Below are 62,976 nucleotides of genomic sequence, written 5' to 3' on the forward strand. Positions count from 1 at the left end.
GTGGCGGAAATAAGATCCCGCATGGCATGGCCAAAAAAAAAGGTTTAATATTTCCCCACAGCCTCAATAGTGGTTTTGCAGAGGAATCTGGGAAAGAAAATGGAGATGCTGGGAAAGAAAATGAAGTAGAAGTGAATCATACATTTCTACTTCAATCAGTGATGCTCCTTTTTATCGGATTTATATATGTGTCCTATGGTTCACAGGTTCATTTCCTTGGTTTAAATCATCAATCAGAAGAATAAAGTACTAAGTCCTTAAGACTCTCGTGATCAGATATGGCTTGCGTCTCCAGACTCATTTTCCACTCTCTGCCTCCCACCAAAATTCCTGCAGTTCCCATTGGCTCCCAACTTCTTCCACTTCCAGTAGAGAGTGGTGCTTCTCAATCTCAGACTTTGGTCAAACTGTTCATGGTGCCTAAAATGCCCTCTTCAATCCTTTAACTATCTCTCCCAGTGCTGATATCTTCCCTTTTGTTTTCCCAAAGGTGGTGCTAAAGCTCAAGTTTGGCGTTTTTCTCTGGCCTGCAGATTCTGGCTGGCTTTCTGTGTGTGCTCACTAGCCATATGCCAAAACTGGCTCTCATTGTTGCCAAAAACTCAGCCTCTGTTCACCAGTGCCGAATAGGTTCTTATTAGAAACGCAGAGAGAGAGCTCTGGAGGAGTAGAAAAGAGTAGCTTTATTACTTTGCCAGGCAAAGGGGGACATAGCAGACTCCTGCCTTGAAAAACTATGTGTCCCAACCCAGGAGGATTTGATGAAGAGTTTTATAACAGTACTTCCCAAGAGTGGGTTTGCTGACAAGATTAGGGTGTGTGCAGGGTCTCAGGTGGTCTCCTCATCTTGAGGAGCTTCTCTGGTCCCTTTAATCTGGCCTCAGGTGGTCTCTTGGCTGCTCCTCCCTTGATTAGCAACTGTTCAAATCTGCCCTTTGGAACTCAGGGAAGGTCACGGAGGCTGGAGTCTTGCCTACAAGAAATGAGGGACAAAAAGAGGCCTCAGGGCCCGGGAGCCCCACAGGGCCCCACTCGGTTTCATCACTACTGTTGTCAGAAATGCACGCAGGGTGCTGGACATGGAGGAGGGGGTGCGGGGGGGGGCATGTGCGTGTGCACGAGTTGTGCCAGGAACTGGGGGTGCTCGTGGACCAGTTGGGGGGACCATGGGTGATGTGTCCCCAGCAGCTATGGTTTCTTGATGGAGTCCACAACATACTGTGAGCCGTGTCCCATTAATGCCCTCCGAGAATTCTACCCCAGCCTCTTCCCACTCCCCAGTCCTGAAGTTCATGATTCAGTATTCTGGATGCGCTGAGAGAGAAATGAGCTCCTTTCTGTGTTCCCCACAGTTGGGGAGGCCAGGTGGTCACGCACACACTCTCACTTTCCCTTGTTAGAGATATCACAGGCTCAGATGATCTCTCTTGGCCCTAAGCTGTGCTGTCTTGGGGGAGGGCTGATGCAGTAAAGTCAAACTATTTCTTTTACCTTCTCCGATGTGTCCAAACTTGTATTTGTTTTTTTTTTTTTTTTTTTTGCTTCAACATTGTCCTGGAAGTTCTCTGCTGGAAACCTGGACTTCCACAATGGCTCTTTCATCCATAAGTGATTGTCTAAGACAGTGTTTTGCAGGAGTTCCTGGGCTGTGGCTGTGAGGGGCTGGAGCCAGTTCATGGGCCACTGCAGGGTCCACAGCCAGGACCAGGACCACGTTCTGTATGTCTATTACCCAACACACAGGTGGGCAAGATTCCTCCCAGATCCCTTGGCAGAGATGCTCACAGCTCTCACAAAGGCACTTCTGTCCATGGATAGATGCCAAATTTTTCTTGGGGGCAGGGCACAAGCAAGGGTCAACTTATTCAGCCATAGTGCTGACATCACTCTACCCCCAGTGTGTATCTTTATAAGTGCCCTTACCATGCTGTATTATCAGTATCACTAACCATGAGATCCTTAGTGTTTATCATTTTTGACTCCCTGGGACCTAGCACAGTATCTGGCCCACAAGAGCTCAAATATTTATTGAATAAATAAATGAATGAACTGGGCCTCAGATGATACTTAGGATTTTAAATGGCATATTTAAGTGGGGAAGGCATTCATTCAAGTAAGAGAAACCAAAGATAATAAAGTAAAAATAAGTGAAAATGGCCTTGGTCTGTGTGCAGTTAATGAGAGAAAAGATTAGGTGGAGAAGGCAGATTAATTAGATGTGAAACCTTGATTTGATGGCCTGTAAGAAATCAGTGTAAGTTTTTTTTTTTTTGAATTCTATTTTTATTTTATACAGCAGGTTCTTATTAGTTACCTATTTTATAAATATTAGTATATGTATGTCAATCCCAATCTCCCAATTCATCACACCACCACCCCACCCCCCTGCCACTTTTCCCCCTTGGTGTCCATACGTTTGTTCTCTACATCTGTGTCTCTATTTCTGCCCTGCAAACCGGTTCATCTGTACCATTTTTCTAGGTTCCAGATCAGTGTAAGTTTTTAATCAACAAAATGATGTAATAAAAGCATGCGTTTGGGGCTATTTATTTAGCAGAGTGTAGAATTGGAGTTGGAATAATTTGTCATACTAGAATCCTCGGAATCATTCTTGGCTTCCACCTGTGAATGAAATCCTGCTGATCGTACTTAGAAATGCCTTTGGCATATGAGCCATGGCAGAATCTTAGTTCAGAATCTCAACCTCTTTCTTGGATCATAGCAATAACCTAATTTACCTCCTTCGTTACAGTCTCCTCACTTCCATCACTCTCAGTGCTCCTACCAAAGAGGTTTTTCTAAAAATGAGTTTAAGCTGCCTAAAAAGTTATTTGTCCATCTTTTGCTAACAAGCTCCTCAGCATATTACACACAGCCCTTCACAACCTAATGCCACCAACCTCTTTAGACTTGTCTCATACTACGCCTTTTCACATATATTTTGTCTTCTTAAGGACACTATGCCCTCATGCATATCTGCGACTTGCACATACTGTTTCCCTTTTCTGGAAAGCACCTCCACCCTTCCTCACTTGAAAAAAACAGTTCAAATGTCACCTACTCTGTGAAGCCATTCCCTAGTCTCCCAGCAGATTTAAACAGATGGATCATGCCTTAGTCACCTTTGTATTTTTAGAACTTATTGCATTTTCTAGCATAGGACTGGCTTCTACTAGGAATGGAGTTTTTTTTTTATATATATTTAAAATGATAAATATTACCGTTGTATTTTGGAAAAAATGTAAAACAATACAGATCTATATAAAGTAAAAATTGAGTACCATCTACTCATTCCTGCAATACTAAGGTATAATCACCATTAAACCCAATTTTGTGTGCATAATTTTGCACACTTTTTATGCATGCACACACATGCATATGTGTGTGTATAGTTTTAAAAAATTCAAGCCTGAATGACTGAATGAATGAGGAAATAAAGGAACGTCAGATGTTATTTTTAGCAACCCACAAATTAGTTAAATAAGTCAAGAAAGTCTTTTTTTTTTTAACTGTTTTTTAAAAAATATTTATTTATTTGTTTGGCTGCGCCAGGTCTTTGCTGCAGCATGTGGGATCTTCATTGCGGCATGTGGGATCTTTCAGTTGTGGCATTTGAACTCTTAAGTTGCGGCATGTGGGATGTAGTTCCCCGACCAGGGATCGAACCCAGGCCCCCTGCATTGGTAGCGTGGAGTCTTTCTTAACCACTGGACCATGGGGGAAGTCCCAAGAAGGTGTCTTTACAAGGATAGAAAAGAAACAATAAAATGTAAGGGAATATTAAAAAAAACAAACTGGGAATTCCCTGGCGGTCCAGTGGTTAGGACTCCACGCTTACACTGCAGGGCTGCACAGGTTCGATCCCTGGTCAGGGAACTAAGATCCTGCAAGCCGAACAGTGCAGCCAGAAAAAAAAAACAAACAAAAACTATTGCAACCTCATGACTGAATTGCCTATATTACGCTTACATAGAGTCAAATATAATTTCAAAGTTGCAAACTGTGGATTCATAGGTGGAGATTTTTAACAAGATGCAACAAGGAAGATAATCCTTCCTATATATCTCTCTCTGAATACTAGTTTTCATACCTGTACAATACAAATAATTCTACTTTGTAGGATTTATGAAAGGATTAGAAGCAAAATATATTAACATGCTTGCCATGTAGTTGAGTGATAAATTATAATTATTACCATTTGTATTGATCCGGTGTTTTACAGTGTGAGGGCAGACAATGTAGGTTATCTTGTTTATTAATAGCATTATTCCCTCAATATAATTGAATTTCATTCTGAATTTCTTCCACTCTTTAAGTTGGCTTTCAGGAATATCCAGCAATATGAATTTGGGTTTTATAATTTGCATAAAATTATAGTTATCCTTTTTACTTGTCCTTCCTCCTGCTGACTCATAGAATCAGCTTTAAAATAGAAAACCTATATTTATTTTGCATAATACTGCTATAGCAATGGCTAAAAATAACTCTGACACCTTCTTAGTAATTAAGGTTGCATACCTTATTCTAATTGAGAAGTAATTCATAAACTAATTTAGATATCTGGGAACTATTAACATGCAATAGATCTTTCTTTAGAATTTTTCTCTCCTTTCCATCCTTTTGTAAACTGTTGGGGTTTTTTTGTTTTGTTTTGTTTTTGTTTTTGTTTTGTTTTTTATGTTTTGGCTGCACTGCGCGGCATGTGTACTGTTTTAAAAGGCAAACTGCTGTGAGGTGATAATAGACCCTAAGTGAATGAAAATGGTTTGAAGGAAAAAATTATACATGTAGTTTTGTTCACATACTTTATTAAAATCTTGATTTACAGGAAAGATAAGCTAGGAGATATTCAGATTATATATTTTTTCTTATATTGCTGCAAAGAATTGTTATACTTTTATAATTTGTGTGTGTTTATACTTTATTTCTCCAAAGTGTAAACTTGTTGAAACAGGAACGATGTCTTATCCTTTTTGTACCACTTCCAATGCCTATCACAGTGCTATTTAATTGCTGATGAGTACATTGTCTTTAGATGTGGTGTTTACAGTATAATCTTATTTCTAGAAATATATTTTACTTATGAGTTCAGAATTAAGTCTATTCCTCATGCTAAACCTACTGGGTGATTGTTCCTATTGTAGCTGGATTATTTGTCCATTATAATTACAAAAGCAAGACTGCTTTCTCTTAGGAATATTTTTTTCTTCAAGTGATAACTATGGATCTAATTCTTATTCACCAGGGAATTATCGTGGTCTCTGACTGCTGCTGCTGCTATTTATTGGTGCTACTTTCAGCTTTACTAGTGTGCAATATCAATAAACCATGATCATTGCTTTCATATATATGTTCCCAAATTTTACATTGTTCCCATCTACACACATAACTGTCCTTTCTATTGGCAAATGACACTTCTAACAAGTAGTTGCTGTTTTCTGTGGTGCCAAATTTGTATATAAATAATTTGTGCAAAACTAATCTTTTTACATTTTTTAATCTCCCTGTCTCTCTTTCTCTCCCTCCCTCCCTCCATCCATCTGTCATGCTCAGTGTACTATGCTAGTATTACAGGGGACAGAAAGAAGCATAAGACTTAGTCTTGTCCTCAAGTATAGCTTACCATCTATTGAGGAAAAACATATGTACACATAAAAAAAGATTAACAACCAGAGTGCTATATGATATGTCACAAGTAAATAATATGAGTTCACATAGTCTAGAAGATCCAAGGAAGATATTTGGGGCTGGAATGATGTGATGTGTTGACTGAGTCTGAGGGATAGTCTGATATAATGGGAAAAGTGCAAGACAATGAATTGGAAGAACCAGGTGTTCATTTCCACATCTTATTAACTGTTGTAACATTGTGACGTGGGCTTTCTGAACTTAATTTCTCTCATTTGTAAATTGGGAACCATGATCATGATAATACTTGCTCTGTCTACTTCTTCAATTCGTGAATCATATAATCAAATACAGTTATATAAAGATGTTCTGAAAACATTAAAGAACAATTCCAACCTAAGTGTGTGTTGTTTTAATTTTTCATCACCTACCATAGTGTTTATGCTCAAAACATCACTAATAATTAAGAAGTGTTAAAAGTTCAATAGGAAGAGAGGAGCAATGCTGGTATATAATTCGTATGTTATTTAATCGGGAGAGGAAATGACAAAATAAAAGACAGGGCTGTGATGCAAATATGACTTTTTTGTTTGGATACAATCCATACTACACCTATAATTATTTATAATTATAATTATATTATTTGTTATGAATAATGTAAGGATAATGATAACCACTGTTGGGACTTCCCTGGCAGTCTAGTGGTTAAGACTCTGTGCTCCCAACGCAGGAGGCACAGGTTCCATGCCTGGTCAGGGAACTAGATCCCACACGCCACATGGCACGGCCAAAAAAAAAAAGATAGCTATTATTTATTGAGCTTTTACTCTGTGCCAGGGACTGTAGTAAGAACTTTTTATACACTCTCTAATCTTCATAACAATCCTAAGAATCAACTATCACTGTTCCCATTTCACAGAGGGGAAAACTCTGGGACAGAGAGATTGTCATTTAGCAAGGTCACACAGGTAGTAACAAGCACGGGATTTGAACTTAGATCTAACTTCTAAGTCTGTATGCTTATCCAGTAATTTCCATAACTTTGGCATATCACACAAAATGCAACGGTAAACTCAGAGCCAAATTGAAGTCCTTTGATGTATTTATTAACAGACAAGAAATGGATATTTAAATAATAAACTATTTCAAGCAAAGGTGAAGTGAGGAATGAAGCTTTAGAGGGAGGAGAAAGGCCAGTTCATGGAGAACTTGTATGCCATATATGAGAATTTAAACTTGATTCTGTGGGTAATCATGAACCATTGAAGGTTTCAAGTACAGAAATGTGATCATTGCCTGCCTGGCACAGAGTTGCTGCTCCATTCATACTTCATGAACAAATGAATGAATGGGATTTGCCTTTTAGAAGGACTGACCTGGTGACAGTGTGAAATACGGTTTGGAGGGAAGTAAGACTGAAAGTAGGCAAACTGGGGACTTCCCTGGCAGTCCAGTGGTTAAGAGTCTGCGCTTCCACTGCAGGGGCCATGGGTTCAATCCCTGGTCCGGGAACTAAGATCCCACATGCTGCATAACGCAGCCAAAAAAAAAAAAAAGAAAGAAAGTAGGAAAACTACTGTAAGATTTTAGGAAAAGATAGCAGAGCCGTTGTGAACCAGTGGCATACAGGAGCTGACTGGTACTGGCTTGAAAAGCCAATTATGTATATCTCTTCCCAACTTCAGGTTCAGTGACATTCAGTTGGTGGTTTGAAATCAGCCATGCGAGTATTTATTTACACCATAGATCTCAGCAAACACTACAACTTAGGGCTCTCTTTTCGGAGAGCTGCTTTACCAACACACTACTGGCCTGATCAAAAGCTATAGCAATGTGATGGAAGAGGAGGAAATACTTACTAGAGGGGCTAATGAAATAGAATCAGCAATGCTTATCATTAGTTGGTTGATGGGTGAGGAGTGTGAATGAGGGAGATTATATAATAGTTTATCAAGTTATTGGCTTCCATGATTCCAACGGGATACTGGTGCCTCTTACCAAGAGAAGGAGTTCAAGATAGGGGAAAGATAGTGAATTCTGTTCAGGGAAAACTGAGGTATCTGTGAAACATGATGGTAAAGATGCCAGTGGCTATATATTGGGGTTGGCCAAAAAGTTCGTCCGGGTTTGCCGTAAGATTTTACAGCTACGGAAAAACTCGAACGAACTTTTTGGCCAACCCAATAGATGTGAGTGTAAAAGGAGAGGTCTGGATTCAATATGAAATAGGGAACCATGAGGATGTAACTGATAGTTGAAGTCAGTTGGGACTGAAACACTGGGAGCAGAGGAAATTTTAAAACAAAATAAAGGGATAGAACCCTGGAAAAGTCTGGAAAAGTCTTCAAGTTTTATAAAGTAAATATACATGAAGCCATATGCCTTTTTGTTCAAAGACAGTGTGAGTAAGTAGGTAGAATTATATTTTCTGTGTAAATGCTGAGTTTGGAATAAAATTATCACTGCAATGTATATGAGTTTTATAGAATATTGGAATCTGATGAAAACAGAAATGTTATAGATCAGATTTATAAGAACTTTTTATAGCAAGATTTATGAAAATGACACTTTAAAACAACAAAAAGCTTTTTAAATATCCAAAAGAAGTTTAACTTTATATCAAACATCTGAAAGAATAAAAACACTCTAGAAAAATATAAAGAAAAATTATTTCAGAAATTAGCTAAAATGTAATTATAAGGAATTCTAGCCTATACTTACCTCTATCTTGACACTGTACTGCAACTCTTCTTTTCTTTGCCTCTGCCACTAGTTTTCACTGCAGGTGGGGAGAATGCTGTGTCTATCTTTGTTTGGGGCCTTGTACATAGTATGTACTCAGAAAAAAACAAACAATAAAACCCAGTCCTGTTTCTTCCATGACAGGGTGAGAGGTTTGAACAGATGACCTGGAAGGTCCCTTTCAATCCTGAGAGCCTGTGAAAAGGAAGTGGTGATAGTTGCTTACCACTTAAAAGAAGAAGTGGGCTTAATCTTTTATGGCACCGAAGGACCAATGTTTCAAAGCTACAGACTCTCAGCTCAATATTACACTGGTAAGAATTTTCTAACAAAGCTATCCAACAGAGGAAAGGCTGTTTCAGGAGGTGGCTATCTTTGAAATAAATGGAATGTGAGAGCTAGAAGGACCCTTCCATAGCTTTAGTTTAGGTCTTTCCAACTTCTTCATGCCATTGTCCACATGGAAAATGGTTGTACAGCACATCTATCAATATCTCAAGGCAGGACTTCCCTGGTGGCACAGTGGTTAAGAATCCGCCTGCCAATGCAGGGCACAAGGGTTCGAGCCCTGGTCCGGGAAGATCCCACATTCCGCAGAGCAACTAAGCCCGTGCGTCACAACCACTGAGCCTGCTCTCCAGAAGCCGTGAGCCACAACCACTGAGCCGGCGTGCCACAACTACTGAAGCCCACGCGCTCTAGGGCCTGTGCTTCGCAACAAGAGAAGCCACCGCAATGAGAAGCACGCGCACCGCAACGAAGAGTAACCCCCGCTCACCACTAGAGAAAGGCCACGTGCAGCAACGAAGACCCAACACAGCCAAAAGTAAATAAATAAATTTATTAAAAAAAGAAAAAATCTCAAGGCATACTTGTCACACGTTCTCAGGGCTTTGGTTGGGAAAACGCTGACCTAGTCCAGCGTCCTCAGCTGCAGTGGGGGAATTAAATCTTAGAGAGGGGATGCGACATTCCCGGATCAAGACGTTAATGCTGAGGCTAGAACTCTAGTCTCTGTGCAACTAACTAGCCAAAGTCTCCTCCCCACAAATTAAGCAGGGGTTGGATGTCAAGCTTGAAGACTGCGTCAGTGGTAGTCACAGTGGATGGGGTGATGGTCCGGATCGGTATTGCTTTAATGTGGTCCCATTACCACTGGCATTAGAACTTGTTAAACCTTGAGGAACCTGGGACCCACACAGACATACTGAATCTGGCTCTGCTGCAAGGCCTGGGAATCTGCATTTTAAGGTTTGCAACCATGCCCCACCCCCCCCTCCTCGGCAGTAATTTTGGACTCTGAGCTCCAGCTCCTGCTTGAACTGAGGGACTCTGCTGGGCGCGTAGCACCCAGCAACCTGACCTCAGAGAAGCGTGGGCGGCACAGCTACACTGTGGTAAAATTGTCTGTTACGTACTAGTCCTTCCAGTCATCACAGGCCAGCCAGTACCGTGTCCGGGTGAGGCCACCGCCGTGCTTCCGTCAGCCTCCTGGGCCAGCGGCTGAACAGGCTGCGGAGGGCGGGCTGCGGATGGGTGCAGAAGCTGCTCAGCAGTGCCCCCTCGAGGCACTGCTGAGCCGGGCGGCGGTTTCCCTTCTCCGCCCCCGAGTTCCTCCTACTTCTTCGTAGTCCCGCCCACCAAGGAAACCACTACAGCGCCTGCGCCTTCTTCCTTGCCCCGCCCCCACCTAAACCGGATGTTAACCGACGTCCCATAGTGCCTTGCGAGTGGCGGGCCTGATAGCAAAATTAGGGGGTAGCTACGGGTTCAAGTCGTTTTTGTTGGGGTTGTTTTATTGTGCCCGGGCGCTGTACGAGATTGGGGCCTGGTCAGTGCTTCGTCTGCGGATGCAATGGCGCTTCTCCGGGGCGTGTGGGGCGTGCTGAGTGCTCTGGGAAAGTCAGGAGCGGACCTCTGCGCGGGATGTGGCAGTCGACTGCGCTCTCCTCTCAGGTAGGACTGCTCGCCTGCGCCTCCGGAGGCGGCAGGGCTCAGGACACCCTGGGGTTGGAATGTAGACGCTTTTCTGCGCTTTCTGCCCCTCCTAAAAGGTCAGGGCCGAGTTGGCCCTGTGATTCAGACCTCGACCTTGCCACGGGGATGGTGGCTTTGAGACCAGGCCTTACTGCATCAGTACCCCGTGCCTTGCTTCCGGCTACCTTTCCCCTCCTCCCCGCCCCTTTTTACTGTCTAACCTTGGAGCACCCCGTTCTGCTTTCCTTACGAAGTCGCTCCTAGAGTCTCCTGCCTTCATCTAGGCATTAAGGAGGCGGGGCCCAGGAGCTGGAGTGTACACGCTTTCGTCCACTGTCTGCCCTTCCTAGGAGGTAAGGGCTTTGAGACTTAAGTTTTGGAAGCTTTTGCTTCTGGATAGGACAGGATTTTAAATGTCATTATCTTTCTCGTCGAAGGTGTCAGATATATAGCATTTTGATGACATCTTGTTTGGCATCTCTGTTCAGATCCTTACGAATATGGGCACTTAAATGCTTAACATTGGTTATTTTCTTTTTATTTGTATGTAGTTTTGCGAATGTACCAAGATGGTTTTCATCTAACTTCATTGGTTATCCAAAGAAGCCTATGACTTCATACGTTCGATTTTCTAAAGAACAGCTACCCATATTTAAAGCTCAGAACCCAGGTGAGGAGTTTGGGCTATATACTCTTCTTTGATGTAATAAAGAGGCCACTAAGCAGTTAAATTGGAAACTTGATTTTCACTACCAAAGCATCCAGTGAATGCAGTAACATAACCATTCTGTTTGATGTTCTGTAAAATAGGAGGTATAACATATTTTTTACCAAATAAAAATGCTTTAAATGTAATTGACATCTAGCGAAAGGTATTTTTAAAATAGCATGCAAAGTGGAAAGCACCCAGGGAAGAGGATGAAAAAGCTGAATTTTGGGCCTTTTTGCCATTGGCCCAGAGGACCATTGATGAATCATTTTAGCTTTTGCTTAGCTCCTGCTTCTGCCACTGGGAATTATTAATAAAGTTACAATGAAATAACTTATGTGGACATGTTATGTAAACTTTAAAGCTCTACACAAATTACTGTTAATTTCAGGAGCTTTTTCACTGAAAGTCAGTTCTTGAGTTCCTGAAAGATTTCCAGTTAGGAGGTTTGTTGACTCCCTAGAAAGGGTGTGGGTCTTTATTTAGGTTACAGTGTAAAGATAATGACTAAGTTAGTAATTGCTGACCTTTGCTTATGATTTCAAAAGCCTTTTCACATGCAGTACATCACAGGGCACTTGTGAAAATCAAATGAGCTGTTAATAGTCTTACATTATAAAGAACTGGTTTAAGAGACATGCTTCAGTACTCATATCTTTTAAAATGTAGGAGTTGAAACTAACAAGTGGTTTGTTAAATCATTTTTACCCTGTCATTCCAGTTAAGATGAGGAAGGCAATGGGGAATAATGAATTGGTTTTAGTATAATTTAGTTTGTTAGCAAATGGTATTTCTGTAATTGATATACAAGGTGGTGTTACATGAATCAAGACTATATTTTGTTGTTTAGTCAGGTTTAATGAACTTGATAATTCCTGAAAGACTTGAAAAAAATGTTTTGATTGAAATGTGAAGTAAAAAATTTGTAGACACTGATTACACAATGACTTAAACTAGTAATCAATTTCTGAGGACCATTTTGGTGGTAAGTGATAATCCCTAATTATTAGATAACAGACTTTAACAATGTTAGAAAATATTAAATTATTTATCGTATTTAAGTTAGTTGGTTAGAGAAAAGCTAAATCATTGTATTAAGTTGTGTGTGGTATAGAGGTATCTGTAAAAATACTTAATTTTAGAGCTAATGGATTATGCTTTCCTGGAAGTCTTTAGAAATTGATCCTGAGACATAAAATTGTGACATCAATTTTTACTTTATTTCATTTCATAGATGCGAAAAATTCAGAACTAATTAAAAAAATCGCTGAGCTATGGAGGGAACTTCCTGATGCAGAGAAAAAGGTAAGCATATAAGTTTTCAACATTGCTGACCAGTTATTCTGTAGTTAAGAGTAATTGTCATGTCCTTTAAGGAACCAGATGACCCAGAGTTTTTTTTTTTAACATCCATTATCTACAAAGGAACTTCATACCTTCTGATCCACATAAATGATGAGAATATGGATGTATGGGAGTGGCGATGAAGGGTTGGCAGCAATTTGAAGTTGAAGGCTAATTACTGGACTCTCCCCTCGGTAATCATGTATATGAAAAATACGTGACTTATAAATGTGATCCGAGAGCACATTTTTCACTTGGTGATTCGGTCTGTCTTTACCTGAAGTCATGTAGTTGTCTTTCCCTGACAGGTGTGCTATGTTTAATTAGTCAACAACAGTTTATTGACTTCTTATATGAGTTTTCTTATTTATAGATATATGAAGATGCTTACAGGACAGACTGGCAGGCATACAAAGAAGAGATAAACAGAATTCAAGAACAACTAACTCCAAGCCAAATTGTATCTTTGGAAAAAGAAATCATGCAGAAACGTTTAAAAAAGAAAGCGTTAATAAAAAAGAGAGTGAGTATCATTGAAATATTCTTTTCCTTTGGCAAATAACTGAAATATATATATCTATGAGTATAGGTGTTTTTGTCTTATTTGGATGATATGGTAGAATGTCATCAAGTGTACTCTAGTTAGGAAAAAATAGGATAGTTCCCTTCTGCCACTAGAACCACTTGCCTTTGAGTCTGTTTTGGAAACCCTTTTTGCTACTTCTGGATGCATCTGAATTTAAGATATATAGTTAGGACTGGCATGAAAGCTGTAGGAACAGAGTTATAAAACAGCCAAATCACGAATAGCAAGAATCTTGCTTCTGGATCTTGTCTAGAATAATGTACTGATTTGAATTGTTCTATAGGTAATGGTGAATTTGATTCTGAATATTGCTTAATAGACTGAATTAATTAACAATGTTTAAAAAGTGCCTATTGTATCTTATCAAATAAGAAGTGCCTTTAGAATGAAATCCTGTTTTTCCTCATTAAAAACCCCACATGTTTCAAAATTAGTGGTTTCCAGCTTAAGGTATTAATCCATATAAATTCCATTGTTTGATAGTTAGACTACATCTTTCTGTAGTATTAGGTGTGAGGTGGAGAACTTGCTGGTCCAGTACATATACAATAGAAAAGGGTCATCAGAGTTAAAACTATTTCTCTGGAAAAGTAGATTCTAGCCTTTAATGTGAGGTGCTAGGATCTCTCCCTAACCCTAATGTCTTAAGCCCTCCTAGCACTCGGGTGAGGACTCACCCAATTTCATTTCAATGATAGTAATCTGAGACTGCTGATCCAATTAGTAAAAGGAAGCCAGAAAAGATACTAAGAGTGAGAAATAAGAGTCTCTGCATAGGGATGGTATTTGGAGGGTTGAGAACTAGGGTTTACTCTCCCTTTTTTGCTCTCCCTTTCTACTTAATGCACCCAAACCAGTACTTAGAGTGGGGAGGACCAGAAATGAGGATTGGGCAGATATAAGGGGTTTCCTAGTCAAATATTTCTTCTGTTCCTTTCTCTGTTCTCCTCATATTCCCATTACATGTGTGTTATACCTATTGTAGTTGTCCCATAATTGTTGGATATTCTGTTTTCTTTTCAGTCTTTGTTCTCTTTGCTTTTGGGTTTTCGAGGATTCTTTTTGTTTTTTTTGGCTGCGCCATGCAGCTTGTTCCCTGACCAGGGATCAAACCCGTGCCCCCTGAAGTGGAAGCTCGGAGTCCTAACCACTGGACTGCCAGGGAATTCCCTCTGTTAGTGTTTTTTATCTCTAGCACTTCTTTTTTTAAAAAAAATGATTGTGCACTTATTTTATTTTATTTATTTATTTTTGGCTGCATTGGGTCTTCGTTGCTGTGCGCAGGCTTTCTCTAGTTGCGGCGAGTGGGGGCTACCTTCGTTGTGGTGCGCGGGCTTCTCACTGCGGTGGCTTCTCTTGTTGCGGAGCACAGGCTCTAGGTGCGCGGGCTTCAGTAGTTGTGGCACGTGGGCTCTAGAGCGCAGGCTCAGTAGTTGTGGCTCACGGGCTTAGTTGCTCCGCGGCATTTGGGATCTTCCCGGACCAGGGATCGAACCTGTGTCTCCTGCATTGGCAGGCAGATTCCTAACCACTGTGCCACCAGGGAAGCCCCTCTAGCACTTCTCTTTGGTTCTTATGAGTTCCGTCTCTGCTTACAATGCCCATCTGTTCTTGCAAGCTGTCTAGAATCCTTAGCATATTAATCACAGTTGTTTTAAAATTCTGGTCTGATAATTACAGCATCCCTGCCATATCTAGTTCTGAGGATTGCTTTGTCTCTTCAAATTAGGTTTTTTGCCTTTTAGTATGCCTTGAAATTTTTTCTTGATAGCTGGACATGATGTGCTGGGTAAAAGGAAATGCTGTATATAGGCCTTAGTAATGTGGTGAGGCATGGGGACAAGGGAAGCATTCTACAGTCCTGTGATTACGTCTTGGTCTTTTAATGAGCCTATGCCTTGGCTCTGGTAAGCCTAGACTCCCTGTGTTCACTTGTCTGTGTCTGTCTCTTCAGTCTTGGGGGCAGCAGTTTGCCATGTGTCCTCTCTTCTGTGCATCCAAGAGGATTTGTTGATTTTCCAGTCTGTTCAGCTTTATACTTGTTAGGATGGAGTGGTGACTTCCAAACTTCTTACATGTGGAACCGGAAACCTGAAGTCTGAGTGTTTCTGTTCTTTCTCTCTGTTGGAATTTTTCTTTCCATTAGATTCCCAGTTCCAACTGGTTAGAGAGTAGGTGAGAAGTGTGGGAACCAGGAAGTTGGAGGTGAAGCACCTAGGAGAGAAATCCCTAGCAGTAGCTCTAGAAACAAAAGGGGAAATGCATAGTTAAGTTGTAAAATGCCTAGTTTCCTGACTGAGAGGTTCAGGGCCATGAAAGTGATCTCTACATGTAAATCAGAGAAGCCCTACTTTTACTTATGAATGAAAGTTGGGTTTGTTATTGACTGTAACCAAATTGCCATTAAAAGCTCCATCATTTTACAAATTACTATCAAATTCAGCAACTAAATAAGTTAAGATGATGCAATATCTTTCATTAGATAATGCATCCCCCTGACCCCTTTTGATACCTAGTAAAAATAATTGAAATTAACATATCTGTTGAGTGTTAAAGGTTGAGAGACATGCAGGGAAGGAAATGAAATGAGAGATTTTTAAACAGATACTCTAATGTTCTTGAGTTGTGGTGGAGACATGTAGTGCTTTGGCCAAGGAGATGGTAGTGTACAAAAAGATTTTGTACATATGTGCTCAGTTATTCAGTTCATGGAGACCATGAAAATAATATGTAAAGGAAATGTTTTTGTATGAAAAATAACTCACAAAATCTATTAGAATTTTCAAAACAGTACTATAAAAATTCTGACCCCAAGAGGGAACAATCACATACTTTATATAAGAATCATAATGTTCACTTTAAAGAACATTCTGTAATGCATAGTAGTGAATAAAGTTTTTCTGTAGGTGAAATTAAGTCTCATAGAGGTTAAAACTTTATCTCACTGTTCCATTTTTATTACTTAGGAGTTAACAATGCTTGGAAAACCGAAAAGACCTCGCTCAGCTTATAACATTTTTATAGCTGAACGCTTTCAGGAAGCTAAGGATGGTACATCACAGGTAAAACAGAACTGTTTATTTTTAAAATTTTTGTTTATTCTAAGTTTTAAAATACCTAGACAGGAAATTTTAGGGGTGCCACATGTCAAATGGTGAAGAAAAGTGGTAAATTACTATAAACAAATATTATATACAAATAAGGCCCTCTTTCTTGTATCTCTTTTAAAAATGAATCCTTTTTCTTACCACATACAATTAATTTGAATATGTAGTTGCCTATATATATATATAGAGAGAGTCAACTTTTAAAGTTCAAAAAACATATAAAATTTTCAGCTTTGTAGGGTTGTTAAAGTTCTGGAGACTTCTTATCCAGCAGTTCTTAACTGTTTTACAGTCACTGGGAAAGTAGGGTTGAGGTGTAATATTTTGTACTGGGATTTGAGTGTAACCTATGGCTTCATGTTATATCCTTTAATAAAATTTTAGTTTTGCCCACAGGAATGTATTACACATGTGAATGTCATATGAATGTGCAGAAAAAAAAAAAAGCTTGTTGTTCCTGCTGTGGCTTAGTGTTTCGTTTATTTCCTTCTTAGAGGCTCCAAATTGACAATTCTATTTTTCCTTTTATAATAAGCCATGGTAAGAGAAGTTGTCTGTTCAGATTCCTAATTCTTGTCAATCTGAGATACAGGTTTTTTGCCACTCTGCTTCTTTGGGTTACTTAGATCATTTTACAAATCCTGTTGAACATATGATTAAATAATGTATATATGTGATGTACTTTTTCCTGGCTATATACTTTTACTGATTTACTCCCCTTGGGATTTTAAATTTAGTTTCCATGGCCCTGCATTACTAAAAAAGCAAGCCTATTTATTTTTTTAGTTGGAATTTGCTCAGTCACTAACTTACCTTGGATTTATTGATAGTTTTCTTATTAGTATAAGAAGGTTATATGCTTGAGAATCCTGAATCAGTGGTTCTCAACTCTGACTGCATGTTGGAATCACTTCAGAAGCTTCATGGCTGGGCCTTATCCCTGGAAATTAAAATTAACTCAATTATTTATCATTTTTATTCATGTAAAAAATACACCCTCATAGTTTAAAGAATCAAAATAAGGCTTGTTATGAAAGATACTAGTTTTACCGTGTATTCCTTACTCCAGAGTTAATACATTCTGTTTTAGTCGATTCTTGTGGTATTTACCTCCATATTTCTAAATAATGTTCTGTATCGTTACTTCCTGATTTTTTTTTAAAATTCTAAGCATTACATATATTTTAGGCATTACCTCTCACTATTTGATGAACATTTAACTCTTTCTTATTCCACTGTTCACATTTCCATCATCCTACCTCCCAATATAGTTATCATAATTTTGTTTAGATCAACATTGAGTACTTAACATTATTATGATAATGTAAACCATATTCATAGCTGAGGTGTTCCATTTGCTATGATTATTTTTCCTTTCTTGCAAAACTTTCACTGAAATTGATTATGTCTTGTTTTTGTATTTGCTTAGTTTTTTATGTACTATCCATAATTCCACCCAAATTCTTCAATATTCACTAGCTTGAGTACATTAGAGTACATTAGATGCATTAAATATTCTGTCAGTTCCATTAAATATTCTGTTTGTTCCAGTTTGGTTGTTGCCTTCTATGCTTAGTGCATAGCTGACATCCTGGATCTTCATCATCATCCTTGTGGTGCTTTTGCTTCTTCTGTTGTCTTTCTTGGTTTACTGATTCTATTACAGCATCTCCCCCAGTAAGAGTACATGGGAGATTAATTTTTTGAGTTCTTGCATGTCTAAAAATGTCTACATTTGTTTGATAGTTTGACTTGACATAGAATTCTAGGAAATCATGTTCTTTGAAAAATTTAAAAATATTGCTCCTTTCTCTGGTAGCTTTTTAAATTGCTTTTGAGAAGTGTAAAGCCGTTTTGATTGTTGGTCTTTTGACAGTGATCCGTTTTCTTTTTTCTCCCTTTCTCTTTTCTCTTTGTTCTGACTCTCTGGAACTCTTATTATTTGTTTATGCATCTTCTGAACTGGTCCTCTAGTTTTATTAGCTTTTCTGTATTGTTTTCTCTTGGCCTTTTTTGCTTTTCTTTCTGGGATATACATTTTCACTAAATCTCCGTTTTCAGCATGTTACCATTGCACCAACTGTACTGGGTATCCACAGAGTAACTATTTTACCCTTTTAAGAGGATGAATATCATAGAATCTGCCCATGATGGGGATTTAACCTCTGTTTTAAACAGACTTTCAGTCGATCCTCATGTTTTAGCCTGACCTTCACCTCTATTTTATACCTGTCTGGTGCTGCATTGTAAATCAATTTGCCTTTTACTTTTTTGGGTTTAGGTATCATTTCTCCACCTGCTTTTCAGCTTCCAAAATGCTGTGTTAGTACTGCCCTCTCCTGTTGTCTTTGTCCATGTGGTTTTTATGCCTTAAGAAATTTTAGTTTAATTTTAAAAAAATAAATAAACCACAGAAATTTATTGCTTACAGTTCTGGAGGTTAGGAAATACAAGATCAAGGCACCATCATGGTGAGAGCCCTTTTCTGGTTCATAGCTGGCACCTTCTCACTGTGTCCTCACATGGTGGAAGGGCTCATTTAATGGGGTTTTAGGAAGCAACAAAAGCAAATATCTTTCCATCCCTTTAATTTTTTTTCATGATTTATTTTTTTAGTTGAAAGATTATTCATGCAACTTCATAAATTATTGTTTAATGCATTGAGTGTGAAACTTTATGGATTAAATATATTTTTTGAATTTATTTATTTTATTATTTATTTTTGGCTATGTTGGGTCTTCGTTGCTGCACATGGGCTTTCTCTAGATGTGGTGAGTGGGGGTTACTCTTTGTTGCAGTGTGCTGGCTTCTCATTGCAGTGGCTTCTCTTGTTGTGAGCACGGGCTCTAGGCGCGTGGGCTTCAGTAGTTGTGGAGCACGGGCTTAGTTGCTCTGTGGCATTTGGGATCTTCCCGGAGCAGGGATCAAACCCGTGTCTCCTGCATTGGCAGGCGGATTCTTAACCACTGCGTCACCAGGGAAGTCCCTATGGATTAAATATAAGCAAAAAGATATGTTATGAAAGAATTGAGAGCATTAAAGCAATTAAAAAAAAATTAATTTATTTATTTTATTTATTTTTGGCTGTGTTGGGTCTTTGTTGCTGTGCGTGGGCTTTCTCTAGCTGCAGCGAGTGGGGGCTACTCTTCGTTGTGGTGCGTGGGCTTCTCATTGCGGTGGCTTCTCTTGTGTGGAGCACGGGCTCTAGATGTGCGGGTTTCAGTAGTTGTGGCTTGTGGGCTCTAGAGCGCAGGCTCAGTAGTTGTGGCTCGTGAGCTTAGCTGCTCCGCAGCATGTGGGATCTTCCTGGACCAGGGCTCGAACCCGTGTCCCCTGCATTGGCAGGTGGATTCTTAACTACTGCGCCAACAGGGAAGCCCAAAGCAATTCTTTCCAAAGCTAAGAGAACAGTTATTTAGTAACTGTCCCTGAATATACTAACTGTGTTTATAAAAGGTAAGTTTAAAATATTCAAAACATAGGCTCGGATACCATCTGGTACCTCATTTTTTCTTAATAGGAAAATAAAATTCAGTCAAAGTTCTGGTCAGAATAGATAGTAAAGTTCATTGTTTTAACTCCACTTCTCCTTAAAATCACTGATGATATTCTCCTAGCTTTAAACAGGTACTTTTCAAACCATATCCCTCTTTCCCTCACATTCTCCTTCTCCTGTCCCTCTGTCTCTTCTCTGCCCCTTGTTCTCCACCCACCCATTTTTCCCTTCAGTCTTTGCTCTCTGGTAGCAACAGCACAAGCTGTGTGAAGTGTACTCACTCTCCTCTCTGCCTCTCCTCCCGCAATGGGATCCCTGCATCCCTTTAGTTTTATAGATGAAGAACCAAGCCTAAGGGAGGTAATATGACTTTTTCCAAGTCACATAGTTAAGTTCAGCTAAGTAGAATAAGAACTGGTGTTGTATTTTTCCTATGACTACACCTAAACGTGTTGGCACAAATTTTAGAAGAAAACATTAAGCTACAGAGAGGAAATAAAACACTTAGTCTTTGAAGTTAGTCTATGACAGAATGTAGTTTATACTTGAATATTAATGTTTCTGAATCCAAAAAGATAAATATCTGCACGGGAAAAGGAACCATCAACAAAATGAAAAGTCATCCTATCAAATGGGAGAAGATATTTGCAAATGATTTAAAGAGTTCATACAACTCAGCAAAAAAAAAAAAAAAAAAAAAAAATCTGATTAAAAAATAGGCAAATCATCTGAATAGACATTTTTCCAAAGAAAGACATAGAGATGGCTAACAAGTACCTGAAAAGGTGCTCAACATCACTAACAGGGAAATGTAAATCAGAACTACAATGAGATATCAGCTCATACCTGTTAGAATGGCTATTATCAAAAAAACCCAGGAAATAACAAGTGTTGGTAAGGATGTGGTAGAAAGAACCCTTGTGCTAAAACACTAACTCAAAAAGGTATATACACCCCCATGTTCACTGAAGTATTATTTACAGTAGCCAAGACATGGAAGCAATCTTAAGTGTCTATTGATGGATGAATGGATAAAGAAAATGTGTATATGCAGTGAAATATTATTCAGCCATCATAAATAAGGGAGTCTTGCCATCTGTGACAACATGAATGGTCCTTGAGAGTATTATGCTAAGTGAAAAAAAATCAGAGAAAGACAGCGTATAATCTCATTTATATGTGGAATCTTAAAAAAAGAGCTCATAGACACATATAACAGATTGGTGTTTGCTAGAGTTGGTGGGTGGGGGTGGGGGTCAAAATGGGTGAAGGAGGTCAAAAGGTACAAACTTCCAGTTATAAATAAATAAGTCCTGGCAATGTACAATATGGTGACTGTAGTAAATACTGTACTGCACATTTGAAAGTTGCTAAGAGAGTAGATCCTAAAAGTTCTCATCACACACAAAAATTTGTAACCATGTAAGGTGATGGATGTTAACTAGACTTACTCTGATCATTCTGCAATATATACAAATACCTAATCATTATGTTGTACACCTGAAACGAATGTTATATGTCAATTATATCTCAGATTTTAAAAAGATACCTTTTTAAATACCTTCATACCATTAATTTTTGTACATTTTAACAGTTTAATAATTTTTACTTAGAAAAGATGTTAAGAATTGATGAATCTTTGCTTGTGATTCTTGATATCTGAGTGTTTGTTATTGGAATGAATAATAAAAAAAATTTTTCTTTAATCGTTGAAATCCCTATATCTGGTACTTAAAGATATGTTGTTTTACAGGTAAAGCTGAAAGCTGTAAATGAAAGCTGGAAAAATCTCTCTAGTTCTCAAAAGCAAGTAAGTAGTATGGTTTTAGCCTCAAGTGTCTAGTTAGAATATCTATGAGAATATGTTAGAGCAAGGCTTGATTCATGTGATATACTTATATTACACGAAGTATTTTAAAATTATTTTCATATTCTTGGAACCAGTTTGGCTTTTCTCTTTTGGTAGTTTATTTTTAATTGGCTTCATTTTATTTTATTTTAAAAAATATTTATTTATTTATTTATTATTTTTGGCTGTGTTGCGGCACACGGGATCTTTCGTTGCGGCATGGGCTCTTCATTGCAGTGCACAGGCTTCTCTCTACTTGTGGCGTGCTGGCTTCTCTCTAGTTGTGGCACATGGGCTTAGTTGCACCACGGCAGGCATGTGGGATCTTAGTTCCCCAACCACGGATTGAACCCACGTCCCCTGCATTGGAAGGCAGATTCTTTTATTTATTTATATATAAATAAATAAGTAAATACATACATACATACATAAATTTAGGCTGCATTGGGTCTTCGTTGCTGCTCGTGGGCTTTCTCTAGTTGCGGTGAGCAGGGGCTACTCTTCATTGTGGTGCACAGGCTTCTCATTGTGGTGGCTTCTCTTGCTGCGGAGCACGGGCTCTAGGCACGTGGGCTTCAGTAGTGTGGCGCACAGGCTCAGTAGTTGCGGCTCGCGGGCTTTAGAGCACAGGCTCAGTAGTTGTGGCGCACGGGTTTAGTTGCTCCGTGGCATGCGGGATCTTCCCAGCCCAGGGCTCGAACCTGTGTCCCTTGCATTGGCAGGCGGATTCTTAACCACTGCGCCACCAGGGAAGCCCCTGGAAGGCAGATTCTTAACCACTGGACCACCAGGGAAGTCCCTGCTAGGTTTTTTTTGTTTTTTGTTTTTTTTAATTAATTAATTTATTTTTGGCTGTGTTGGGTCTTCGTTGCTGTGCAGGCTTTCTCTAGTTGCGGCGAGTGGGGGCTACTCTCTGTTGCGGTGCGTGGGTGTCTCATTGCAGTGGCTTCTCTTGTTGCAGAGCAGGGGCTCTAGGGCATGGGCTTCAGTAGTTGTGGCCCATGGGCTCAGTAGTTGTGGCTCGTGGGTTCTAGAGTGCAGGCTCAGTAGTTGTGGCACACGGGCTTAGTTGCTCCGCGGCATGTGGGATCTTCCCGGACCTGGGATGGAACCTGTGTCTCCTGCATTGGCAGGTGGATTCTTAACCACTGCGCCACCAGGGAAGCCCCCTGGTAGCTTTTGACTGCAAATAAAATTGGTATTTAAAACAGTGTCACTCATAACTTAGTGTCACTGTATCCAGTGATGGTCACACCCTGCCCCTGTTCCTTTTCCATACTCCAAGCCCTGAAATTGTAACAACTTCATTAATATTTAAAATCTTTATCTCTTACCTTTCTTCATCTAATTTTTATCTCACAAAAACATTCGTTTCCAATCCCCCCTTATATATGTAGAATAGTAAGGTAATTTCTAGAGTATATATAGGAAAGCATTCCAGAAATTAATTGCAAAGATTCCTCTAAAGAAATCATTTTAACGATTACACTTTTTCTCAGGTATATATTCAACTTGCTAAAGATGATAAAGTTCGTTATTATAACGAAATGAAATCTTGGGAAGAACAGATGGTTGAAGTTGGACGAGATGATCTTGTACGACGTTCAGTGAAATACACAGCAAAATAGTGACCCTGAGAAGTCTTAAAATAGAAGATTGAATTATGTTCATAATGGATAGACACAAGAAACCAATTAGGTCTCAATACCCAAAGCTGTTTAAAATTAAAATGGATAAAAGTTGGTAAACATTTATATTTAATTTCTTTTCTTTAGCCCATTGACTTCTGCCAGCCAATTCAATACATTTTGTATTGGTGTCTTGCTTTGGAAAACCCAAACAGATAAGAGTTCATGCGGAATGTATTTTGTGTTTAGGAACCACTGAGCATCAAAATAATCCATGAAATGTAACCGTGAATCATTTTACCTTTGATAAAGGTAAATCAGACTGTGAAGTTTTTTTATACTCTATGACTATGGAAAGAATATTCTTGTTTCCTTATATTACGGAGGCAGGCGTTTCCTTTTCAGAAGTGTCTCAAAGTTTGTAGAAGCCATAATGTTCTGTGATATAATTGTTCGTTTTTAATAGAGCATCCAGAACTCATGTTGGCAAATTCCAAATCCTAGGTATAATTCATATTGTAGTCAGAGTTGATGGTTGTACATGCAAGAGATTTCTGGTGTCAGTTGCAACTTTTATAAAAGGGATAGAGAAATTTATATATCTTTTCCTCATTGTTTTTTTTCCTAAATTAAAAACTAAAAAATTATGTACCATATCTATGCATATTGTTTTATATTGCATAGAGTAAAAATTTAAGTGTTTCCTAATTATATGTTTTAAGGTGAGACATTCATTTTACAGCTTTCTGGGGGGTTTTTTTTTGTTTGTTTTTTTAAAGTAGGAATTTGTATTCTGAATTATTTTTTCTCTTATGTGAGTATATTTATCCAGAAAGTAGAGAACTTATTTGGTATAAGTTTTAAAATGAGAGATCTAAAAAAACATAAGTCTCCTGTCTCTAGATTTGGAGCCTGTAATTTTTAAACATATTGCGTAACATATAAAAGCCTTTGTACGGGACCCAGCTCTGGCCTGTTGGCGAAATCCAGCCCACTGCCTGCTTTTCATGGCCTTGTGAGGTAAGAATTGTGTTTACAATTTTAAATGGTTAAAAAAAAAGAATATTTCAAGGCACATGAAAATTAATATGAAATTCAGTGTCCATAAATAATGTTTTATTGGAACACAGCCATACTCATTGTTTATGGCTGCTTTTGTGCAACAGTGACAGAGTTGACTAGTTGTTACAGAGATGGATAGCCTGCAAGGACTGACCCGTCCAGTGTGGAATGAGATGCTCTTAAATTATTTGCTATGGCTCAGTAAAATAAACCTTAAGAATTTGCCAGTTAGCATATAAACCTTACCATCCTTTAGCATTTGTTTATCCTCTTAGGAGAGTCAAGCAAAGGTTTTCAAAATCCTCACCAGCATTTTGAGCAAAGTATTCAACTGTCATCATCAGTTCACAGGAATAAGATAACTCAAAATTTATATTTATATTATACAAAATATTATGCCAAAAAATTGTGTATTCTAGATCTCCAGAAACAAATGAAGATTTTTGTAGTTTGTGGATAGAAAATAAGTTAAAAGTCATGAAAAAATGACTTTTTACATACCGAATTTGGCAAAGGTAGGGACTGTAGAGAAAAATATAGCTTAAGAGAAGCCTAAGATTTAAATATATGAAGCTGAGTGTATTCAAACAACTTTCCCCTGTGGATAGGAATACAGGACAAAGTCTGCCATTAGGTAGATAGGCACCATGGGTCTGAGGCTAGAGTATTTTGGGGAGTAAGGGTTAGGGAAGAAAAGGACATGTGCTAGTGTCTATCACAAGCTTTTCTCAATTAGGTTTCCAGGAGAGAATTAAGCCCTAATTCCCTATGGCATCTAGAATGGTACTGATTTTGTATCATCCTCAGGAGAATGGAGAAAATAATCACTCAAATAATTTACTGTGTTCTGTGCTTCAGATGAGCCTAGGGAGCAGATAGGAGTCAGTGTTTGTAATGAATATTATAGAATGGGTGAGGTAGAGAAATGAGTTACGTAAACACCTGCAGGACAAGTGTAGTATAAAACACATCTTTGCAATTACTTTCTGAGCTCTTTTAGCATTTAACTACCTATATCATTTTATACCAAACAAATTCAAATCTTATCTTCCCGAATATACTGGGAAGTTCAGTGTCTGGTAAGTTCTTAAATATTTACATCTTAATGTAGGGAAGAAAAGTATGAAACAGTGAAAGGAGCTAGAGCAAAACCATTTTATGATAATATCGTTTTATTGGTTTTTCTTTGTTTCTAAAAGAATGTCATCATTAATACTTTAAATATTAGGATAATCTGATTTCACACCTTTCTTAATAAACTTCAGTACCTGTTGAAGACTGGCATGCCATATATCAAATGCCATCCAGTTTAACAATATACACAAATATTCTATTGTTATAAAGAATAAGAGCTTATATCAATAACCAGTGGCCAGTCATATAACACCTTACTTTTTAGACTTTTCTTAAATTGACCCAACAAAGTAATTGCTGCAAGAGCTAAAGAATAGTGCCAGGGAAAAGATGCTGAGGAAATGAAAGCAGTGTTTATGCTTTTCTGAGCAGTTGGTCATAAAGAGATGTTTATACTTTTGTTCATTAGAGTACCAGTATTAGATTTTTTGAAATAAATTGATGATGGGTATGTGTGTAATTATTTTACTTTCTGATGTTTAAGGGATATTAATGTGCAGATTCAGCCTACTGTAATCATGTAATTTTGCTGTTGCTTTTGGCTAACTCCTTTTTTGGAAATGCCACTTTCTTTTTTTAAATAGTTGGCTATGAATGTGTATATTTAAATTTCTGAATTAAAATGATATTACTACAAGTAGAGTTAAAGTAACTAGAAAACTTTATTGATTTTTCTGACATTTACTGTACCTAAAATTAATCACCACCAGGTTGTGCTAAAGCAGCAGGAAGTTCTTATATAGTTAAGTAATAAATACCCATTATTTCTCTTAATTTTATCAATCTTTTTACTATAAGAATTCTCTCAAGAATACTCTCTTACTTTCCTCTCCTCACAGCCACTCTCCCTCCTTCTTTTCAAAGCTCCAAGCTCTTACAGACAAATTTGAAAATGTTATAAGCACAGACTGTATGTTTTGAAATTTTAAAGCTGTAATACTTTTTTTTTTTTTAAATACTTTTTTTTAAATTGAACCTTTGGGAAGAATAAGAAATGAACATATTTATTACTTTGAACTTGTAAAACCTTCCAAACAGAAAGTAAAACTATACAAAGCTAGTATCATCAGTCTCTCACATTGTTCACAAATAAAGTACTTTTGGTAATTGATTAAATAATTGATTATATTTAATGGAAAATACATGAAACATGAAACTATTTTCTAGCACATTAAAAAATACTAAAAAAAAATTTTTTTTTTTACTGGCTAAGAAGCTACATACTTAAAACTGACCCTAAACAAGAATTTTAAATAAGCTAAACATTTAAAAATCACCCTAATGTCATTTAAATCATCGTTACATAATGGTGTCTGATTTACATGTGATGTGCAAGAAAATATTGAATTTACTTTTTTGCCTATATTAATTTAAGATTTATCCAATTTCATTTCTCCACCCCCACAAGTCATGTATAAGAGGAGAATAAGGAAGGCAGTATAGTTGACCTTTGAACCGTGCAGGAGTTAGGGATGTGGTCAAAAATCCATGTATAACTTATAGTTGGCCCTCTGTATACACGGTTCCTCTATATACGCAGTTCTGCAGAAATCTGTGGATTCAGCCAACTGTTGATTATGTAGTACTGTAGTATTTACTGTTGAAAAAAAATCTGCATATAAGTTAGACTCACACAGTTCAAACCCATTATGTTCAGGGTCAATTATACAGTTCTGACATAGTGACTTTTTACTATAGAGACTACCAACCATCAGCCTTCACATTAAAAAGTTGATTGGTTATACCCAACTCTAAGATTCTATTTAAATAATTTGTTTGATCTGGAGACAGGGTGGGATCAAGATGGAGTAGGAAAACCTTGAACTCACCTAGCCCAATCAACACATCAAAAATACAACTATGTATAGAGCAATTCTTCATGAAGGAGATCTGAAGACTAGCAGAACAGCTCTTGTACAACCAAGGCTGTTGTACACAGAGTCTGATAGGGAGGAGAAGCATCCTAGCCAGGATCCACATCCCTAGCAGGTGATCCAGAAGATTGGGATGTCACAGGCTTGGGATCCTTTCTAAGAAGCAAGGAATTCACACCCCATATGAAGCATCCCAGTCCTGGGGTCTGGCACTAGGAAGACAGCCCTCTTAGTTGGTTTGAAGACCACTGGGGCTTACTGGAGGGCTGTAAGAAACTGAGACTCCACTCTGAAGAGCACACACATATTTGCTCCCAGTCCCAGCACAGACCAGCAGATTGAAAACTGGTGCTCTGGCCAGCCTGCCAGGACACCCCAGGGTACACTCCAGTCTGCACCAGGATCCCACTCCAGTCCCACCTGAACTGGCACCATTCCCCATTAAGGTGGAGACTGCCATTGCCAACACACATGTATGCACTGGGAAAAAAGGAGAGCCAGCTCAGAGGTGAAATTCCCACACCTTGTCCGCAACCTCACCTCTGACCAAGGCAAAGACTGCCACCACAATTGCACGTGTGCGAATGTACTAGCGAAAGAGCAAGCCAGCCTAGAGGTGGGGTTCTAACCCCTTGGGCCCTGACCCCACCTCTGACCAAGGTGGAGCCTGCCATTGCCATCACGCATGTGTGCGTGCACTGGAGAAGAAGCAAAGCCAGCTCAGAAGTGCTGTTCCAACCCCTCAGCCTCAACACCACCCCTAAGCAAGGCAGAGACTGCCATCATGCCAGGAAGAAACTTGACTCCCTTAGGGCTCCTGCTCCAGCCCCTTGGACTTGGTCCCGCTTCCCAATAGGGTGACAACCACCACTGAGCCTGGGACAAGTCCCAGCTCACATCTGACTCCAGCTCTATTCCCTTGGACACTAGCCATACCTCCCATCAAAGCAGCTGCCATCAGCACACACCAGGAGAAGACACGGCCTGTGCTCACTTCAGATCTAGCTCCCACCAAAGCCACTGGGCTAACACAGACTGCATAAGGATGCTCCCACAGAAGGACATGCCTACAAGACCATAATAGGTAACAGTTTCACCTAATTTCATAGAGACAAATAGAGGAAGTCAAAATGAGAAGACAGAGGAATATATTTCAAATGAACGGGGGGGGGGAACCCCAGGGGGGGAAAAATGAAACATAAATTACCTGATAAAGAGTTCAAAGCAATAGTAAAACAAAAAACAACAATAAAACACACACACACACACACACACACACACACACAAAACAGAAAACACAAAAAAAACAACTTGGGAAAAGAATAGAGGAACACAGTGAGAAATTCAAAGAACTCTGAAACATGAAAAAGAACCAGTCAGAGAACTGAAGAATAACTGAAACAAAAATACATTAGAAGGAATTAACAGGAGATTAAGTGATAAAAAATAATGCATAAGCAATCTGGAAGATAGAATACAGGAAATCAAATCAGAACAGCAAAAAGAAAAACTTAAAATTATTTATTTATTTTTTGGCTGTGTTGGGTTTTCGTTTCTGTGCGAGGGCTTTCTCTAGTTGCGGCAAGCGGGGGCCTCCATCGCAGTGCGTGGGCCTCTCACTATTGCGGCCTCTCTTGTCGCGGAGCACAGGCTCCAGACGCGCAGGCTCAGTAGTTGTGGCTCATGGGCCTAGTTGCTCCGCGGCATGTGGGATCTTCCCAGACCAGGGCTCGAACCCGTGTCCCCTGCATTGGCAGGCAGATTCTCAACCACTGTGCCACCAGGGAAGCCCAGAAAAACTTTTTAAAATGAAGATATTTCAAGAGACCTCTGGGACAACATCAAGAATACAAACATTCACATTATAGGGGTCACAGAAGGAGAAGAGAAAAGGGTTGAAAATGTATTTGATGAAATTATGGCTGAAAACTTCCCAAACCTGAGGAAGGAAAAAATGTCCAGGTACAGGAATCACAGAGTCCCAAACAAGATGAATCCAAAGAGACCCACACCAAGACATCATAATTGAAATGACAAAAGTTAAAGAGAGAATCCTAAAGACAGTGAGAGTAAAACAAAGAGTCACATACAAGGGAACCCCCACAAGGCTATCAGCTGATTTTTCTGAAGAAACTTTGCAGGCCAGAAGGGAGTGGCATGATATATTTAAAGTGCTGAAAGGGAAAACCTACAACCTAGGATACTCTACCCAGCAAGACTGTCATTCAGAATTGAAGGAGAGAGAATTTCTCAGATAAGCAAAAACTAAAAGAGTTCATCAGTACTAAACTAAGTCTAAAAGAAATGTTAAAGGGTCTTCTCTAAATGGAAAAGAAAATGCTACAACAAGAATTTATAGGAAAGGATAAATCCCACTAGTAAAGGCAAAATACAGTAAAGATTGAGGATCAAGCTAGTATGAATAAACTAGTATGAAGATTAAAAAACAAAAATTGTAAAATCAACTGTAACTACAGTAAACATGAAGGGATAAACATGAAGATGTAAAATATGACATCCAAAACCAAATGTGGGGACTTCCCTGGCAGTTCAGTGGTTAAGACTCCATGCTTCCACTGCAGGGGGCACAGGTTTGATCCCTAGTCAGGGAACTAAGATCCCACATGCTGCATGGTGCAGCCAAAAACAAAACAAAACAAAAAAACCGAAAACTAATTTGGGGGAGGGGTGTAAAATGTAGATCTTTTAGAATGTCTTTGAACTTAAATAACTATCAGTTTAAAAGCAAGTAGATATAGGACTTCCCCGGTGGTGCAGTGTATAAGAATCTGCCTGCCAATGCAGGGGACATGGGTTCAATCCCTGGTCTGGGAAGATCCCACATGCCGCAGAGCAACTAAGCCCATGTGCACAACTACTGAGCCTGTGCTCTAGAGCCCGAGAGCTGCAACTACTGAAGCCCACACACCTAGAGCCTGTGCTCCGCAACAAGAGAAGCCACTGCAAGGAGAAGCCTGTGCAACCTCAACGAAGAGTAGCCCCCACTCACTGCAACTAGAGAAAGCCTGCACACAGCAAAGAAAACCCAACAGCCAAAAATAAATAAATTAAATCTTAAAAAAAAATTCTTAAAAAAAAAAAGCAAGTAGATATAGTTCAACATATATGAATCCCACGGTAACCACAAATCAAAAACCTACAATAGATACAAAAAAAACTGGAAACGAACACAAGCATATCCCTAAAGAAAATCATCAAACCACAGGGGAAGGAACTAGAAGAAGAAGAAAAGAACAAACAAGAACTACAAAAACAACCAGAAAACAAGTAACAAAATGACAATAAGTACATACCTATCAATAATCACTTTATCTATCTATCTATCTATCATCTATCTATCTATCTATTTTGGCCATGCCACGAGGCATGTGAGATCTGAGTTCCCTGAACAGCGATCGAACCAATGCCCCCTGCAGTGGAAGTGCAGAGTCCTAACTACAGGACCACCAGGGAATTCCCTCAATAATCACTTTAAATGTCAATGGACTAAAGCTCCAATCAAAAGACATAAGGTGGGGACTTCCCTGGTGGTCCAGTGGGTAAGACTCTGTGCTCCCAATGCAGGCAGCCCGGGTTCGATCCCTGGTCAGGGAACTAGATCCTGCATTCATGCTGCAACTAAGAAGTCCACATGCCACAACAAAGACCTGGTGCAGCCAACAACAACAAAAAAAAGACAGAGGGTGGCTGATTGGATTAAAAAAACAAGACCCATCTATATGCTGCTTACAAGAGACTTACTTTCAGAGCTAAAGATGCACACAGACTGAAAGTAAAGTTATGGAAAAAGATATTTCTTGCAAATGCAAATGACAAGAAAGCTGGGGTGGCAATACTCATATCAGACAAAGTAGACTTTAACACAAGGTCTATAACAAAAGACAAAGAAGGGCATTATATAATGATAAAGGGATCAATACAAGAAGAGCTGTGACACTCATTAACATACATGCACCTAATATAGGAGCACCTAAATATATAAAGCAAATGTTAACAGACATAAAGGGAGAAATTGACACTAATACAATAATAGTAGGAGACTTTAACACCCCACTTACATCAATGGACAGATCATCCAGACAGAGAATCAACGAGGAAACAGTATTCTTAAATGACACGTTAGATCAGTTGGACTTAAAACACAAGTTGCCCCAAAACAGCAGAATACACATTCTCCTCAAGGGCACATGGAGCGTTTTCCAGGATAGATCATATGCTAGAACACACACACACACACAAAAGCCTCAACCAATTTAAGAAGGTAGAAATTATATAACCATTTTTTCCAACCATGACTATATAAAAGCAGAAATCAATTACAGTAAGAAAAATGGGAAAAACAAACACACGGAGACTAAACAATATGCTACTAAAAAAAACGGGTCAATAAAGAAACCAAAGAGGAAATCAGAAAATACCTGAAGACAAATGAAAATGAAAACGCAACTTTCCAAAACCTATGGGACTCATCAAAAGCAGTACTAAGAGGGAAGTTTACAGCAATAAAGCTCTACCTCAAGAAACATGAAAAATCTCAAACAACCCAACCTACCATTTAAAGGAATTAGAAAAAGAAGAACAAACAAAGCCCAAAGTCAGCATAAGGAAGGAAATAATAAAGATCAGAGAGAAAATAAATAAAATGGAAAACAAAAATCAGTAGAAAAGATCAATGAAATTAAGAGTTGGTATTTTGAAAAGATAAACAAAATTGATAAACATTTCACCAGATTCATTATTAACAAGAAAAGAGAGAGGGCCCAAATAAAATTAGAAATGAAAGAGGAGAATTTACAACTGATATCACAGAAATACAAACAATCATAAGAGAATACTACAAACAATTATATGCCAACAGAGTGGACAAATGGATAAATTCCTAGAAACATACAATATTCCAAGACTGAATCAGGAAGAAATAGAAAATCTGAACAGACCAATTACTAGTCTGAAATTGAATCAGTAATCAAAAAACTCCCAACAAGCAAAAGTCCAGAACTGGATGGCTTCACAGGGGAATTCTACCAAACAATTTTAAAAAGTAATACCTATCTTTCTCAAACTATTCCCACCCGCCCAAAAAGAACAAAAAACAAAAAACTGAAGAATAAACACTTCCAAACTCATTCTATGAGGCTAGCATTAATCTGATACCAAAACAGACAAAGACGCTACAGAAAAAGAAAATTACAGGCCAATATCCTTGATGAATATAGATGCAAAAATCCTCAACAAAATATTAGCAAACTGAATTTAACAATACATGAAAAGAATCATATATCATGATCAAGTGGGATGCAAAGATGATTCAACATCTACAAGTTGATCAATGTGATACACCATGTTAACAAAAGATAAAAATCATATGATCCTCTCAGTAGATCCAGAAAAAGTATTTGACAAAATCCAACATCCATTCATGATAAAACCTCTCAACAAAGCTGATATAGAGGGAACATACCTCAACATAATAATAAAGGCCATTTATGACAAACCTACAGCTAAACATACTCAATGATGAAAAGCTGAAAGCTTTTCCTTCTCTAATATTAAGAACAAGTCAAGGGTGCCCACTTTTGCCATTTCTATTTAACATAGTATTGGAAGTCCTAGCCACAACAATCAGATAAGAAAAAAAATAAAAGGCATCCAAACTGGAAGGGAAGAAGTAAAACTGTCTCTATTTACAGATGACATGATACTGTATATAGAAAACCCTGAAGTCTCCACCAAAAACTGTTAGAACTAATAAATGAATTCAGTAAAGTTGCAGGATACAAGATTAATATACAGAAATTTGTTGAATTTCTATACACTAATAATCAAATATCAGAAAGAGAAATCAAGAAAACAATCCTATTTACAATCACATCAAAGAGACTAAAATACCTAGGAATAAATTTAACCAAGGAGGTGAAAGACCTATACTCTGAAAACTATGAGATACTGATGAAGGAAATTGAAGACGATACAAATAAATGGAAAGATATTCCATGTTCATGGATTAGAAGAATTACTATTGTTAAAATATCCATACTACCCAAAGCAATCTACAGATTAAATCAAACCCATAACATTTTCCAAAGAACCTGAACAAATGACTCTAAATTTTGTATGGAACCACAAAAGACTCCAAATAGCCAAAGCCATCTTGAGAAAAAAAGAACAAAGCAAGAGGTATCACACACCCTGAATTCAGACTATACTACAAAGCTCCAGTAATCAAAACAGTATGGTACTGGCACAAAATCAGAAACATAGATCCATGGAACAGAATAGAAAACCCATAAATAAACCCAAACACATATTGTAAATTAAACTATGACAAAGGATGGAAGAATATACAATGGGTAAAATACAGTCTCTTCAATAAATTGTGCTGGAAAAATTGGAGAGCTACATGTAAAAGAATGAAATTTGAACACTTTCTCACACCATATACAAAACTAAACTCAAAATGGATTAAAGACCAGTGTAAGACTTGAAACCATAAAACTCCCAGAAGAAGACATAGGCAGTATGCTCTTTTACATAGGTCATAGCAATATTTTTTGGATCTGTCTCCTCAGGCAAGGGAAACAAAAGCAAAAATAAACAAATGGGACGTTATCAAACTTAAAAGCTTTTGCACAGCAAAGGAAACCATCAACGAAATGAGAGGGCAATCTACTGATAGGGAGGAGATATTTGCAAATGATATGTGTCATAAAGGGTTAACATCCAAAATATCACTATATACTCAGACAACTCCATATCAAAAAAAACAAACAACCTGATTAAAAGATGGGCAGAGAAACTGAATAGGTATTTTTCCAAAGACATACTGTTGAACAACAGACGCATGAAAAGATGCTCAAAATCACTAATCATCAGGGAAATGCAAATCAAAACCACAATGAGGTATTACCTCACACCTGTTAGAATGGCCATCATTCAAAAGACAAGAAATAATAAGTGTTGGTGAGGGTGTGGAGAAAAGGGAACCCTAATATATGGTTGGTGAGAATGTAAATTGGCACAGCTACTAAGGAAGATGGTGGAGGTTCCTTAAAAAACTAAAAATAGAACTACCACATGACCCAGCAATTCCATTCCTGGATATATATCCAAGAAAAGGAAAGCACTATTTCGAAAAGATATAGGCACACCAATGTTCATTGCAGCATTATTGACAATAGCCAAGATACGGAAGCAACCTAAGGATCCATCAACAGAGGAACGGATAAAGAAGACATGGTATATATATACAATGTAATACTATTCAGCCATAGAAAGAATAAAATTTAGCCATTGCTTAGTTAAATAAGTCACAGAAAGACAAATATTGTATGTTTTCACTTATATGTGGAATCTGAAAAATAAAACAAACTAATGAATATTACAAAACAGAAACAGACTCACAGATACAGAGGAACAAACTAGTGGTTACCAGAGGGGAGAGGGGTGGGAGGAGGGGCATGATAGGTGAAGGGGATTAAGAGGTAAAAACTACTAGGTACAAAATAAGTTACAAGGATGTAACTTTAACAGCACAGAAAATATAGCCAACATTTTATTGTTGGCTATATTTTCTGTGCTGTAAGTTACATCCTTATTGAATCACTATGTTGTACACCTGAAAGTAATATAATACTGCAAGTTAAGTATACAGAGGAAAGATTCATAATTTTAAGTCCTTTTTAGTAAATACAGGGGACTATCATTAGGTGTATGGTGGAAGTAACAGTAAATTCTGGCATCGTTTTTTTCAGGCAGGCATTTTAATTGTGTGTGTGTGTTGGGGCAGGGGTGGCAGGGTTGTCAGGAATTTCATCCTAGGGACACTGCCTTATGCTGCTAGAAGCCTTGCTAGAGTTTGGTTGTCTCTCTGCAGAGGCCTGGATGGAGTCATTACATACAGGAAGTTTTGCAGTTCATAGTAACCACAACAGTTCATCACCGGGAGACAAAGGGCCCATGCAACTACAACTCTTGCTGTTTCTGCCTGAATCGAATAACAGATTTGCAGTGACCAGTCACCAACAGACTTTGAAAGAAATGATGTGACTGGTCACTGATCATGGTGTGCATCCATTATTAATGTAGTGGTTTGTAGACTGAAGAGCTAGCAGGCAAGTTTGTAGTACTTTATGGGATTTCTCACAATTAATGTAAAGTAGGAACTGAAATTTGAATTGTGTTATTGGGGAGTGGTGTTTAACCAAACCATGTTGGATGAAATTAATGCATATCTGAGCCCTCCAAAGGGTTGCCTGTTGAGTACAGTGCTGCCACATTTTATGGGAATGTAAATTGTGCAAATTTAAAATAATATGAATAAATATTTGAAAGTTGTATGTTATGTACAACGTTTAAAATAGTGCAGTTCTCTTAAAATTAAAAAAAATGGTTGGGAGTCACAGAATTTCAAAACTCTTGAACAGCAAATTGAGGGCAGTGTTTGTTATTACTATATGTAGTCGCCTTTAACACACAAAATTTAACTCTATCCTGTGTCAGTCTCCTATAAATGTTGTGAATATGCCTTGAAAGTTTTGTAAAGGATCTGCTGACTTGTACTGCTATTTTAATATTCAGTGTTGTTAAAATTCCAAATCTCTTTTTTAACCAACTAACCCAAATATTCATTAAGGAGTAGTGTTAATGCTTGTGCTGTAAGACATGCCTGAAAATTGATAACTCTGGAACAGAATTATGTTTTTAATAAAATTTGATTTTGATGCACTGTGCAGTTGGATGGTAGATAATAGTCTGGAATACTCAGAAAATATGAAGCAGAATTAAAACAAAATTTCTCTATCCTATTTGTAGATTTATGCTTTTTGAGAATGCCCTCTTTACACTTTTTTCCAATGGGAAAATTAGTACTTGATTATCTAGTGATTCTTAAGTGAATCTTGCCATGTCTACACTTACACATTCCTCACATCACTACTACGTGGGTTTTGTTGAATCCTGGATTTAAAAAGACAGCGTCAAAAACTTAACAAAACTTCTGTAACAGACACTCTCAGGACGAGAAATTTGAATATGGACTTGATTTTAGATGCTTTTTTTTTTTTTGGCTGCGTTGGGTCTTTATTGTTGTGCGCAGGCTTTCTCTAGTTGCAGCGAGCGGGGGCTACTCTTCATTGTGGTGCACAGGCTTCTCATTGCGGTGGCTTCTCTTGTTGCGGAGCATGGGCTCTAGGTGCGTGGGCTTCAGTAGTTGTGGCATGTGGGCTCAGTAGTTGCAGCACTTGGGCTCAGTAGTTGCGGTGCACAGGCTCTAGGGTGCACAGGCTTCAGTAGTTGTGGCGCACGGGCTTAGTTGCTCCGCGGCATGTGGGATCTTCCCAAACCAGGGCTCGTGTCCCTTGCATTGGCAGGCAGATTCTTAACCACTGCACCACCAGGCAAATCCATGGACTTGAATATTAGATGCTTTTTATGGTTAAATTTTATAGGTGTGATAATGGTATTGTGATTATGTAGGAGAATGTCCTTACTCTTAGAAGATACATGATGACACACTTAGGGTTGAAGTTTCATCACAAGTAAAGACACATCTAGATAAAGCAAATATGGCAAAAGCAGCTATTGACTCTAGATGAGATATGTCTGCTCACTGAATCTTTCAAATTTTCTATTTGTTTGAAATTTTCGATAAGGAAGAACTGGGAAATATATTGACCAAGAAAATGTTTATATCGTTTACTGAAATAGTTATGGCTTGAATATCCCATTTGTGTAAAACGTCAAGTAGTTGTGCATGTTATCTAAGGGAGATGAGGCTGTGTGTGATAACCTGTTTTTTTCAGTTTGTATTTTTACTCATCTAACAATTTTGTGTATTGCAAATGCCAACTGAAAAAGAATGCACAACCTAAAAGTTGGGAGTTATGTTTTATGAGGCTGACATTCTTAGGACTTCAAGCCGGGGAGGCAGCATCTCAAGTAACCCTGAGAAAACTGCTCTGAGGAGGCAAGGGGGAAGCCAGGATATATAGGAGTTTTGCCTCAAAGGGCAGGTAGTCGGAACAAAAGATTACCGTTAATAAAAAACAAAAAAAACCCTAGGTATCTCAAGTTAAGGAATTTAGCGCTTTTCTACGTATGGGAAGATGCAAGAGTCTGGGCTCACTGAAACCATTCCTTTGATACGCACCTCAGCGATCTGGGGCCAGTATCCTGTGTTTTCTCATCCCGAGTTTCCTCAGGTCTCACTGTGGGGAGTGGCTGCAATCAGATGGCTGCTAGATGGCAGGTATTCTTCGTTTCCTTTCTAAGTTCCCTCAGGGCTCACCGGCTCACCCTCGGAGGTGGCTGCAGTCGTTGATGACTATGACCGTTGATGACTATGACACCCTTTGTTTACTGACATGGCAGGCAATATTCCATTTCTCACAAGTAATTTTGAGAAGCTGGCATCATCACAGTTTATCACGATTACTACTACCGCCAACACCACCAGCACTGGGCTGCTGTGCCTTCCTGGGAGAAGCCCTGCTACCGCCAGGTTTGTTTTCAAAGTTTGCACTGCGTGTCTCTTCTCTGGTCTTCTCTTCCACCCGCGTTACCGGCTGGGCTAGCGCAGCAACCGCCTCACACCCGCTCCCTGGCTGCGATCAAAGTGGCTCAGGTCCCACCCCCAGCTCCGGGGCGGGGCTCCAGCCGCGAGGCCGGTCGGGGGTAACACCTTCAGGGTCGACACGCGCTCTGGCGCATGCGCCGCCCCGCGCGCAGCCTCAGTCGGGGTGCGGCGGGCACTGGAGCGCGGTGGGCACTGGAGCGCGGTTGGGGCTTGGCCGGTGCGAAAAGCGGCAGAGCTTGAGGGAGGGGCGGGGTTCAGGCCCCTATCCCGGCCAGCGGCAGCTGCTGCGGTGGCTTGTTCGAATCTGGTCCTTGTGCGCTTACCGGCGCCTGCGGGTCCCCAGAGAGGCCGCTGTAGTGTTGGCGGCCACTGTTGTGAGGCCGCCGCGCACTCGGTGAGGACGGCAGGGAGTCCTCGCCCTCCCACTGTATTAGGCCCGGAAACGGACTCAGAGTGGCTAGCGAGTGCAAGACCGCAGAGCCGGCGGAGGAGGCACATCCACATCTGCTTCCTCCCTAAAAAACAATTCTGCCTAAACGTTGTGCCTGTCCCTGCACTGAGCCAAAGGACATCGCTGTCAAGTATAACGTGGACTCTTTTCTCATGGGGCACTTGTATTTCTGGGATTCTTGGTGTCTCTTCGGGGGTCTGGGATCATAGTTCATAATGGTTAGTTCTGGGGCTGGTATGAGCTGTCCAGCCTGTGTGTTTTCGGTGGTTCTGATTTGAGTTTACTGAAGGACCCACCCAAGATTTGGGGGCATAGGGTGTTCCAAGATTTGGGGCGCTCATATAGGTTCCAATTAAAATGATTTTGTCCCTTAGTTTCAGGTCCTGATTCCTAGGAACAAAGACGATCTTGTGAGGTAAAGAGGAATCCCACCTGGAAGATGGCTCATATGAGTGGAGACCTTCCACCAGGGCTGCAGAACAGAGGAGGATCAAGGCCAAGAAAGAGCAGGCCCTAGATTTGCACAGCTGATTGCACTATGTGATCCTTGTGCTCCACAAGCCACCCGTCAGACTGTGAGAACATGAGGTGTGAGCCAGGTTTCAGGAGAGGGAGCTGGGCTAAGGCAAGGGGCAAGTCTGCCCAGGAAATTATACTTCTGAGAGAGCGTAGTCTGGGGGAAAGAAATACTACCTACCACTAAGAAAACTTATCTCAGACCTTCCTGACAGCCTTTGACTTCTTTCAGATTCTCTATTCTTTCCAGTGCCTGAGGGGGCCTCACCCTATGCCCTTTATCACATGTGACATTGAGAGACGTGGGTGCTTCCTCCAGCCTGACTTCACAGACACAGGAAGTAGTGAAGGAAAGAGCTTCCTGGACTACTTGTTTCTGCCTAGGATGAAAGATGAAAACCACTGAGCCCAAGAGGATGAATGACCAGGTCATCCCATTCGTAGCAACCTAGCCAATAGATAGATTTTCCAACATAGTTAAGTCAAACCCAGTTTCTATTAAAAGAGTGAGAAACTACTGCCAAAGTAGTTCAGGACCAAAAGATGTTCTACAGGAGGACATTTTATCCCGCTAGTGTGTGGAGCTTATAGGCAGGAGAATCCAGGAGATGCAAGGCAGATCAGATCTCTTGTGTTCTATTCTTTCTTCCTCCAGCCCAACTTTGTAGTTCTCTACGTGTTTCCTCAATCCACAGAAAATGAACAGATCTCAGGTGGTTTGTTTATTTTTTCCCTCCTTTGTTGACAGTGTCTTACATGAGACTTTTTAGGGTTAGTAGATTAGAATGGAAATATAGAAATAGATGAAAGTCAACTTCAGGGATAATATGCAGGAACACATCAGTGTCAGGATGAAGTACTATGCAGATATATGCAAGTTCTATGCTATTACTAGACTATTCTGTGCTATCGTTGACCAAATTTGTCTGATTTTTCTGATAGTCACAGCAAAAATGCAGATGTTCTTTGTTACATGATTTGCATTGGCCTTTAAAGAAATCATCATGTGAATTCCTCATGAGGCATTAAGAATTCTAAAGAAGATGTTCCTTTCCTAATCTTCCTGTAGGTATCATAGTAAATAATCTTTCAGTGACTATGGGAAATGGGTGCAGCCAGCTGCCTGTAATTGCTCCGCAGGGGAAGCAGGACACTTTGTGCCAAAGGAGAACTCAGTCAGTTGAGGTTTCCAGGGGCTGCTCACCGTGGTCTTGTAGACCTCTTTCTCATGGTCCCGCTTGATCCAGGCATAGAACCAGGGATATCTGCAAGAAAGAATGGATTATGTCACCTTCAGATAGTCTTCTCTAATATTATGTATAGATTGTGCAGCAGATAGGTTAAAGTTGTATTTTCTGGCACACACTTCCCCAGTGCCCTTTTACGTTTCAAACTGCATCACTTGTTGGATCTGTCTGGTAAGGGACACCAGTGACCTTATTATGACAAATGTCATTGATCCTATAGTATTTGCCTTAATTGAGCATTCTATCCTGTTGACACTCATGTTCAGTCCCTCCTAGAAAATGTTGATTGGTTTCTGGTCTCTTCCTCTGTGATTATTTTTCTATTTTCTCCATGGAGTCTTCTTCCTCTTCTTGCCTCTTATTACTGCTTCTCCCAAGGTGTCCATTATTGGTCCCCTATTGTCCTCACTCTCCTGGTCTTTCTGAGTGATCTCTTTTCCTGTCTGGGGATGCATCATTTGCTGGGATGCTTTTCTGGCTCTCCAGCCCAGACCTCTCCCCTACCTTAGACCCAAATTGCCAACTCTCTGCTGGACATCTCTGTGTAGCTCTTCTAAAGGCCCATCAAACTCTACAATCCAAAAGGAAAGTTGTTATTAACAGCTCCCCCCACTTTCTCCTTTATTTCCCATCAAATGTTATCACCAGCAAACCCATCATCCGGGTGAAAAACCCAGTATCTATTTCTAAGTGCTGTCCTTTACCTGCTACCCGCACATCCAGTCAGTGATCAAATCTTGTTACATTCAAGTTGTTAATATTTCTTTCTTTTTTTGAAATTGAAATAAAGTGCACACAAATCCTTGGGGTACAACTTGATGAATTTTTCATACGCGCTGCAGCTGGATAGCTATCACCCAGCTCAAGATAAAGGGCATTTTCTGTACCGCAGAAGGCTTCTGTTCTTTCCAAGACTGTACTTGCCGACTCAGTCAAAGGTAATTATTATTTTGACTTCTGTTATCATATATTAGTTTTGTCTCATTTTAAACTTCAAATAGAATCATGTAATATATAATCTGTTATGTCTGACTTCTTTTACTCAACATTATGTTTGAGGTCATCCATGTGAAGTAGTAGTTTGGTATTTTCCCCATGGTATGAATATACCAGTTTATCTGTTGTGCTCTGAAAGGATATTTGGGTTGTTTACAATTCTGGCTTTTGTACACATGTGCACTTGAATCTGAGGAATATCTATGATCTATTTTGAATTATTAGATACATATACATAAACATGTATATATCTTTTTTTGAGCTATGGCTAGTCAGTTCCCACAGTACCATTTATTGAAAAGACCTTCCTTTCCCCACAGAATTGCAGTGGTGTCTGTTAGAAATCAGGTGACCATATGTGTGTATCTCTTTTTGGATTCTTATTTCTGTTACAGTTGCCTCTTTGTCTACCCTATGCCAGTACTGCCCTGCCTTATTATTTAGCGTTATAAAAAGTATTCATATCTGTGGATATAAGTTGTCCACTTTTGTTCTTCAAGATTTACCATAACTACTTTAAGTCCTTTGTATTTCTTTTTTTAAAAAAATTAATTAATTAATTAATTTGGTTGCGCTGGGTCTTAGTTGTGGCAGGCGAGCTCCTTAGTTGCGGCTCGCCATCTCCTTAGTTGCGGCACGCGAGCTCCTTAGTTGCAGCAGGCAGCCTCCTTAGTTGCGGCTCCAGGGCTCCTTAGTTGCGGCTTGCCACCTCCTTAATTGTGGCACATGGTCTCCTTAGTTGTGGCATGCGAACTCTTAGTTGCGGCGTGCATGTGGGATCTAGTTCCCTGACCAGGGATTGAACCCAGGCCCCCGGCATTGGGAGTGCAGAGTCTTACCCACTGCTCCCCCAGGGAAGTTCCAGTCCTTTGTATTTCTGTATAAACTTTAAAATCATCTTGTCAACACCCTGCCCTGGGAATCTGCTGGAATTTGGTATTGCACTGGATCTATAGATTGATTTGGGAGTTAGGTTATATTAATACTGGCTTGAATTTTCAACTCATGAACATGGCATTTCTCTTCATTTACTTAGGTCTCCTTTAATTTTTCTCAGGAACGTTTGATAATTTCCATGTGTACATCTTTTACTTCTTTTGTTAGATTTATTATTAGGAGTTGAAAAATTTTCTCCCTATTTTGACGTTGCTAGTATATATAGTCAATTTTTGTATACTGAACTTGTTTTCAGTGACCTTACCATTTATTAACTCTAATATTTTATCTGTAGATTATTTTGGAGTTTCCTTCCACACAATTATGTTATATGGATATTTCTTACTTTTTGTCCCATTTAAAACTTTAATTTCTTTTTCTTTATTGCTGTGGCTAGGAGCTACCATGGAATAGAATAGTATGTACTTGTTTTCATTCCAGTCTCAAGGGAAGCTTTTTGATATTTTATCATTTAGGATGATACTTGCTGTAACATTTTTGGTAGACGTTCTTGGGAAAGTTTCATTCTCCTGGTTTGCTGAAAGTTTTTATCATCCAATGTTGTTGAATTTAATTATTGAGTTGATTGTATGGTTTTCTCCTTTATTCTTTTAATGGATTGATATTAACATACTGATTGATATAATTCTATTAATGTTTTGATTTTCAAGTGTTAAACCAGACTATTTTTCCAGGAAAAATTCCCACTTGGCCTTGATATTCTGTCATCTTTGAATGTATTTCATGATAAGTTGTTTAGGATTTTTGTCTTTCTTCATGAGAGAGACTTTTATTTTCCTTTTTTATAATGTTTTTGTCATGTTTTGTATCAATTGTATATGGCCTCAAAGAAACATGTTAAGTATTTCCTCATTGTCTATTCTCTGGAAGTGTTTGTTGAAGATTGGTGTTATTTATTACTTAGTGGTTTGTAAAAATTCACCAGTGAATTTATATAGGGCCTGGATTTTCTTTATGGAAAGTTTTAAATTATAGATTTAATTCTTTTATATTAGGGAAATTATTTTTTAGAACATGATGTAAGTTGTAGTTGCTTCTTCCCAGTTTGTCATTTGTTATCCCCAGCTGGGAGCAGGTGCTTTTTGTCCCAGGGCGAAGCACAATCACACCAAGGGTTTCTCACATTTTGCTTTGCTCTACACAAACTTCCACCTTAAAATTGCTACACTAACCCCCAGTGTTCCCATCCCCCTTACCTTAATACACTATGTATTGTGTATTAAGGCACTTCTCCAACACACTCTTCCAAAACACTTCTTCTCATCCGACACCACAGTTTCATTATTACTATGTTGTTTATTGTCTGTTTTTCCCTTCCTGAATGAATATAACTCTCCTGAAGACTGGAGGGGGACATCATTGTTTTTCACTGTTGTAGTCTAAGTGCATAATAAGTATTGAAAAGTCGCTAAGTGAATGAATGAATGAACTTTCATGTGCCGTTTTGTTTTAGGTGTCTCCTTTGTAAGCACCATGTAGCTCAATCTTTTTAATCCAATCTAAGATTTTCTACTTTTTTGTAACAGACTTAATATGTTATTACTTGGGTGCTTCCTTGTCTTTTGTTTTGTGTTTTATACTTATTCATTCAAATACATATTTTTATATAGTGTGAGGTGTAATTTTTTTTTTTTACAAGTAGGCACTGTACGTATATTTGACTCAATTCTGGGACTTTTTCTTGTCACTGATGTATTTTTGTTTTGATTAGAGGAGCTTTGTAATAAAAAGTAATATCCCTTTACAGTTTTTATTTTGAACATACCTTTTTCCCCTTTTGAATTAAAAACATTATATCTGGTATATTTCCTCCCCCTCCTGTAAAAATTTTTAAGCACAACAACCAAAAAAATTGTTTGCTAAATTAAATTGTCTTAAAGTTTTATGTTAGTTTTCTTCCCCCCCCCCTCCCCCCACCAATTTTGCCCATTTTATGTATGGGACATACTGAAAAAAAAAGCTTTGGGTTTAATTTAGTCTTCTTCATTTATTTTGGCTTTATTTTAATTTTATTCACTTAAGATTTTATCCTTATTTTTTCATGCTTTTTTGATCTGTTTTTTATTTTTCATATTTCTTTTAGCTAAACATAAAGTTCATAATTATTTTCAGTCTTTATTTAAAAAATAAAGACAATTTTTCTCTGTGACAGCTTTAGTTTTAGGTCTTAAGTTTTCATGTAATGAATTTCCCCCTTTGTTTCTTTCCAGGACAGTAGTAATTTGGATGTTGGTTACTTTTCTTTGATCTAAAGTTTTTAATTTGGAGAATGTCTTATAACTTATATGAGTTAATGACTTTTTAGTGAGTTTTAAAATTTTTGGTTTTATAGGTCATAATCAGACAAAGTAGCTTGTAAAACCTCTGATTTGTAGGGTTTAGCAATATTGTCTCTGAAAGCACAGCATAACATAACGATTATAAGTGGTGCTTTATTTTCAGATGACCTAGTTCCAATTTAGGGTAACCTTGGGAAGTTGGGTAACCTCTTTCTGCCTCAATTTTCTTATCTGTTAAATGGGAAAAATAGTATCTATGTTATAGGTTTGTCCTGAGTATGAGATAGTATGTATTTAAAATATTCTATGGAAGACATTTTTCTAAATAACTGAATTTTAACTATCATTAGTAATTACCTGAACACGTGAGTTTAACAAACTCCATTTGATAGTCCTTTCTTGTTGATAGAGATATATTGCCTCTTACTGTGATTGTGGTTTGTTTTCTTTAACCAATTTATCTTGTAACTGTAGCAGTTTTTCTTTTATCTATTTGGATATATACAGATTTGACTTAAACCTTGATTAATTTTTACCATTTATCATTACATGGTATCTGCCTTTGCCCCATTGAAGTTTAAGGCTGCAAATTCTCCTTAATCTGATATAAATAAGACCATGCTTGCTTCCCTTTTATTTGCTTTTTCTGGTAGTATTTTGTCCATTCCTTTTTTTTTAACCATTCTTTATCACTTTGTTTTAGGTTTATTTTTTGTAAACAACAAATGGCAACATTTGGGGTTTTTTTTTAAGACTAATATGGCATGTTAGTCTTGCATAAGAAATATATCCATTCCCATTTTCTGTGATAATTCATATATTTGGTTTTATATATCTGTCTTAGTTTACAACATATTATTTTTGAGTACAACATAATGCAATATATATCATAATTTATACTATTAATTATACTTCTTTAGAATCTTTACTTTTTCTGGTATATTCAAATTTGTCATTGTTTCATTTTTCTTCTCTGTTAATTTGGTAGTTTTCTGATTTTCAGTTCTCATAGCTACCAACCCACACCTAAATATTATAACTGAGCCATATCTACTAGCATATCAGATTACTTTGTTGCTCTTCTGCTGCTCCATGGTGTAGTGATTGCTACTCCTCTTCCTCCAGCCCCTCTTAGATGACCTTCGAAAGTTTTAATCCACCCATTACTCCTCCCCACACCCAGGCTCCATTTTAATAATTTATCAGTATATTACTGGCTCTGTTCTTATGGAGAGTCTCTTCTGTTTCAGGAGGTCTTCTTTAATATTATGTTATACATTTCAAATCATGTTAATATTATCCATCTAGTTGTAACCATGTTTCGGTAACAAGCTCTATTGTTTCTCACTCCTTCCCCTTGCTTGAGACTTGCTTGGTAGCTCATTAGTACCTCCTTAGTGTTTTCTCGGCAGAGATTACAGGGGTGATTTATTCCTCGAGGCCCTGCTCATTTGAACACATCTGGTTTTGGGCCTGTCATATGAAAGACAATTTATTTATGTATAATATTCCTGGATTGAAATTCTTTTCTCATAATCTCATTGTCTTTTTGCTTTCACCACTGCAGAGGAGAAGTCCGAAGCTAGGATGCTTTTCTTTACTTTGTGAGTCAGCTGTTCTTTCATCTAGAAGCTCTTAAGAGTTTATCCTTGTCATTCAGAATTATATAAATGTATGCCTCAGTGTCTTTTCATTAATTCTGTGTTGGTGGTTTTTTTCCTTCAACACTTTAGGTATTTCACTCCATTCTCTCCTTGCTTGCATGGATTCTGAGAAGTCGGTTGTAATTCTTATCGTTGTTCCTTTGTAGGTAAGGTTCACATTCCACCAACCCCTGGGGCGCAACACCACCTCCACCCCTTCTTTGCTTTTTTCAAGATCTTTTGTATTTGGTTTTCTGCAGTTTGAGTATGACAGGATGAGATGTGGTTTTGGGGGCATTTATCTTGCTTGGTATTCTCTGAGTTTCCTGGATTTGTCATTAATTTTGGAATGTTTGGTTATTACTACTTCAGATATTTCTTCTGCTCTGTTCCTTCTTCTTCTGGTATTCTAATTATGCATATATTATGCCTTTTAATGTTGTGCCACAGTTCTTGGATGTTCTGTTTTTTTCATTCTTTTTCTTTTCACATTTCAGTCTGTGAAGTTTTTGTTGACCTCTTTTCAAGTTCACTGGTTCTTTCCTTGGCTTGTTGTATGATGAGTCCATCAGAGGCATTCCTCGTTTCTATTACTGTGGTTTTGACTTTGAGCATTTACTTTTGATTTTTTTCTAGAATTTCTATTTTTCTGCTTATATGACTCATTTATAGTTGAATGTTGTCTAATTTTTTCCATTCAACTCTTTAACATGTTAATTATAGTTATTTTAAACTCCCTGTCTGATAATTCCAACATTTGTGTTGTATCTGAGTCTGGTTCTGATTATTACTTTGTCTCTTCTCCGTGTGTTTTTTATTACTTTTTGGTATGTCTTGCAATTGTTTTTTGAGAGCTGGACCTGTATCTGGTAATAGAACTAAGGTAAATAAATTTTTAGTGTGAGGATTTGTGTTACTCTGGCTAGGAGTTGGGCTGTGTTTAATGTTTGTTGTAGCTGTAGGTGCCAGAGCCTTCAAATTCCTTTAGTGTCCTTGTTTTTGACTTCCCTAGATCACTAGTTTTTCAGCTTTGGTGTCTCATACCTGGAGGGCTTATTAAAACACTGTTCGCTAAGTCCCATGCCCAGAGTATCTGTTTCTGTAGATGCCTTAATCTAATGCTGCATAAGGAAGCACCCCAATATTTAGCAGCTTAAAGGCAACAAGAAACATTTATTGCCTCATGTAGGGGTCTCATGAGGCTGCAGCCATCTGAAGGCTTGAATGGGGCTGGAGGATTTGCTTCTGTGATGGCTCACTCACATGGCTAGCAAATTAGTATTGATGTTTGGCAGGAGGCCTCATTTCCTCCCCATGTAGACTTCACCATAGGGCTGCTTGAGTGTCCTTATGAGATGGCAGCTGGCTTTACCCAGAGAAAGTGATCCATGAAGGAACAAAGTGGAAGCACCAGTGTTCTTCTGTGACTTGGCCTCATTGGTCATACTCTGTTATTTCTGCAACATTCTACTGGTTACAAAGGTCAGCCCTATTTAATGTGGGAGAGGATTGTACAAGGGCACTGGGGGAGGAGGTGATGATCATCTTGGACACTGGCTATCCAAGTGTCTGGATAGGGGCTGGAATGGGGCTCGAGAATTTTGCATTTCTAACAAGTTCCCAGCTGATGCTGATGTTGTTGACTTATGGACCACACTTTGAGAACACTGCCCCAGGGAGTACCCAAGAAAAGCTATTGGAATGTGGGAAGGAATTATTAGCGTATCGATGTTCAGATATTTGTGCTTTAAAAATAAGAATGAGATTTCATGTACATATAAAGATATAAATAGCAATGCTGGATGAGTGCTCAAACTTTAAATAAGGGGTAAATGATCAAATGTTTTGAAACCCTTAGACTGGAGGACATATCCACAATTACTTGTAATCTTGCTTACAATCTTGCTCTTAATTATGTCTGTGAGGCTTTATCTTAATACATCTCAAACCCTTTTCTCCTACTGTATAGTTCCATTAACTTATCAAGTATTTTTTAATGCTTCCATGCCTTTTTTATGTCGTTGGCCCATATTTATAAAGAATATGTGATTCATGTGTCAAGACTTAATACTTTACTCCTCAATAAAACTCAACCTGATAATACAAAATATAACTTAACGTTTCTTCCCCCTTTGCAACTACCCATTTACCTTTCAGAGACTTTTTAGCATTGCTTCTATAAAATTTGTTGCAGATATTTATGTTTAAATATGTTTTCTGACCTGATTATAAACTCCTTGAGAGCAGGATTAATCTTTTATTTTTCTTTGTATTCCCAGAAATTGGGACAGTTCCTGGAACACTGGCAGGAACTCCTATACTTTTTGTATGAATTAAGAAATTAATACACTGGCAAGTCCTTATACCATGATTCCTCATTTTCCCACAACATATAGTACTGATAGAAGGGATCCTACATTGCATTTTCTCTTCAACTATTAATTGTGAACATGACCAGGTGTTAGATCCCCAACATATTGCATGCTCTCCAGTTCTGGTCACTGTAGATAGAACACAGATGTGCTGTTTCAGGGGCCAGTGTCATTTGAGGATGTGACTATGGGCTTCACCCAGGAGGAGTGGCAGCACCTGGACCCTGCTCAGAGGACCCTGTACAGGGACGTGATGCTGGAGAACTATAGCCACCTCATCTCAGTGGGTAGGGATTGTATAATTTGTAACTCCAAACAATATTTGTTTCCTTTTTAGCTGCTGATATAGGTGGTTTCTTTGTAGAGATTAATAATTTATAGATTTGAAATTCAGGAGTCAAAGGTGATCCCTTTTGGGCACTACAAAGAACACTTGGGTTCTCTTCCCCAGTGAAATGTTCCAGTGGATTTATTTTCATGCAGGCTAACTTTGTCCTCCTTTAAAGGTCCTGAACCTCAGGGCACCTGGTCCAAGTCCTGTGTCATTTTCCATTCACAGGGTATTGTGTTACCAAACCAGAGGTGATTTTCAAATTGGAGCAAGGAGAAGAGCCATGGATGTTAGAGGAAGAGTCTCAAAGTCAGAGCCACCCAGGTGAGTTAGTGGGCATAGACGTTACTGTAACCTGGGAGAAACTGGATCCCAGGGAGTTAGTTCAGATGTTGGCATGTTTGAGATTTTTTAGGAAATTTTTTTTAGAGTTAATAGAACTTTGGAAGTGACCAAGAATAATTGGCCTTCATGCCTCAGATGCATATATCACCCTGGCAGATAAGAGCTAAATGGTTTCTTTTTAGGTTTTCTTCCAAAAATCCAATCCTTGCCTCTCTCATTTTAGATATTTGTTATTCTTTCTACATCAATTTCATTTGTCGTCTTTTAATCATATATTATGTATTAATTCACTAAGTATTAATTTGACATCTACCATATGCCAGGTTTGTCTGTGTGCTGGGGTTGCAACTGCTAACAATATAATGACTGCATTTTAGTGGCAAAAGAGAATGAAATGTGGTGCTGTTTATGAAAGTGATCAGGAAAGAGCCTCTTTAAGGTCAATATTATAATTATAATATATAATTATATCTGTGTTAATAATAATAATATATATCTGTGTTATTATAACACAGATCTGAATGGAGGGGGCCAGTGGATTTTGAATACTCCAGCCAGATGGTATACCCTGTGCCATGAACTTGAGGCCGGAGTGTTTAGTGTCTGCAGAACAGGATAGCGTTTGCCAGGATGAATAGAGATCAGAGAATTAGAGATGATGTCAGAGAGGTAGTTGGTGCCAGGTTATTTGGCTTTACTGGCTATTGAAAGCTCCTTAATTCTTTTTTTTTTAAGATTTATTTATTATTTATTTATTTATTTAATTTATTTTTTGCTGCATCAGGTCTTCGTTGTGGCACGCAGGATCTTTGTTGAGGCACGTGGGATCTTTCATTGTGGTGTGTGGGCTCTTTGTTGTTGTGCACAGGCCTCTCTCTAGTTGTGGCAGCAGGTTTACTCTTCTCTAGTTGTGGCTTGCAGGCTCCAGGACGCGTGGGCTCTGTAGTTGTGGCATGCAGGTTCCAGAGTGCATGGGCTCTGTAGTTTGCAGCACGCAGGCTCTAGTTGAGGCGCATGAGCTCAGTAGTTGTGGCACGCGGGCACGTTGTGGCATGTTGCCCCGCAGCATGTGGGATCTTAGTTCCCTGACCAGGGATTGAACCCGCATCCCCTGCATTGGAAGGCGGATTCTTTACCACTGGACCACTAGGCAAGTCCCGAAAGCTCCTTAATTCTAATTGAGTTGGAGTCATTGGAAGGTTTTGAGCAAAGGAGCACATGTTCTGATTTGCTTCATGTATACCCCTGGCTGCTCTACAGTGGAAGTGTTGACAGAGGGGGTGGGGAGGAGGGACGAGTAAAGTCAAGGAGAGCAGTTAGCAGTTCTCCATGTGAGGGATTGTGGTGCCTTATACCGGCTTGGAAATAGAAAGTAAAGTGACATGATTGGGTTCTTGATGTATTTTGAAGTTGTAGCCAAAACAGGATTTCCTGTTAGATTGGATTATGGGTACAAGAAAAAGAATAATCAAGAGAAAAACTGAAAGGTTTTTTTTCCTGAGGCACTAGACACCTGGTAGTACCTTTAACTCAGACAGGGGAACTTGAGGAGAAGCAGTTCTGGGAGGAAACAAGTAAAGATATGGGAAGTTTATACAAATATTATCTGTAAAAAATACAGATGATCCCCAAATTACAGTGATTCAACTCATGATTTTTTGACTTCACTGGTGCAAAAGCAATACCCATTCACTGGAAATTGTACTTTGAATTTTGATCTTTTCCCTGGGCCAGCGATGTGTTGGTAGGATACTCTCTTGTGATGCTGGGTAGCGGCAGTGAGCCGTAGCTCCCAGTCAGCCACATGACCACGAGGGTAAACAACCTTACAACCATCTTGTACCCATAAAACTGTTAGTACAGTATTCAGTGAACTGCATGAGATATTCAACACTATTATAAAATAGGCTTTGCATTAGATGATTTTGCCCAACTCTAGGCTAATGTAAACGTTTAAGATAGGCTATTCTAAGCTATGATGTTCAGTAGATTTGGGGTATTATATGCATTTTTGACTTTTGATATTGCCAAGTTACAATAGGTTTATGGGGACATAACCTCATTGTAAGGCAAGGAAGATCTGTAGTAGCAATGTTTATTCTGTTGAGTATAAAAACAACAAAAATAAAATATTGAAAAACAATAGCATGTAAGTAATTTATCAGTTGACCAGACTGGTGTTCTAAAATCCTTTTATTTTTTAGAAGTGTTGTTGAGTTAAATATGAATGGTAAAATTTAATGAGTAAATGCTAGAAGAAAGTAATGTATAACTTCTAAACTTCTGAAGGGAAGAAAATAGAAAAGAAAAAAAATATATATGTTAGATCAGACCAAAAAAGAACAATGAAAGAGAGGGGAAAAGCAAGTAAAAATTAGAATAAGTGGAAACTGTAAGTGAAATGAAGGAAACCATCCTAGATATTTTAGTAATTACAATACATTCAAAAGGACTAAACCCTCTTGTTAAAAGACAGATATTGTCAATTTGGATTTTTTACAAATATAGGTATATGGTGTTTGAAAAGTACATATGAAATATAAAAAGAAATAATAGACTGTATTCCATTATTGGAATGTAGAAAGGAATAGTGATATACTTCAAATATTAAACAAAATAGAATATTAACCCTTGGTATACCATCAGGGATCCAGTGTACCCAATTTTTGTTTTTTTTGTTTTTTTTAAAATTTTATTGATTGATTGATTGATTTATGGCTGTGCTGGGTCTTCGTTTCTGTGCGAGGGCTTTCTCTAGTTGTGGCAAGTGGGGGCCACTCTTCATCGCGGTGAGCGGGCCTCTCACTATTGCGACCTCTCTTGTTGCGGAGCACAGGCTCCAGACGCGCAGGCTCAGTAATTGTGGCTCACGGGCCCAGCTGCTCCGCGACATGTGGGATCTTCCAGACCAGGGCTCGAACCCGTGTCCCCTGCATTGGCAGGCAGATTCTTAACCACTGCGCCACCCAATTTTTGTTTTTGAATTTCTTTTTGAAGCAGTTCTAATTATTTGCAAGTGTTGTTTTATGACTTTCATAATTTCTTATAAATTAAAATATAATTTTAACTTGAATGAACAAAGAGAAAATTTACTTATATTTTAAAATGGAATAAAACTCATTTTATCTTGTAGTTTCCACATGGGTGACTTGGTCCCATTTATAAATCTAAGAAATATGGGATTGTTGTGATCTTATTTTAATGTATTTTGAAATGTTTTGCTACTTCATCCCCCTAGCAATTATTCCAACATTACTCATCAGTTATGTCCAATAGTGCTAAAATACACTAAAATATAAGAAAATAGATGATGGAATTTCTTGGAAGGATAATGCAATAGTGAAGTAAATCCTCACCATTATATCATCCTTCAGTTTTCTTATTGAGTTCTCTGAAGTATTGCATCAACTGTAATGAAGGGATGAAAGAAGTCTGGAGACCTTATTTGTTGTTTCTTTTAAATTTTTTATTTATTTATTTTTTTGGCTGCGTTGGGTCTTCGCTGCTTCGTGTGGGCTTTCTCTAGTCGCAGCTAGCAGGGGCTACTCTTGATTGCAGTGCGCGGGCTTCTCTTGTTGCAGAGCACAGGCTCTAGGCATGCAGGCTTCAGTAGTTGTGGCTCGTGGGCTCAGTAGTTGTGGCTCACGGGCTCTAGAGTGCAGGCTCAGTAGTTGTGGCGCACGGGCTTAGCTGCTCCGTGGCACGTGGGATCTTCCTGGACGAGGGATCAAACCCGTGTCCCCTGCATTGGCAGGTGGATTCTTAACCGCTGCGCCGCCAGGGAAGTCCCCCTTATTTGTTGTTTCTTTCCTGCTTTAGCTTTCATTGAATATAGTTGAGAATTTAGAATTTTTATTTTCTGCCTTTAATTGCAAAGGGCAGAAAATTGACATAAGACTTTCCATAATTATTAGACAAATCAGAAGATGAGTATAAAGAGATAGGGAGAAGCACTCTAGACTCTAATAACAATGGATAATTGATTGTATAAGTGAAATTCTGACTGTAAGTTTTGTTTTTTTTAAAATAAATTTTATTTATTTATTTAATTTATTTTTGGCTGCATTGGGTCTTCGTTGCTGCACGCGGGCTTTCTCTCGGTGCGGCGAGTGGGGGCTACTCTTCGTTGCGGCACACAGCCTTCTCATTGCGGTGGCTTCTCTTGTTGCGGAGCACAGGCTCTAGGCGTGTGGGCTTCAGTAGTTGTGGCACGCAGGCTTCAGTAGTTGTGGCTTGCAGGCTCTAGAGCATAGGCTCAGTAGTTGTGGCACACGGGCTTAGTTGCTCCGCAGCACGTGCGATCTTCCTGGACCAGGGCTCAAACCTGTGTCCCCTGCATTGGCGGGCAGATTCTTACCCACTACGCCACCAGGGAAGTCCCCAGACTGTAAGTTTTAGGTGATGATATGCTAGATGAATAAAGATGTGCCTCTGATCCTGTTGTAAGAATAGCCTAAATGTATATTTCATTTAGGCACTACTATTCATTGTGAATCCCCATAAGAATGCAAATATAGCCTAGGCAATACAGTTTTCCTTTTAACTCTAATGAAAATGAGTACTTTCTGAAATTTAATTTGGTGGTGTTATGTGGAATAGAAAAGAGGAGGATGAGGTTGTAAGCATGTATATTAGTGAGGCTCTTGCTTCGATAACGACTAGGCCCTGATTTAATTGTTCCAAGTCTAATTGTTCCTTTGATATCTCCCCTTACTATCATTGTCTATTAATTTTCCTTGTGATTCTACTTAATATTTGTTGAGTTGTTGGGCTGATTCTATTACCTGTGCAGTTCCCCACCCCAAGATTAAGCAGTCATTCAAACATTTTAAATTTATTGTTTGAGTTTATTTCAAATTCTCTATCTATTTTTGAATGTCACATTTAAAAAAAATTGAGGTATAACTGGCATACAACATTTTAGTGTCAGGTGTACAATGTAATGAGTTGATATTTGTATATATTGCAAAATGATCACCACAATAAACATTTTTGAAGTGTCAAATTATTGCGTTTTGTTGCCAGATTCCCCATTTTTCACTACTGCAAGTTATTTATTTATTTTTCAAACCTAGAGGAGCGAGGCAGTATGCCCCTGAGATTACTTTCATAGCAAATGACTGGGCTAGAATAAGACATATGAATATGTCTTCTCTTCATAAGAAATATATTAACATGTATAAACTATGGTAAATTATTTTCATTTCTATACTTCTGCATAGTTGACCTGATGGAGAAGAGCCAGGAAAAGGAAGTCCAGCATTGGTGGAAAGTTGATATTGTCAACAACAAAACACCGACTAAAGAGAGAAATAGTGTATTAGGGAAAACATTTTCTCTGGATACAAACTCTATTTTATCAAGAAAAATACCTGGTAAATATGACTCATATGGAATGAATTTGGATTCTCTTTCAGAATTAATCATTAGTAATAGACACTCCTTTGTAAGGCAGCTTGATGAGTTTAATACACATGGGAAATTACTCCTCTGTACAAAGCACAGGAATTCTCATTCTAGAGAGAAATCTTTAGAATATGATAGAACTGGAAAAGCCATTAGTCCAAATGACATATTTCAGCATCAAGATACTCAAATTCTGAAGCTTTCTTCTGAATATAATGAATGTGGGAAAGCCTTCAATGAGGGGGCGACTTTCATTACCCATAAGAGAGCAAGCTCATGGGAGAAGCCCTATGGATGTAATGAACATGTCAAAGCCTTTTCTGATAGACCAACATTTACTGTTCATCAGGGAACTCATACAAGGGAGAATCACTATGAATTGAATGACTGTGGGAGGTGGTCTGTTGGTGAGAAGTCAAATTTAAGTAAGCACCATGGAGTTATCATGGAGAAGAGATACTATGAGTGTATTGAAAGTGAATAGTTTCAGAAAGAAGTCACTCCTTCAGCGAATTTATAAAGGAGAGGAAACCTTTAACTGTTTTGAAGATTGGGAAGTATTCTGCAAGAAGCCAAATTTCATTCAGCATCAAGAAACACATATAGGGAAAGAAGTCTATAAAATTAATCAGTGTGCTACTGCATTTTACAAGAAGCCAAATCTCCCTACATATCAGAAAACAGATATAAGAGAAAAACTCTATGAATGTAGGGAATGTGGGAAAACCTTCAGCCATAAGTCATCTCTCATCCTACATCAGAGGATACACAGAGGGGAGAAACGCTATGAGTGCACCAAATGTGGGAAAACCTTTGGGTATAGGTCAGGCCTCACAGTACATCAGAGAACACACACAGGGGAGAAACCCTATGAATGTAAGGAATGTGGAAAAAATTTCTGTGAGAAGTCAGATCCCTGTGTACATCAGCGAACACACAGAGGGGAGAAACCCTATGAGTGTAATGAATGTCAGAAAGCCTTCAGTGCTAGGTCAGCTCTCACAGTACATAAGGGAATACATAGTGGGGAGAAACCCTATGAATGTAAGGAATGTGGGAAAACTTTCTCCCAGAAGCCAAACTTCATTAATCACCAGAGAACTCACACAGGAGAGAAAACCTATGGGTGTCACAAATGTGGAAAATCCTTCTCTGTGAAGTCGAAACTGAGGGAACATCAGAGAACACACACAGGAGAGAAGCCTTATAAATGTAATGAGTGTGGGAAAACTTTCTACCATAAGTCATCCCTCACAGTACATGAGAGAACCCACACAGGGGAGAGACCCCATGAATGTAACCAATGTGGGAAAACCTTCTATCAGAGTCACTCCTCACAACACATCAGAGAACACACTAGGGAGAAACACTACAGGTGTAATGGAACCTTTCACCAGCATCTCGATTTCAGTAAACAGCAGAGAAACAGTACTCAGAAGAAACCCCTGTCAACATCCTGAAACCTTCACCCTCTTGTTGGACTCATTGCATAGCAGAAACAACCTGGGGCTGAGGTGGGGGACCCAATATATAGGAGAAATCTTTTGCCTAGAAGTGACATTTCATTGAGTAGCAAATAATTAATATTTGATAACTTTATTAATATTTTGAAGATGTTACAGTGTCAAAAAAAGTTTAAAAAGGAGGCCTTTTCTTTTGCAGAATATATATAAGTATGCTATGTAGAGAAACTTTTCATGATACGTTTGCTTATTAGAATGCAGCATTGTAGTAGGAAGTATATATATATATTTGCTTAATAACTCAAAGTTTTTATTTCATAATTTTAATATGAATATGAAATGTATAAGTTGTCCCATACTTAATACCTATGTAATTTTTGGTTTTAACTGAAATTTTTATTGAGATAATGGTAGATTGTAAGATGCAGTTGTAAGAAGTAGTACAGAGAGACCTCAGGTACCCTGTACCCAGTTTCCCCCAGTGGTAACATCTTGTAAAACTATAGTACAAATATCAGCCAGGATAATGACATTATTGATATAATCCACCAATTAGTTCAGAATTTCTCAGTTTTATTTGTACTCACTTATGTGTAGGTATATTTAGTTCTGTGCAATTTTATCACATGTCTAGGTTTATGTATCCACCATTGGCTGTGGCATCTGTTGACTGTGGTATCTACGACCACAGATATTTCATGATATTCAGGGGTTATTAGTTTCTCCGGTATTATAATTATGTTTTTCAAAAGAGTCTCTATATCTTAGAGATAGAAAAATAACATATGCTGCAGCATTCAGATAATTGAAATATAGGCAACAATACCATGAGCTTGGAGATATATATGTATTTAATTGGATCATCTGTTCTTTCATTTCCAGGATTTGTTTATATAACTTGTATATTCATTTGTTGACTACATTAGGTTACAAATACTTTCTCCTAGACTGTGGCTTATCTTTTAATTTTATTTATGCTATATTATACTGTATAGAAGTTTTAAGTTTTGATGCAAATATAACAATCTTTTCTTAGGTCTTTTTGCTCTTTGTTTAAGAAATTCTTTTCTAGACTGAGGTTACAAAGATATTCTTCCAAAAGACTGAAGTTCTGCTTTTCATGTTTATATTTTTAAATCTGTCTGGAATTTTTTTTTTTAATGGTATAAATTAGTGATCTACTTTCATTTTTTTTTGCAAATGGAAAAGTCAGTTGTCTCAGGGCCACTTTTGAAGGTCTGTATATTCGTTTCCCAGGGCTGCAGTAACAAAGTACCACGAACTGGGTGGCTTAAAATAATAGGAATTATTCTTCCAGTTCTGGTGGCTAGAAGTCTGAAATCAAGAGGTCAGCAGGGCCATGCAGTCTCTGAAGGCTATCGGGGAGAATCTCTTCCATGCCTTTCTCTCAGCTTCTGGTGGTGGCTCTCCATCCTTGGTGTTCCTTGGCTTACAGCTGCATAACTCCAATCTCTGTCTCCACTGACACATGCATTCTCCCTTCCTGTGTCTAGGTCTCTGTGCCTCTTTTGGAGCCAGCAAGGCCATGGCCCTTAACTGTCTGCTTGCCCAGAACCTCACCTAGCTCCTGCCGGCGCGCAGCACGCACTGGTGGAACTGAGCAGAACCCTGCACCCACCCCCACCACCACCCCCTGCCAAGTACAAAGGCCCCTCCATATCCCCTGCCTCTTGTTTATATAAAAGTACTAGATCTATGGCTAGCACAATTTCAAGAACTTGGCCTTAAGAGAACGGGATTAACACTGTTGCTCATAATAATCTATATCTTTGTGGGCATCAAAATAATTGTAGCTTGTTCTGCCCGTATATGTAAATGAGCAACTACAATTGTCAGCAAAGAGATACTACAGAACCCACGTCGACATCTTCCACTCTAAGGATATGGTGCCCTATGTCAGCATGAAGTTACAGAAGACAGACCTTCGACCATAATCCAATAAAAATAGAATGATGTTCTGACAAGTGGGGATTTGTAAGCAGCTTTTGGCAGGAAAAAGCTCTTTGCAGGAAAGAGCTCTCTGCCGGAGGCCCCTTTTATCTTGTCACTAACCTTAAACCAGGTGCCCCCATGCTCTACTCATCTCTGACCCTAGCACACTTTCAAATCTTTTGATCACATAATACCTTGCCTAATCTGTTGGTTCTTTCCATAGATCAAAGAAGTAGAAATGAAGAATAAGTAATTAACAGATGACCCGATCTATTCCCTAGCTTCCCCTTCAGTAATCTTGCGAACGAACTGTGTGAACAAGACAGTATTGAAAGAAAGATCACAAGAAGTCAACAAGCCTGCATGACAAGCCTGCATGCAGTGGGGGATGGCGATGCCTCTGACCTCCTATCTCAAGGATTAACTGAGATTACTTACCTTTTCCCTTTAAGAACTTCTCATGGCTGAGCAGAATCTTGGGAGGTGGTTTTTGGGGAGTCCACCATCTCCCCAGCATTCTGATTAAAAGCAACTTTCCTTTCTACCAACATTTGTCTCTCTTGAGTATTGATTTCTGAGCAGCAAGCATCCAGACCTGATTTGGTAACACTGGGATGGCAGCACGAGGTGTGCGGAGGGTGGGGGTCTTTTCTTTTTATTGCCTTGTTGCACAGGCTAAACATCTGGGACAACGTTGACTACAAGTGGTGAGTAGACATCTTTGCCTTGTTCCCAGTCTTAGGAGGAAACCGCTCTTTATTTCACCATAAAATATGATGTCAGATATATGTTCTTCCATAAATGCCCTTTATTGGATTAAGGATGATTCCTTTAATTCCTAATTAATTGAGAGTTTTAAATCATGAACGTGTTGAATTTCTTCAAATGCTTTTTCTACATTATAAAGATATGTTTTTTCTTTTTTAGTATGTTAATATGATGAAATACATTGATTTTGAATGCTACGGCAACCTTGCATTTCTAGGATAAATCCTACTTGGGCACGATGCATTACCATCTTTTATAGATTAGAAGTTTCAATTTGCTATTTTTTAAAAGAATTTTTGCATCTATGTTCATAAAGTTATTGATCTATGATTTTCTTTTCTTGTGATGTCTTTGTCTGGCTTTGGTATGTAGGTAATGTTGACTCGTAAAATAAGTTGGAAAATGTTTATTCCTAGAAGAGTTGGTGTACAGTTGTTACTATGTCTTCCGTAAATGGTAGAATTCACTTGTGCCGTCTGGCCTGTACTTTTTATTGTGGGAAGGTTGTCAGCTACAAATCTTTTAATAGGGCTATTCAGGTTTTCTCTTTCTTCTTGAGTGACCTTGGGTAGTTTGTACCTTTCAAGGACTTTTTCTATTTCAACTAAGTTGCTGAATTTATTGGGATAATTATTAATAAAATTCCATGCTGCTTTAGCTGCATCCCACAAATTTTTATATATTCATTCAGTTCAAAATATTTTCAGATTTTCACTGTTACCTCCTCTTTACCCCATGGCACATTTAGGAGCCATTAATTTCCAAATGTTTGGTGACTCTTCAGATATCTTTCTGTTAGCAATTTCTAATTTAATTCTGTTCTGGTGCTAGATATACATTGTATGATTTCCATTCTTTTAAATCGTTTGAAACTTGTTTTATAGCCCGTATTATGTGCACTTGAAAAGAATGTGTATTATGCTGTTGTTGGAGTATTCTATAAATGTTGAGTTAGTTGATACTCATTTTCTGTCCACTTGTGCTATCAATTACCTGAGAGTGTTGAAATATCTAACTATAATTGATAAATTGTCTACAGCTATTTCATGTTTTTATTTCATGAATTTTGAAGCCCTGTTATAAATGTATTGGAGCTAGAAGATAACTGCTTTGCTGTTGGATTCACAAAAGTCAAAATACAGGTCTGTCTCTAGGGGCCATTCAATTTCTACAGAGAAGAAATTTCCCATCTCCTGCTGGAGGGTAAGTCCCTGGTTGACAATGCACAGGGGTTGCAGAGGAGGGCAAGTGTGTATGGAATGAGAGGAACGTCCCGTAAACGACTGGCCACTAATTTCACTGCTTTCCCTTCATGTCTCACTCCTGTCCTCCACAGTATTAAGCATTTCTGAGTCTGGAGCCAAGCTGGTTCCTTTTTGTCCTTAATGCAAGTAGTATAAATGGTGTCTGCTTCTGCTCTGATACAATAGCTGTCCTCCTTCCATATTTCAAATTTTTATTGAGACCTCCTATTTACTGGTGGTTTTTCATTTGTTCTCTTTATTGCTGTGGTATTATAAATGTAAAAACTTTCAAGGATTTTAATGCTGTCCAGAGAGATGTTTAACAAAAGCACACTTTCTAGTCCTTTCCCCTTAAAGCATTTTGCTTAGCTGACCAAACCCTGAATGATTTTTGTAGCCCCTGCCGATCAGTTGCCACACACTCCCTATGTCTTAGCTTTTCCCAGCTCTACCTCTTGAACCTACTTATTGGTATCACCTGCTCTCCTACTTGTTGGTATCACCTGTACCAACCCAATGTCAGTTTTACTCTCGCAACTACTTCGGGCATGTTGCTTTGTACTTTCCCTGGTCCTCATTACCTACGGTTCAGCCTTGCCCTTCATGCTCAGTTATGTGCCTTTCTCTTCAATGAAAGTACAATGAGAAAGGTCATGGAGCTGCAAAAGTGAACGTCCATATTTCTTTTTATCCCCTAACTCTGGCTGTCAGGGTGGGGGATGAGAAAGGAAGAATTTAAAAGGTTATAATCTAGAAGTGTGACTACAAGTAGTGATCACATATTCACCAGTATTTTGACCTTAAGATCTTAAATGATCCACACAGAAAGTAAATAGCACCTACCGAATAGGTAAGAATTTTAAGAATTGTAAAATCTTAAGTACTCAACAAGTAATCTGTAACCTAGATTCTTTGCTAAGTTAGTGTTAGAATTATCAATTGAATACAATTATTGAATTCCAAAGCTCTTTGTTCAAGTCAAGTACTGGTAAAGGATCAATCCTAGGGCAACCCTTGAATTCTGAAAAGGAACCATTTTGCATCATATCTTTTTTTTTTTTTTCATTTTCACATCTCTGAACCTGGGGTGTGTCTTAAAAATTAACAAAGTGTTTTCTCATTCTCAATCCATTGGCATCTTTAAGATCTGATGAAATGTGACACATCCCCTGTTGTTCTTCCTGCATTTTCATGCAAAAGTCTCTTTTTCTAACGAATTTTTCCCCCCAGGCTTTCTTACTATAATCAGTGAAATGCTTCCTAAGGACTCTGATCACATTTCAGTTGTATTAAGGAAGGTAATGCTTAAAAGAGAACAGTAAAAGCTAACCATAATTAAAAACATTGATAAGGTATGTATAAAAGGAGACTTGGAAAAACAGGCTAATTTATACGCATTTGAGACTTGGACTTCAAATCTACCCTCTGGTCTCAGTGCACATGGATTCTTGTGATCTTATTTGACTCCAAGTCCCAGATAGATTATATACATCAGCCAATTAGAAGACATATATGATAAACGAGTCAAATCCAGAACAGATGCTCAGATATAATCTTATGAGGGCAGGAGAAACTGGGAGGCATTCATCATTCTAGAGGTCACTGAAGCAGAATCACATCACTTGTGATGCCATCTTACGGTATCCAAACGAGTGTATTACGCAATGCCGAAGGGCAGATGCTGGGTCACCACCCTAACCATTCCATGTGGGCTGCTCTGAGTTGGAGTCAAATATTCTGGGACTATCTCTTGAAGGAAGGCAAGTCTCAATCTGTGGCCCTCCTCCATTCCTTCTTTGAGATTAACTACGTTTCCCCTAAGTTAACATGTCACTTCCCTGTTATCTATGTCCAGTTAACTGCTTCAGGTTACCTTTGATCCGGATATACCAGTTACAACCCCACCTTCTCAAGGTAATAAATATTGCATCCATATCCCCCCCCCCCCCATTTTTCATGTATGGATATTAGTCATTGGTGGATAACTGAAATATAGGTGACTGGGCAGCCTCCTGAGCACTGCTTGGGGAATCATCAGTCATTGTTTAGAAAATCAGGGCTGCGATCAGGAGTTCATTGTATAGTAACTTCCACTCTAGTTATGTATTTCCAATCACGTTTCTCTCAACTGTTGCACAAGCTTCTTGTTTTAACTTCTTGTTTTAGCTTAACCCTTTGAGGTGTCCTAGCTCCACACCCCAAGTGAATTATATGTGCATATTTTAAGCCTGGTCATCCCAAACATACTCTCCAAGCCTTCCCAGAGTTCCAAAGAGTAAATTTAATCAGAGAAGTGAGAAAATGCAGAAAGAAAGGAAAACAGTGAAGCAAGACAAAATAACAATAGTTTAGCCATTAAATAAAGTCAAGGACCTATAGTTCCTCCTGAAGGGCTATAGATAATATCTGAGCAATGTCCTTTGAGCTGTTTTGCAGATACTGAATCTGCCACCAGGTGGAAGAAGTTAACTGTATGCTGCCCACAAGCAATTAGACCCCAGACAGGATGGAAACAGAAGGTTGACGATGTTGACTCTCAACTCACCACCAACCAATCAGAAGAATGTCCACGAGCTGATCATGCACCCCACAGTCCCCCCTTCCTCACCCTGTCTTTTAAAATCTTTCCCTGAAAGCCATCAGGGAGTTTAGGCCTTTTGAGCACTAGCTGCTTGGACCCCTTGTTTGGTGCCCTGCAATAAATGGTGCACTTCCTTCACAACCCAGTGTCAGTAGATTGGCTTTATTGTGCATGGGCAAGCAGACCGAAGTCTGGTTCAGTAACAATGCTGCAAAAACAAATGACTTTTTGGGGGTATATCAAATATTAAAACGAGTTAAGTCTGAAGAGAAAAATATCAGAACTCTCTCTCCTGACTCGTTTGGTTCTGAACATGGGTGGTGAAGAAAATTAAGGAAATAAGAGAGGTTCAGTGTTGAGAGACAAATTAAATACATTTAAATATATTTCAACTTCATTTAACATGTTTCAACATGGTGTAGGTACCCTACTTGGCTTTAATTTGGTGGGGGTGTCATCTGAGGTGGCAAGACCTGGAAGCACCCCAACAGACTAGCTGCACCCAGGAAAAAGAACTACTTATGTTCTTGGGCAGTTGCCTTGTGGGGAGGAGGGGGAGGGGTCCCACATCCTGTAGTGTGTGGGGTGTACTGCACGAGTAGCTCTTCTCCACGTTCTTGTGAGGCCACAGGCTATAGTACGTGTGTGCAGTAACAGATTTCCATGCCCATTATATCTCCAACCACCCCTCAAC

At 38.7% G+C, this 62,976-nt stretch overlaps 3 protein-coding genes across 11 annotated transcripts; all 3 read left to right on the plus strand.

The window, feature by feature from the left end:
- Positions 1 to 10,065: 10,065 nt before the first annotated feature.
- TFAM (transcription factor A, mitochondrial) lies at positions 10,066 to 35,383 on the plus strand. 2 transcript variants are annotated; one of them, XM_059900341.1, is made up of 7 exons: positions 10,066 to 10,326; positions 10,899 to 11,017; positions 12,291 to 12,361; positions 12,774 to 12,923; positions 15,953 to 16,048; positions 21,343 to 21,399; positions 35,031 to 35,383. In XM_059900341.1, exons 1-7 carry the CDS (start codon positions 10,226 to 10,228, stop codon positions 35,166 to 35,168), a joined length of 732 nt encoding a protein of 243 aa, XP_059756324.1. In that variant the 5' UTR covers positions 10,066 to 10,225; the 3' UTR covers positions 35,169 to 35,383. The 2 variants fall into 2 exon arrangements, with proteins under 2 accessions (XP_059756324.1, XP_059756325.1); XM_059900342.1 differs by lacking the exon at positions 35,031 to 35,383 and adding an exon at positions 22,938 to 26,381.
- A 2,499-nt stretch (positions 35,384 to 37,882) lies between these two features.
- On the plus strand, positions 37,883 to 54,843 carry ZNF487 (zinc finger protein 487). 8 transcript variants are annotated; one of them, XM_059900329.1, is made up of 6 exons: positions 37,883 to 37,947; positions 38,556 to 38,769; positions 40,735 to 40,882; positions 48,352 to 48,478; positions 48,751 to 48,846; positions 54,090 to 54,843. In XM_059900329.1, the coding sequence occupies exons 2-6, from the start codon at positions 38,765 to 38,767 to the stop codon at positions 54,755 to 54,757; spliced, it is 1,044 nt and encodes a 347-aa protein (XP_059756312.1). In that variant the 5' UTR covers positions 37,883 to 37,947; positions 38,556 to 38,764; the 3' UTR covers positions 54,758 to 54,843. The 8 variants fall into 8 exon arrangements, with proteins under 8 accessions (XP_059756312.1, XP_059756317.1, XP_059756318.1 ...); XM_059900332.1 differs by having other exon boundaries at positions 37,889 to 37,947; positions 38,556 to 38,596; XM_059900333.1 differs by having other exon boundaries at positions 37,923 to 37,932; positions 38,556 to 38,596.
- Positions 54,844 to 54,975: 132 nt separating this feature from the next.
- LOC132350428 (zinc finger protein 135-like) lies at positions 54,976 to 55,733 on the plus strand. The gene is made up of 2 exons (XM_059899621.1): positions 54,976 to 54,981; positions 55,035 to 55,733. The coding sequence occupies exons 1-2, from the start codon at positions 54,976 to 54,978 to the stop codon at positions 55,731 to 55,733; spliced, it is 705 nt and encodes a 234-aa protein (XP_059755604.1).
- The last annotated feature ends 7,243 nt before the right edge of the window (positions 55,734 to 62,976 follow it).

This window comes from Balaenoptera ricei, chromosome 16 (genome assembly GCF_028023285.1).
Source record: "Balaenoptera ricei isolate mBalRic1 chromosome 16, mBalRic1.hap2, whole genome shotgun sequence".
NCBI lineage: Eukaryota > Metazoa > Chordata > Mammalia > Artiodactyla > Balaenopteridae > Balaenoptera > Balaenoptera ricei.

Excerpts from the sequence above, each read along its gene's own strand:
- TFAM (XM_059900341.1), top strand. The coding sequence starts at position 10,226 with ATGGCGCTTCTCCGGGGCGTGTGGGGCGTGCTGAGTGCTCTGGGAAAG. Across the intron at positions 12,362-12,773 it reads TTCCTGATGCAGAGAAAAAG|ATATATGAAGATGCTTACAG; the intron begins GTAAGCATATAA and ends TCTTATTTATAG. Across the intron at positions 12,924-15,952 it reads AAGCGTTAATAAAAAAGAGA|GAGTTAACAATGCTTGGAAA; the intron begins GTGAGTATCATT and ends TTTATTACTTAG.
- ZNF487 (XM_059900328.1), top strand. Across the intron at positions 40,883-48,351 it reads ACTTGCCGACTCAGTCAAAG|GGGCCAGTGTCATTTGAGGA; the intron begins GTAATTATTATT and ends GTGCTGTTTCAG. Across the intron at positions 48,479-48,750 it reads TAGCCACCTCATCTCAGTGG|GGTATTGTGTTACCAAACCA; the intron begins GTAGGGATTGTA and ends TTCCATTCACAG.